General features: G+C 38.6%; 4 protein-coding genes across 4 annotated transcripts; 1 reads left to right on the forward strand and 3 right to left on the reverse strand.

Annotated features, from left to right (window-relative positions):
• Positions 1 to 4,865: 4,865 nt before the first annotated feature.
• On the reverse strand, positions 4,866 to 24,168 carry fyna (FYN proto-oncogene, Src family tyrosine kinase a). Its single transcript, XM_079262703.1, has 12 exons — positions 24,035 to 24,168; positions 16,543 to 16,799; positions 13,938 to 14,034; positions 12,538 to 12,636; positions 12,221 to 12,324; positions 11,739 to 11,888; positions 11,477 to 11,641; positions 11,019 to 11,198; positions 10,701 to 10,777; positions 9,620 to 9,773; positions 6,799 to 6,930; positions 4,866 to 6,258 (listed from the first exon to the last, which is right to left on the reverse strand). Exons 2-12 carry the CDS (start codon positions 16,787 to 16,789, stop codon positions 6,050 to 6,052), a joined length of 1,614 nt encoding a protein of 537 aa, XP_079118829.1. The 5' UTR covers positions 16,790 to 16,799; positions 24,035 to 24,168; the 3' UTR covers positions 4,866 to 6,049.
• A 2,886-nt stretch (positions 24,169 to 27,054) lies between these two features.
• Positions 27,055 to 29,786, forward strand: marcksb (myristoylated alanine-rich protein kinase C substrate b). The gene is made up of 2 exons (XM_079262461.1): positions 27,055 to 27,382; positions 28,506 to 29,786. The coding sequence occupies exons 1-2, from the start codon at positions 27,287 to 27,289 to the stop codon at positions 29,031 to 29,033; spliced, it is 624 nt and encodes a 207-aa protein (XP_079118587.1). The 5' UTR covers positions 27,055 to 27,286; the 3' UTR covers positions 29,034 to 29,786.
• A 2,808-nt stretch (positions 29,787 to 32,594) lies between these two features.
• On the reverse strand, positions 32,595 to 37,529 carry LOC306772775 (uncharacterized protein). Its single transcript, XM_079262393.1, has 3 exons — positions 37,431 to 37,529; positions 36,959 to 37,082; positions 32,595 to 35,077 (listed from the first exon to the last, which is right to left on the reverse strand). Exons 2-3 carry the CDS (start codon positions 37,065 to 37,067, stop codon positions 33,243 to 33,245), a joined length of 1,944 nt encoding a protein of 647 aa, XP_079118519.1. The 5' UTR covers positions 37,068 to 37,082; positions 37,431 to 37,529; the 3' UTR covers positions 32,595 to 33,242.
• Positions 37,530 to 65,870: 28,341 nt separating this feature from the next.
• fhl5 (four and a half LIM domains 5) lies at positions 65,871 to 68,741 on the reverse strand (the record flags this gene model as incomplete). Its single annotated transcript, XM_079261604.1, has 5 exons — positions 65,871 to 66,022; positions 66,173 to 66,359; positions 66,513 to 66,682; positions 68,228 to 68,402; positions 68,583 to 68,741. 5 exons carry the CDS (start codon positions 68,739 to 68,741, stop codon positions 65,871 to 65,873), a joined length of 843 nt encoding a protein of 280 aa, XP_079117730.1.
• Positions 68,742 to 72,089: the final 3,348 nt, after the last annotated feature.

The following is a 72,089-nucleotide window of genomic DNA, read 5'->3' on the forward strand; positions in this document are numbered from 1 at the left end:
GCAAAACCACATTACAAAGTGTACTTTTTCAACATCAGCTGTGTCCATTCCCATTCTCAAGGGCTGCAATCCTTCAGGTTGAAGATGTTGCCCTGATTACAGTTAAAATGGCTTTCCTCCATTGCTTGTTGTCGAGCGCTGCCTAGCATGTTGACCGAATAATCGGGTTCAGATGTCCTACAGCATGAAACATCCAAAACCTGCAGGGCAACAGCCCAACTTGGCAACTTGGACACCCCTGTTCTACAAAATTGCACTGTCGTCATTTGCTGTCTTGCTGCTAGCTGTTAGCTCACAGAATATTTCTCTGTAAACATCCCAGTCTGTAGTCATACTATTCACCCTTAGGGAAAATAAATCGATAGAAAGGATAATATCAAATGGAAATTCATTCATTCATTATCCTAACCGCTTGATCCAATGAAGGGTTGCAAGGAAGCTGGAGCCTATCCCAGCAGTCTTTGGGTGAAAGGCAGGGTACACCCTGGACAGCTAGCCAGTTCATCGCAGGGCCACAAAGAGACAAACAACGACTCACGCTCACACTCACTCCTAAGGGCAATTTAGAATAAGCAATTAATCTAACATGCATGTTTTTGGACGGTGGGAGGAAGCTGGACTACCCGGAAAGAACCCACGCATACATGGGAAGAACATGCAAACTCCACAGAGAAAGACCACTGACCACACAATGGAAATTCATGTGTTATTTATTTTCTGTCATTATACTATTGTGTTTTAAATGTCTCCCTGCTGCAACACACCTGAATTCAATGAACAGAAGTTTTCAACAGCTTATCAAGCTCTGCACAAACCTGCTAATGAACAATAGATATAAAAATCTCATGTGGTGATCTGACTAAACTGACAGCCCTTTGATAGGGAACCTTTAGAAAACAAAGTTTAAGAGAAATTTGAGTATGTCTGTGATATTCACTTACATCTTTCAGGTAAGTGTCACTCCAGTTACTGATGTCAGTGTTTCGAATGGGATTGTCAAATAAGTCAATCTGTAATATCAAAGTTGGGTCTATCAGTACATTGCTAGATTGTTTCTGATGATTTTGAAATAAAGATAACATTATGACTTACTGGTCGAAAGCCATATTTTGTCAGGAATTCAGCAAAGGACACCATCTCTGAGGACACGTCCGAAGAGTAAGTTATGAAGACATTTCCTGAGAAGGAGATCATTAAATCTTAAAAATAAGAATAAAATAATACATGGTCAAGAGAAGATTACAGTGGGCTATTTTTCTAGTGCTCTGGAACTCTGCAAATAACATGGGGTGTTGTCGTTTTATTTCTTCTTCCTTTTGCTTTTTAGAGCTTCAAAAAATGTCAAAGAATGTCAGCTCAAAGTATGCACACACACAAATACACTTGCAGGAATGCATATGCTGTCTCATAAAAAGTGAAATTAGCAGGAAAAGTAAAAAGTGCAGTTTTTGTTAGAAGAAATAGGTGGAAAAGCAGTTTATTCTAATAGTAGCAAGTTCTTTTATTTTGTTTCTTTAGGCCATTTTTGCACTTTCAGTTGTGAGTTACATTGTAATCTAAACCCCTTATTAATTTTAGCATAGCAAACTTTTCTTTAATATGATGTAAGAACTCAACACCATCAGCAGTAATAAAAATAAAATAAATAAGTTTTGCAGGTTCATATATGACAATAAATTCCCACCAGATACTTATGGCTTCCTATTTATTTCCTGCACTCACACAAAAAGTTGGTGGGTTTAATATCCTTTTCCAAAGCTAAATGAACTTTGCTCTGAATTCCTTAAATGAAAAATGAAAACAACTCACGGCATTCCTCAGGTACACTGATGGTTCTTCTTTTCCCCTGTGGATTTGAGACAGTCTCCTCTGCTGTTGCCGAGCTCAACCACTGCACGCTAACCTGTGAAAGACCTTCCACTGGGGGGACTGAGAACTGAGGCACATTAACTGAGACACCACTCCGAGCCGCACAATCATTCTTAAAGCTGTTGCGATGCCCTAACCTGAAGCAGCAAGATATAAAAACAACAAACAAACAAACAAAAAAACCAAAACAAAGTTATTAAACTGTCACTTTATAACTTCAAGCTGCTTAAACTGAGATTACTATAAATATATGTGATACATGTTCATATTTGATTAATTCAGAAGTTACTTGTGATTACCAGCTTTCGGGCTCATTCCAATTTTCAAGGTATGGAGCAGAGTCGCACAAGGACTTTGGAGGGAAAGGGTTGCCTGGGTTGACTCTGCACTGCCCTTCCTCTGCAAAGTAGGAATGTCTTGCATCCATTGTGTGTTGAAAATCTGTGGATATAGTGTTGACATACAAACAGGTTTGTGAAGTCAGACTGAATGTGAGTTTTCTATCAGCTTCCATGGAACACTTAGAGAAAGGAGCTGGGCACTTGTATATAAAGCCTAAGTTAAAGTCTTGATCTTGAATCAGTCAGACGCCCTCCAGTGTCTGGAGTGGAGATAATCAAAAAAGGCAGAAAAACATACAGGGTGAGAAAAACAGGGCTTTTTTTTTGGTTACTGACAAGTTGTACCAGGAGTGTAAAAATGTACAAAGTATATCATCTTTATCTGAGGATCTAGAATCTATTGAGTTTATTCATTGAGTGTCGTTGATAATAAGAAATAAATAAGAATACTTCCACCCCTTCTGTTTTTTTTAAGCTCAATTAATTTCATGACAGATGGAGGTAGCAGTGGCTCAGGTGGTAGAGCGACTTATCTTGTGACCTGGTGGTCTGCGGTTTGAGTCCTACTCCCTTATGGAGCTCCCCTAGCTCCTAGAACGATTGTTCTCTGAGGGCCGGCCTCAAGCCCGGATAAATGCAGAGGGTTGCATCAGGAAGGGCATTTTTTTATGCCAGATGCCCTTCCTGACACATGTGCCGCTTCACCAGCGCAATAATTCACTGTTGTTACCCCTTCAGAGGGACAAGCCAAAAGGACAACAATTTCCTGACAGAGAGCTGTGGATTTAGTTTTATTCAGCTACCAATAAGGAAATAAAAACCTAGGAAGTACATGTAGACCTATATATCACTTTGAGGTAGCTGTCTGAAATGCAGTACTTACTTTTCATAGTTGCAATAATATATTACACCAAATGGACAAAATTCTATGTCTATATGTCTATATTTTGGGGTGGCAGGGTTTGATTTATGTTGGGATCACAATTTAAATCTGATCCATTATAATTATTATACAAATCCAGATAAACTGTTTCTTTCAACTTCTTGCTGTCTTTGTTAACCTTCTTCTGCTGTTTTATTGCTCTCGCCACTCATTCAGTAGGACAGTTATGAGAAGAGCACACGGTTGATCATGTTTCCATTTCCATTAGTGTTTTTACAGCAGACAGTAACTTTTTTTAAAAAAAAATTCCTTATTAAGCTGCATATTAATTTTCCTCACACATATCAAATCATGACATCAACAGAAAATCCGTGACAAACATAAAGAGAAACCAGTTCACTTACTGTAGTAGTTAGGGAGTAGAAAAGGACTTTGGTTTTGCCACTCATTGTCAGCTTTCAGCGGCAAAGGAAGCTCAAGCTCCTCTTCAACATCACTCTGAGACTGAAAACTGTATTCATCCTGGCTTCAGAACATTAAAGAAAACATGACCAAAACTGAATCAATTATTGAGGATTATTCTTTGTTTGTTGTACACTAACACAGGTTTCTCATGTACCAAGTCGTGTTCCTGTTTGTAGGGTCAATCGTTCCACACTGATCTGCTCCAAAGCCCCAGTAACTGCACTCTCCTTCTGCACTACTTTTCATGATTTCTGCATGATGAGGTAAACAGCCATCAAGAAGTTGATGAGGAAGATTCATCCAAGCTGGTTGGTCTGGTTCTCTCTTCTGCATCTGCTCTACATGATGTAAAACATGAGCTGGCTGTCTCCACCGCTCTTGGCTCATAGGCTCACTTCTGCATGGGCTTCGATAGATCTTGCATGCACCCGCACAGCACATTGGGACTACTTTACCATGATGTAGATTAGCATGAAATATGGGTTTTGCTGATGGCTCAGGGCAACTAAGCAGACAAAAATTTTCTGACTTGTCTGTGGTTGAAATTGCTCTTAGTTGTGTTGCGTTTTCAGATTTCTCCATCACATTTCAGCACATCAACAGTCCTGCAAATAACAGAGTAAACCAGATACCTACTTATTTCATGCACAAACTAATACAAGCCACATGAAAATGTATGCATCTGTAAAATGTCTCTTAGACAGCACGGCCTACCTGTTCACTGCTGGATTCTCCTCTGCTGTGGTTGCAGAGGCATGTGTGCATTGCAGCCTCTTGTATGCAAATTTTTCCGTCCTTCAGCAGGATCCAATCAGAAATAACCCTAACCCTTTAAAAGGAATTTCTTTCAATAAATGCTGAATGACAAAGTATGACGTGATTACATAAATCAGACAGAAAAGCTTAAACAGTACTCTCAACGCAAAAGGCAACTTTTTTTTTTTTTTTTTTTTTTTTTTACAAGAGATTTGTTTAAACAATAAACAGAAAATCTATCATTATGTTTAATGAACATTTTTGCCTTCAAAGTTTATTCCAGTGAAGTTACTTCTGTGTACTCATCAATTCCACAGCCTCATTCGCTCATTTTACATGGATTTTACACAGGCATGATAGATAAATTATGTGAATGTTTCTGTAATTCAGGAAAATAAGGATGTGTCGGAGTGTTAACTACTTAGGAGGATTTAAAACAAGTGTAAATAGTGCACCAACACAACAATTGCAAGATAATTTATTTTAAAACCATCTGTGCACAAGTAATAGACAGACAATAAATAATGAAAAAAAAAATCCTGATGCCTAATAAATTAGGGTAAATGAAGTCATAAAAGATGAACTTACCACCCATGGAAAGCAACACAAGTACACAGAGAACTCATTAATGATGGCAGAGTGGTTTTGAAGACTTCACTGGTCATAAAAAAAGAATAGGAAGAAAAAAGAAGAAGAAAAAAAGAATAGAAAAATAACACTGGTTGAATAGATATTTTTAAAAAATGGCATTGTAAACATGTTATTTAAAAATACACATAATGGAGGGACAAATACAAGTACACATCCTTCATTCTCTTTATGTCAATGGCAGTTTGGCTGCTTAAGCAAAAAGACAGGTTCTTACACAGCCTGCTGCCACACATCAATGCAACATACACTTTAAAATATTGTTAGTATACTAAGCAGTCAGCTAAACAATGGTCGCAGCTGGAGGGGAAATCTGCCCCCTTTTTCAACTACATAGAGCTGAACTAAAAGTTACATTAGGCCGATCTAAAAATCATTAGCTTAAGCTGGAATGCAATGAATGCACATGATATTAGTGCAGATGCCATACAGTTTCGGTTTGGGTAGACAAGTCCATGATGCACTAAGTGTGTAAAAAGCATGAAGGCATTCCCTTGCAGTATAAGAATATTACTAAACATGAAAAGGCAAGAACAGGTGTTATAGTACAGCTAAGTTCCTTGAGAAGAGGAGAGAAGTAATCATATATTATCCTCGTAAAAAAGGCCAGTGATTTCCCAGAAAAATCCAGAGACACTTCGGATGTTACCAAACCAACAGTTATTATTATGTGAGGGTTTGTAACCAGCTGTGAGCATCACACATTTCTCTATGAGTCGTAAATCTGAAATTCCCCTTCACCTTGGATTTAAAAAAAAAAAAAAAAAAAAAATCACACATTCCCTAATTATCAAAGTAATATAAAAAGAAACAACAAAAAAGATAAGTAAACAAGCAATTCATATTTACATTACATACAAAATGCACAACACAATTCACGTTGTTAATCCATGACAGTCATTTTAAGATCTGTGCCCCCTTCCTCCTCCAAAGCATCCTGTGATTTTTCAACCATCTGTCCTTGTTTGATTAAAGTTTGGAAGTCGAAAGTCCGTCAATGAGCTCTGAGCAGATGAAAGAGGGAAAAGGTGGTGCACTGCGCCCTCTGGTGGAGCGCCAGTGAAATGACAAGAGATGAGAGCAGTGCTCAGAGATTATCGCCTGGTTGGTACTGAGGCTCCGTGGCAGTGAAGTAGTCCTCCAAAAAGGCTTGGAGATATTCAAAGGTGGGCCTCTCCTCTGGGTCTTTCTTCCAGCACTGCACCATCAGCTCGTGCAGTGATGAGGGGCAGTCCTGTGGACATGGCATTCGATAGCCTCGCTCCACCTGCTCCAGAACTTCACGGTTGTTCATGCCTGGGGAAAGAGAAGCAGACAAATCCACATCACTGCTTCGGTCTAACTCTATATGTAGCTGCTAATAGCTCAGTAGCTCAATCAATTTATGTCTTCACAGATTATTGCTGACATTATGACTTATTCTTGACTTGGTTTCGCTTCACGGGTTAAAACACAACAGGAAATATTTTCATGATGTTATACGACTTCTTTTTCCCACTTCATCTTATGAGACAAAATCCAATTTACATGGAAAAGCGCAAATTTCAAATTACACCATACATCGTTATATATCTATTTTAAAAACTCTTCTCGTTTAACCTTTTCCGTTGTGCTTCACTAATCTAAAGTCAAATAAAAGGAACCTTTTCACATGCTTGCACTGCAAACTGGGAATATTTCTCTGCATAATGCAAAAAGTAATGCATGTAATGGGGTAGGCGGCTCTTTTTCCTTTCAACTCAGACACAAACTCTCACATGGGGAGCATTAATAAAATATATGCAATCAACTGGCATTTTTGATTATTTCATAACACCAAGAGCTTAATAATCTTACCTGGATAGGGCACTCTGCCCTTAGTAACCAACTCTGTGAGCAGGATGCCAAATGACCACACGTCTGATTTGATGGTGAATTTTCCGTAGAGCGCAGCCTCAGGAGCAGTCCATTTTATGGGAAACTTTGCACCTGAAACCAACCAAATGGATGACATTTAATCTAGCACAGTTCCTCAAACTGCTGCAACGTGTTTGTTGTTTCACTGGTGCGATTCCTGCAGAGTAAGTAGGTCAGTCGTCACTGTACAGATTTTTTTTTCCATCCGTGGTTTCATTAGCGCAGACATCATAGCGTCCCACTGGGGAAATAACGGAACAATTCCATTATGTTTCCCCTTCTCAGTTTACACTTGGATGAGGTTAAACAAGTAAACATTTAAATTGCTACCAAATGAAGTAAATATGTTGACAGGGCGACAAATGGAGCCTGGAAGACCTCGTGTTGTAATTCATGTCTGACTCAGGGAAGTCTGACTGCCTGCTATTTGTCCTTAAAAAAAAAAGAAAAGTGATTAAAAAGTCTCACATCCTGCACTCTGTCTGTATGTATGCAGTTGTCTTAGTGCCATATTCTGACCACACGCTTCTGTTTTCCACTGGTTTCATCAAAACAAATTCATGCTCATTTACAGCACTTATTCTCCATTGGCCAGTCCAACTTTTTCCTCTGATGATGAGATTTTCAGAGGACGCTGTGGTTGGAGGAGTAAGATGGTACTACAGGAACATTTAAATCAGACAAATATGTGTACTTGCAAATAACAAACGTATAAACCATTCTTCTAAATGTCTAAATAATTAGGCATTTAAATAAGATTTTTCTTCTTTCTGGTCCTTTGCATGATTATTTTTACATTGTCTGTTTTTGTTGAATTGTATCAAGAATGAAGTAAAGTAAAATAAAGTAAAGTAAAGGCAACGTCGGACAACTCCATCCATCCATCTTCTGCTGCTTATCCGGGGTCGGGTCGCGGGGGCAGCAGCCTAAGCAGGGAAACCCAGACTTCACTCTCCCCAGCCACATTTGCCAACTCTTCGGGGGGGATCTCAAGGCGTTCCCAGGCCAGCCGAGAGATGTAATCCCTCCAGCGTGTCCTGGGTCTTCCCCAGGGTCTCCTCCCAGAGGGACGTGCCTAGAACACGTCACCAGGGAGGCGTTCAGGAGGCATCCTAACCAGATGCCCGAGCCACCTCAACTGGTTCCTCTCAATGCGAAGGAGCAGCGGCTCTACTCTGAACCCCTCCTGGATGACCGAGCTCCTCACCCTATCTCTAAGGGAGAGCCCGGCCACCCTGCGGAGGAAACCCATTTCAGCCGCCTGTATACGAGATCTCGTTCTTTCGGTCACGACCCACAGCTCATGACCATAGGTGAGGGCAGGAACGTAGATCGACTGATAAATCGAGAGCTTCGCCTTCTGGCTCAGCTCCTTCTTCACCACGACAGACCAGCGCAGCGCAGACGCCGCACCGATCCGTCTGTCGATCTCGCGCTCCATCCTTCCCTCACTCGTGAACAAGACCCCAAGATATTTAAACTCCTCTACTTGAGGCAGGACCTGACTCCCGACCCGGAGAGGGCAATCCACCCTATCCCGCCTGAGGACAGGATGGGAGATTGAGTTGGACTCAACTCAATCTGTCGGTTTCCTTATATAGGCTATTATGAATTGGCCTTCATTATGTTTTCCCCTCTGTCTGTAAAGCGTCTTGAGATGGCATTGCCGTGATTTGATGCTATATAAATAAAGTTGAATTGAAAAGTTGAATTGACCATGGTCTCAGATTTGGAGGTGCAGATTCTCATCCGTCTAACAACTCATTATTATTCAAACAGCAAAAAAATAATATTAAACATACTGTAGGCCAGAGGTAGGCAACTCTGGTTCTCAAGGTCCGCAGTCCTGCAAGTGTTTGGAGTTTCCCTGCTGCAACACACCTGACTCAAATCAACAGCTAATTCGCAGATTACTCTGAAGACTGCAGAGTTTAATGTGAAGCTCTTCACTAGTCTGCTAATTCCGTCTGATGTGTGTCAGGTGTGTTGCAGCAGGGATCTGAGGACTTGCAGGAGTGCGGCCCACCCCCACTGTGGGCTGTCTACTACAGTAGATGGTAAACACTACCTGACAGCTGTCACTGTAATACAGGGGTGCCCAAAGTCAGTCCTCGAGGGCCGCTGTCCTGCAGGTTTTCAATGTATCCTTGTTCCAACACACCTGGCTTCTATTAAATGTATCCAACAGCCAACAATGTTCTGCACAATGACTGATTAGTTTTAGTCAGATGTGTTGGAACAGGGATATCTCAAAAACCTGCAGGATTGTGGGCATTAAGGCTAGGAGCTGGGCACCCCTGCTGTATACATATGTAAAAAAGAAAAGCAGGGTCTGGAAAATGGTCCTTTAATCAAAGGGGTTACAACTAGCCCTACATTTATTCAAATATAACTAGTAATATTAACAGTATGTCTTAAAAAAACATTCTTCAAAGTCATTCTTCTTTTCCATTCTTTAGATATCATTGCATGATAGTTTGGAGAAGGATTTTCTTTTACATGATTCTGAGCCACAACTTGGTGCTGAGAGCTTCAGTTATGCAAACATATTTCGCATAAATAAAAAATGTTGCTTACAAGGACTGGCAATCTATAATATATAATTTAGCCTGCGCACATCGCACTGTTGGACCAAACTACAGATGTTTCTTGCACATTCACTTATGCAGTCTTAAAACAAGCAAATTTCTCTGCAAACTAGTGTTAAACTAGTTTTTAACTTTTTAAATTTTACTTAAGAACCTATTGGTACCAGACTTACCTTGTCTTGCTGTGTATTCATTGTCCTCAATGAGCCTAGCCAGACCGAAGTCTGCAATCTTGCACACCAGGCCGTCTCCTACTAATATGTTGGCAGAACGCAGGTCTCTGTGGATGTAGTTCATCCTCTCTATATATGCCATTCCTGCAGCCACCTGGGAAATTGAGTTATTATATTCATTAAACATCACATCACTGAACAGTTTGAAGGTCATTATATCTGTGCTAAGTAAGATTTTTTGAGTAGTTTTATCAAAGATGTTGACAGAAACCACATAAAAGTAAAATTTTTGTCTTTGGAAATATTTGGCTGTGGCATTCCTGTGAATGTTGCTTTGAGACATACCCTATCTTTCACCCTTGTTGCACAAGCAAACATAGCAAAGAATTTAAGGTGCTGAATCAACCATCAAACCAAATCTACGTTGGCTTAATACCAATGGACCTCAAAGTAACCATCCCATAAACCTCTGTACTCCCTCAGAGGTCCAGAGTCCGTGCTCCAATGGGCTGATTTTACAGTTTGAGCAGGGCCTACTTAATATTAGATACATGATTTGAATGTAACCGGGACACGGTTACATAATTTCATTCAAGAAAAAAAAAATCACACATTTACCATACTGTCAAATAAATACGCAACATCCAGTGTTACATGTGATCAGTTGTCAGCTCTAAAAGTGATGACTAAGAGTTTTGGGATAATTTACAACCTACAACACCTTATTAATTCAGTGGTAGGTCTAATTCACAAACTTTTGATTCTTTTAATCATGCATTCAAACTTAACAAAAAGATGGCCAACATAATGCACCAGCAAATAACAATGAAGCATGTGAAGTTTAACATAATCATATGGGCAGATAAAGTAAGAATTTGCCTGATGGGTATGGGTAAAATGAGTATGGCTATAAAAAATATCTAAATTAATATTAAATAATGGTATTATATGACTGTATATGATCAGATTTATTTTGACCATTAAATAATGGTTAAACTAAATAAATTGTTGCTAAAAAAAGAAAAAAAAAAAACAAACAAAAAAAAAACACTGAACATAAGGAGAATAACTTGCAGCACACCTGAGCTGCCATGTCCACAAGATTTGGCAGTTTGAGGCCACGTCCTTCACCATCTTTAAGGAAATCGAGCAAACTCCCTAAAAAAAAAGAGAGAGAGAAAAAAAACGGATAATAATAACGTTAGAACTAAATTACTGAGGATCAATTGTTCTCACCCACACTATTAAGTTGTTTTTGTGCCGGATCAGGCATTTTATTTGGATCATATAATCATGTTTTCTATACTGTAATGTTTGCTACAGTTGACATAATTACTGATCTGTAAATCATTAAACCTTATAAGCATAAGTGCAGATATGTAATATTAACACCCTCCACCTTTGCTCATGTACTCGGTGACAATGTAGATGGGTTCTTCAGACACAACTGCATACAGCTGCACCAGCTTATCGTGCCGGAGCTTCTTCATGATTTGAGCTTCTTCCAGAAAGGACTCAGGAGACATGGTGCCGGGCTTCAGTGTCTTCACTGCCACCTTTGTGGTGCCATTCCACGTGCCTAACATAACAGAAACAAATTATGTAAAATTTATGACAGCAGTTAAACTGACTTTAGGATTCAACTCATGACATATTTAGGTTTTTTCAGATTAGGAACATAAAAAGCATTTCAAGTTAATTGCTAAATTCAACTCAGATCTTGCCCCAGTTAAGAGAGTAAATTTCATACAGCAAAATAAAAAAAGAAACGCTTTTCACGGAAGAATATCACATACAGCTGTTGTCCAATACTGTCCACAGCTGTTGAATTCTTTAGGCCGGCCAAAAGATACACACCCATCCAGACTTCTCCAAACTGGCCGTTCCCGAGCCGTTTAATGAGCTGCAGCGACTCCCTCGGAATCTCCCAAACATCTTTGGTTTTAACCGATAGGTCAGTGAGACGTGGCATGCCTTTGTGGCACGGCACGATCAGTCTGCAGCACAGCCCTGCAGCCCTGGCTGGAAAAATGTATGGAAACAGAGTTTTTTTAGTGTAAAAAACCAAGAACTAGTGTTACTTGTGTTATTTTAGCACTAATAAGTGTAGCAGTCGAACCAGAGTAGTGCTGAACAAGCTGCTGGAGTGTCTCAAACTGGGCCCTGGTGGTGATGTAGTAGCCTCCATTGTCCAGCTTGCGGATCTTGTAGTGTTTGACGTGATCCCCCTTGATGTCGTCCCAGTCCTGGATGGAGAGCGAGAAGGCTCCTGGAACCATGACAACACATTTATTAACAATGCTAGTTTCATTAAATGCTTGAATGATGTGTGAGTTTGTGGATTGTTTTTAATGAGTACAGAGTGTAATGTGGACAAAATCTCATGCAATGAATATGGATCAACTTCAAAATTAATGACAACAGATTAAACTAATGTTCAACCTGCTAAATTTGCCTGATGATTGTTTTTACTTGTTTGCATAAAAAATAGCTCCTATCTGAACATTTCAGCCTGTCCTCTTTTTTTCATTCACAAACACATTTGTCTGTTTAAAAAGCATTTAACATGTGAGTGAGTTGGTGCAGCTCAGTCTTGAGTACCTTTGGTTGTTTCACTCTCACGGATGAGGAAAGTCCCGCGGGCATTGCCGTTGGAAAGCAGCTGTCTCTCTGCATCCTTTCGGCCTAATTTACCGAAGTACCAGCTGCGTGAAAAAAGATGTAGAACCAAACTATGAAGTCTAAGGCTTGTTTTGAGTGACTTCAAATAGCCTGTTGAGGTCAAGCATATATGTTGCACTGAGTAGCAGTGACGTAAGTTCTCAAATATTTATGATATGCTTTTCGGTTGATGAAGCTGCAGTGCCGAAGTAAAGCAAGGCAGTGGGAGTGTGTACTCTTTAAAAACTTTTACTCACTCCTCAGCTTGGATTGAATCCACAGGAGCTACGTAATTGCTGGGAATGTATCCAGTTCCACCTGTAGTAAGGGAACGAGCCTCCCACCAGTCTCCCTCACTAAAACAAGGATGACAGTGGGTGGAGGGAAGACGTAAGTTGGAATAAACAGAGAGAACAATCAACATTTGCAGGCAAAGCAAAGCTGTTTAAGAGGATGCAAAGATTTTCAAAATGCCTTTTCAAAAACCAAGAAGAAAGAACTATGTTAACAACATCCAAAAAAATATTCTTCTAGCAGGGGCTTGAACCTTTTGTGAATAATTACTTATAGGTTGAAAGGTTTAATCTAAAACCTTCTTTTTTGTATAATTTACTAATTAGTTTAGTAATTATTTGCCCATTCTAAGAGAATAGTTTACTTTAATTCAAAACATCCTAGCAGACAGAAGTGGTCCAGTTAGTATGTTTCATGGGTCTGAGTTTGGACAATCTGGCATCAATCAGTCATCCTGTTGCAGAAACAAATGAAATACTTTGTAGTGGCTAATTACTGTGGCGTGGGTTAGGAGTTACACTTGGTTCTGCTTCAGCATAGGAGATATAACTAACCTGGTTAAAGTTAAATGTTTAGTTTTGTTTCAGCTGAGGGGAAAGCACATATTGACAGGAAAAAGCACTAAACAGACCATTCCCTCTCAGATGTCCATCAGTTGTTGCCATGGGTAACACAAACCTGAACTCTGTGTTTACCTTTCAAATACGTTTATTTACAATGCTAACAGACTCCTTGTAGAACGCCGTTACAGAAAAAGGGAGAATTTATGTATCAGAGTCATCTTGTCACTATATTTGAATTAAATTAATTTAAATATTTTGTCTCTGTGATGTTAAATGAAATACAGATAAAGGTCCGATAAAAGGTCAATTGGCATTGTCAGCTAGCCTCAGGCTGTCCCTGATTGTGTTAAGGGAGATTCACAGGGGCAGATGCCAGTGAAAGTATACAAGACAAAGCAGGTTAATTTTCTTTTTTTAAAAGGTAGCAAAAGACAAATAAAAGGAAAACCTGGACAGTGCTACCCGATTGGCCTCTGAATTAGGTAGAAAACTATAACTAGTAAGGGAATAAATAAGAATACATAGTAAGACTATCAAAGTTAAAGTAATTAGGTTAAAACCTTCACAAGTGTTGTTTAAAAAAGAGAATTAAAAAAGCATAGTAAAATAAATTACAATTAAATGTACCACCTTTGAAAGAAGACAAATCAGCTTTTAAGTTTTTAAACACACAGTGTTCCTCTGTCTGTTACATTTTATCTGAAGTGCAACTTTCAGATGTTGATGACAGAGAAAAAACAGGGGAGAAAAACATGGCCACCACCCTCTCAATGCTGTCATGTACATGTTTTCACACTTACGTGCTGTTAAGGATCTGGAACCTCTCCCCCTTTCTGAAGCTGAGGTCATCCTCAGTCCTGGCTTCATAGTCATACAGCGCAACGAACAAAGTCACCCCTGCAGGATATAAAAAATGTGAGATGTGACATTTGGAGTTAGTGAAGGCAAATAAATGGATGAAATATACACAGTTTTTTTTTTATGTGTTCATCTGTTAAACACACAAGCTGCTTCTTTTGCATTTGAACTAAAAACAATTGCCATGTTTATTCTTTACGCCTTATATGCTTATTTAGCGTAAACTCATAGTTTAAAGTACATTTTCTATGTGATTAAATTTTCCCGTAACTGTCTTATGTTAAAACCTTTTCAGACTGACTGACTGGAGACCTAAACTTCTCAACTTTCCTAACATCTTACTTGCGGAACATAGCTTGATGAACATTAGGGAGTTCTCAGAAAAGAAAACACAGAAACCCTGTGAAAAAAAAAATAAAAAAATAGAAAAAAACCCCAAAACAAAACAAGAAAGCAGAACATTTAATACAGTTTATGATTTTCAAAAATTCCCATTTCAATATCTGATCTTATACAAAGTCGTCTTTGAGTTCTCTCAGGAAGAATATGATAAAGTACTGTGTTGTTTGGGTGGCGGTGTTCAGTTTTAAGTAACATTGTTTATTGTTATGTTTCTATCGTTCAGTTAAAAGCAAATACGCACATTATATATGTCTTTTAGAAAAATGTGTACACAGAAAATGATCACCAGATCTTTTCAGCCACAGCCGGCAACAATTTCCAGTTAAAACACTTTGATAAACCAACTGTCCCTTATTAAACACCAAGAGAATGGAGCAAACGCCAACTAAACAAACAAAATATGTATGGCAGGAGTTGGGGGATAAAATAACAACTGAATATCCAGTCAAACTTGTTTTGTTAATAGAGAAATAAATTAAAAACCATTTATCAATCAATTGAACTAAATTCCTTGTTACCGTCTTTTTAGAAATGGTGAGTGAACTATAGCTGCCAATGTGCCAAATAAAAAGGGATGTCTTTATCTAGATTTGATGAGGATGTCTTCTCTTTTAATATGCATGACACCAATTATTTAACTGGCCAAATGAATCTAAATTAGCCCAGTTACAACGCTGCAATAATTCAGAATGTAATCTCTCCATGTTTGACTTCTATCTTGTCCTCATTTTACATGCTGAAGCATAATGTTTCCTCAAACTGCCCTCCTGGAGTAGTTTCTTATACACACAGATTGGTGGTGCTGACTCTGCAGATGTAAACTTAAAAAGCCTAAAATAGTTCCCATCAAAGCAAAAGATGCTGTTTCTTTATGCTTTGCGCATCATATGTATTCTTAATGTCTCCAGCAGGGTCTCTGGGACAGTTTCTCCACATTGGAGGCAGTTTTGCACTACGTAGTGAAAAGTATGTTTGTTCTGCTTGTCAGATGTGCCGCACAGAGCCATGCCAACAGGTCGCTCTGTTTTCCATTCAGTTACAGGCTATGAATATAGATCCTCTGCAGAAATAGTAATCATCACAGAAATTTTGACAACAGAATCAGAAATAACACATCTAAACCTTGATGATGAAATGTGGCTAAAATCTGCTAAAAGAGTCACTGGACGTCACCAGATGATGCCACACACTAATTAGCATGTTCATTATATTAAATTAAAAACACATTTGCATTGTGCTTTGTGTTAGATTGCACAGCTGTTTTCTTCTCTGCTACTTTCTAAATTTAAATATACCAAATGTTAGTACAGCATATTCCCAACAAAGCCGCTGTCATTCATAAGTTGTTCATTCTTTTGTCAGTAACCATCCTGAAGCTGTTGCTGAAATGTAGCTCATTAGGAAAATGTATATACTTGCAGTCACTTCCTAACCCTTGCTGATCTTATAAAACCCTTTTCTCTGTCTGTCCTTCCACTTCCACTGCTCTGTCATGCTGGTGGCATTGTAGCTTTGCAGCACAAGCTTGAATGAGGCTGCCAGCTTTTTTTCACTCCCGCCACAGCAGACAAGTAGATCCTGGTCTTGCAGAGCTATATTGGTGCTTATCTTAGGTTTGTCTTGACAGACATTTGAATTGTGTCAAGCGATCTAAAGAGTCTCTAAATCTAGCAACAAGTTGGTAATGCTGAAAAGGCCACCCTCACCGTTTCCAGGAGTAGCTATATGTCCCTAAAACTTCCACTGATTATCTGATTAAGCACAGTACCTGTTATTAATTTATACTTTATTTACAAGATGTAAGACTGGCTGCAAACTTTTAAAAAATATAGGTATACAGCTGGAACGATGATGGAACTTCCTCAGTTAAATTTGAGGTCACGATGTGGCAAGTAGTAATGCTCAAAACAAGCATCTTCACAGATGATGAAAACTTGCTCAAATTATTTTCTCAGAATCACAGCAACCTACGGAATACATCTATCCAAATCTTCTTAGTCCAATTCAGGATCACGGGGAAGCTGGAGCCTATCGCAGCAACTAGCAGGCGAGAGGCAGGGTACACCCTGGACAAGTCCATCGCAACCTACGGCATCCTGTTGTAGCACAGTCTGACACAGATTCTCATACAGTCATGAGTCTCACCTGTCCCTCCCCGAGACCGAAGAGTCCCAGATTGTGAGGACGTGTGGACACCTCCAAACACCGTCACTCCCTGTGTAGCAGCGCTGTGGAAGTTATTGTAGTTAGGAATGGTGGTGACCCCGAAGCTGGGGTAGTGCTGTGGTGTTGGGTCAGACCCATAGCGGTAGCCTGAGTTGTGTGAAAGGCTGGTCTCGCGGTCATCAGTGAGTTTTGCTGCTTCTTTATCCTTACATTGGACACAGCCCATTCTCTACTGTCTGCATGTGGAGAGAGAAAGACAAAGAGACGGAATTAGCATGTAGGTGAAACGATTCCTACCCCGGAAGCGGCCTCTACTGGGAAAATTATGATTCAGTGTTTCATTATTGCTCAGTTTCCTCTGAGAGTTATAGAGACCCTGCAACAAAATTTTTAAATCAGGCTAAAATTAAAAATGATACTTTAAAGTTCTTTACTAATTAAAGAAAAGAACATAATGTGACAGAGGTGAAAGGGGTGCATATGACCACTGAAAACCTAACTATGGATGTTAATTACTTCAGGCTGAGAACATCTAGTTTAACTTTCCACAAACGCATTTAACAGCACTACTTAGTGTGCTGTATATGCATGACAACACTTGAAAAGAATTCACACTCATACACTGCGTATACAAGACTGAACGCCCTATTTTTGTTTACAAGAAGCCACACATACATCGATGGATTTAGAGCACTAAGGGAAAAGCGGCCAGGAAGGCAGAGTCTCTGGCACAATACTGAGCAGGACTCGTGCAATGAAGCACAGGACCACATTAAAGTAAGGCCAAACCAGTTTCTCTAAGGAGTTAAGCAATCTCCTCCATCAATTAAAAGTACCTTAGCATCTTTATGGAGCCAGTTAAACTAATGAACATCTAGACTCAGGGTGCTCCCCTTTTAAGCACTTGAATTTGGGTTTCAAGCTAGTAAAACATGGCTGAGTAGAGGCCGCTGACAGCGGCGTTGTCTTTCATCAGTGATAGCAGCCAGCTGACTTCAGAGACTGCTAATAGGAAACATACGTGTTTACAGTGTCTAGGGATGGAGAGAGGTGGTGCTAGCGGAAAATGCCAACCCTGTGGCAGACAGACGACACTATCACACCTCTGCTTTAAAGATTAAAACTATTCAGAATACCAAAATTGTAGGTCAGATCACAGGGCAGGACTCAAAAATAATGATGTGGAAAATACTTTTACCAATGTCACAGACAGACAGTGTTTCCCCACCAATGCCAAAAACCCAGAGGAAACACTGCAGACATGAAAGCAAAGTTATCCTTTATGCTCAAAATGACAGGTTTTCATTTAATGCAGCCGTTTTTTTATGTTGTAGCAACACTGCAAACCAGAGACATATCTTTAAAAGTCCATGTTTTGCTTTGAATTAATCTCCAAGAAAACTATTTCTGTGTTCCGAAATGAGCTGGAATCAGAGTCACTGCTTTGAAGGAGTTTTATGGTTAGAAGCAATGCTACAGAGTATAGGACTGGAGTCCTTCAGGCCTGTTTTACATTTACTAGCAAATGCCAACATAGGAAAAAAGTGCGAACAGATGTGTCGACTGCTGCATACTGTGAGCTTCAGCAAGTTCGGCACAACATGTAGCTGAGGACAGAATTTGCTTGCTTGTGAAATCATTCTGAAACGCTAAATGTTTACGTAAAATAGAAAACACAAGTTTCAAGCCACTAATATATTCACTTGTCGCTCAATTTTTAAAAAAATCTAACAAAACTCATATTGAAGTGTAAGACTTTTTCAACGCTCTCAATGCAAGATTTTACTTTTCAATGTTTATAATAAAGGTTATAAACTCGTTTCTTGATACTACGAACACAAAAATGAAAGTGCAGAAGCTGGTCAAGTGGAGGTGATCTATACACTGTTGTTATCATAGTTTACTCCAGAAGTATCTACATTGAAGGTCAGAGCTTCTCTTAAGGGTTATATGACGACTCTAAGTAGATGTAACTCCACTGTTATGACTGTCATCAAACATGTTTTGGGTTGCGTCTTTTATCTTATCCACTGGTTGCATTTAAGTAAAAAAAAATTGCATCAAAATTGTTGAGTAAATTCACTTGACCGCCACTGCTGTGTTGTCTTTTCCGCTCTCTCAACAGACTGAAATAATAGGAAATGATGGCTTTGGCGAATCAGATGACAGGTACAAATCGCTGTTGCGTTACCTGCAGCCCAAGAAGGCTGTACCCTGACATATTCTGGGAGTTTGAAACAGAAAACCGATGCCTACCCCCTATAGAATCACCCCTTGTATGCAGGGTTTCATTTTCTCCAGGCAGAACAGTATTTGCTCTACTCTGCTTAACTAACACAAGAAGGGAGCCACTGCAGAGAGAAACAGATCATTGTGATTCATGACTGCCAATAAAAGCCCATAAAATACCCAGAAGAAGAAACAAGGCTATAGAAGCAGCTTTACAGTATGATCCCAGACCAAAGCTGAGACCGCAGGAAGAAACTCAAGGAGAACTGCAGCTTCTCCAGTAATCCTTAAGATACCAAATAATCTGCGTTGACATTAATATTTACATTTGCAATCTTCTGGTGTTTACACAGTCCTTCTCTACAGTACAGCAGATACACTTGAACTAAAAATCCTTCGTAACACATGTTTGGGCTACAGTTTCTAAATGCACAGTCCTTCAGCAACTATTTTGTTGAAGTATCTAAGGAAGAAATGGGCAAAATTAGATATTTTTCATGTGAAAAAACATGAAAATTTGCTGTTTCTTTCAAGTTATTTGAAGTTGTAAGCTTGTAATGAGAGCTTGGATGGGCATTTATATTATTGTCTGGCCTTTTATAGACATTTTCTTTTACAACTGATTAAAAAAAGAAGATTAGCCTGTTTATTCAATGTAAGAAAGTCAGTTTTGAACATCGGCCACAAAATCACTCAGCAGACAGAGTCTAGTCTCTCACTTAGTGAATACAAAGTTGTGACATAATACTATCTTTGCTCCAAAGAAGCGTAAGCATAAAAATGTTAACTGAACCGTCTAAAAATTAAACTGGTAAAGTCTGTTTTCTGGTGCAAAGGCAGTGATTGAAATAGCACTGCCTCTACTCCTGGAGGGATTGGAGTAAATGAGGGGAGCTCTCATGTCGTCGTGCTGCCTTTGGGGATTATCAAAATCTTCTGGCTCTTCCAAGTAAAAAGGCCAGGGACTTCTGTATCTTTAACATATACACATAAGATCTAGGCCATTTGTAAATATGCATCCAGCATGTTTGGCTGTTGTTTCGTTTTCTATATCCCAATGCTCATTTGGCAAACACAAGGGAGTATAAATCATTGGCATTCAGACTATGTTTTGCGACTGCAATCAAACATGACATTAGAAAAAGTTTCAGTCCAGAAACATTCAGCCGAATCCATCAAGCTGATTGAACATTCAATGTTTTTACAGCAACATAAACGCAGGCATTCCTTATCAGACCAAGAGACAAGGACTCTACTGTTATGCTATGCACAAGACAACACAATATAACATATCAAAATGTCAAGACAAACCTCTGAAATAAGATGATTCTGGGTCACGGTACTCCTAGCCTTTCAGTGCAGCAGAGACACACACAGACACATGGCATGCTCAGTTCAGTGTCTGACCTGCGGCACAACGTTATCCCCAAAGAAAGCAGATAATGGCATTGCAGCCTCGGGACTTGTTCCTTTCATTTGGTATTGCATGACCACGTCAACTTCAGCGAGAACAATCGGTGTGCTATTTTCATACCAAAATGGACAGCTTGCCTCAAAGATGGACACGGTATAATAAGAAGGCGCGTCCTATAGGAAGGAATTATTACTGCAAAATATGTTGAAAGAGTTAACAGTAAAAAGCAAAGGTGATGAAAGAGTAGGAGGACTTGACTTTGGCATAAAAACTTTCAGGACTATAAAAATTAAACATCCTCATTGTGATCTGTTGAACATCCTTCGCCAACACTGCAAGCACATAAAACATGTGATAGCTTCTGAGCTGTAGCTACTGGGTTCAACTGGAAATTAATTTACCACAATGACAGCATTTTGATGCTGTTCAGGCACTAGCATTAATCATCTATAATAACACTCAAAACGCTGGAAGCCATAATGAGAGAATAGGTCATTTTTAGAAAAGCAGCGATCAATATAGTAAATTAATAGGACAGAAATATCAGGGTCATGCAGGGTAACTGATGGATTAAATAGGAGATGCGCAGACAGACCTGAGAAACAGACATATGTCCACTCTGATACTGAGCCATTAGGGAACATAAATGACTGAAATGGGAATGAGACTGGAATAATCAGAGGCACTTATTACTTGCTGGGATGCTTAAACTATTTGATTTCTAACTAATTACAAAACTGAAAAAAGAATTTAGTCAACATTCAAACAGCTCTTTATTTACAAAAACACATTTAATGGAAACATTTTATGTTCTCAGCTTTTGAAGAGTGTATGAATTTATTTTAAGGTATTTTTTTTCTTTTAAATGTATCTTTTCTGACTGCAATTTTTTTTTTTTTTAACTCTGGAAATTAATAAAATTTTCTCAGTAGTGATGTGACCAACAATTGTTTTTCATTTCCAATTAATTTGCCAACTGATGTTCATTAGTTTTTTAGTATTATTCGCTGCTGGACTCACCCCTCCCCCCAAAAAAAAAATAAAACAAAACAACAAAACAAAAGAAAACAAACAAACTAAAAGTTATAGAAATGCTAAATAAATTGATCAAATTAAGTCATGTAAATAAATCAAAGTCCTTGTTTGTCTCCTAGCCAATGTAACAAGTTGAAACCAGAAAACATCTGGCATTTTTATACAAATAGGATCAACGGCTCTCTTTAGTTTTAGTAGGTTTCTTTCTCTTTTTCTTTGTTTAGAGTATTTGTAGGGGGATAGATATACCTACTTAATAATAAAACCATTTAAAACCACATTTAACTTACAAATCTCTCAAGAATTAGATCATTTTGCAATTCAACTCAGTTCTAACAAAACAGTCCTGTTCAAAGTGATGTGTGGGCCTATTGCATTCATATCACCAACATGGCACAAGCAAAGGCTGAACTTCCCACACCCCTCCCACTGACGTTGCATTCGTATTGACCCTACTGAAGCCAAAAATTCAACTTTTTGTTCATTTAACAAAGACAAGCGCAAATGAACATCATTTTCAGTTGTGTGTCAGTTGAATACTTGTGAAGCACACTGCTCCATTAACTGGATTTGGTGCAACACCGACAATCTCCTCCTTATGGCTGCCATTCTCTGAATAGTTACAACATTTGCTTGTGTCAGACAACTGAGTTCATTCAGTGTATCAACAACAAGACAATGGCCACATTTCACTTTGCTACAAGATTATGAGCACAATGAAATGTAGTGTTTAAGCTTTCAAAGCATTCTTCATGCACTGAATGAACAGAGCCAGTTATAAAACCCACAGCTGAGCTTTATACAGTATGTGGGTTTAAGCCCAACTGCGTTTTAGTGTCACAATGTTCACAGTTGAGTGTGTTGAGTCATGTTGTAAAATCACTGGGCCCTTTGTAAATATCCATTCAGTCAGCAAGATTTGTGCCATTAGGATGAATGTTTTCTAAATAAGAGAAAGGGGCATATTACAAAAAACAAATGAATAAAATCCTTTTTTTCCCCTGAGGAACAGAAGTAAGATTCTGCCTGAGAGTCTGAATTTGAGGTTTAATTGTTCCTTTCCAAAGCCTGTGCCAGTGGAGGGCAATGGTCAGTGTAAAATCCACTGGAAATACTGAGCTGGTTTTGCAACGATGAAGGCTGGAAGTGGTTTGGTTGGACTGAATGATGCTTGAGGGGATGAAAAGTGTAAAACTGGGCACGAAAGAGAAATTGTACAATAAAATGCCCACCACCACTGTTTGGTTTTTTTTTTTTTAACCACTGGCAAAATTGTTATCATCAGAACACTATGGGGAGATTTTTATTTGGTTGCTCAGTTATATAACTCTAAAAGAAATTCTGATTGGCTTTAAAGATTAACAAACAAGACACTATACTAAATGGGTCTCTGTAACTCTGACGTGGCCACGTCACATGATGACCAGCCTCCTCAAGGATGTTAAACATCAATGCTACAATAAACAACCTACCATTCCTGATGGTAGATTAACCAACACATAACTCTTTTTTTTTTTAAATCGAGGAGAAATCCCATTCTTCAGTCTTTACAGTTTATCAATAAATGAAGTAAACTATTAGTAAGTGATTAAGCTATAGATTAATTTTATGACTGGCCATGAAACACACAACAAACAAACAAAACAAAAAACAATAAAATTCCAACTATCTGCGAATTGAAACTTACTTTGATCATAATGTGAAAACAAAAAGAAGATGCAACTTATTACATTTGACAAGCATCTTCAAAACAATGATTATATAAAGTTGATGAAACTGAATCATTCCCTGATAAATATTTAATAGAACAATAGAGCACAATACATAAATAATCACTATTCACAACTATATTTCTTATTTGTTTACCTACTTGGTATCTTGTAATAATGTGTTTATCATTGTGATCTAGTAACACACACTCTGCTCAGACTTTATGATAGTGTATTTCAGGTGTAACAGTTTGTGTGCCAGATTGTTTGGCACATAGATTTGGGTTTATAGACAGAGGAGTCCTGAAGGGAAACGTATATGGACCATGAACCACATTATGCAACTCCTTTCATTCAAATGTGACATATCACGCACAACAATTGTGCAGTCGTTCATGGACAGGCTGAACGCTCACAGCTTCAGGGTGCTGAGTGAACATTTGTCAGACAACATACTATTTCCTAACTTATTGCACATGGGTAACATTGAGCCCTCAGCTAGAGATACACACACACACACACACACACACACACACACACACGCACACAGCGCATCATTCGCCTGTTTGGCTACAAGATGGATGGCTGCACCCCCAGACAAAACAGATAACCCGATTAAAGTGGCTTTAATTGGATATTTAACAATGTGGCAGTGCAATCAACTAAAAGAATATAATAATTAATTTGGAGGTGAATCAATATGAGGCTGTCTGCAGGTCGTTCTGCTCGTTGTGAACACGGCCTCAATGGTCAGCTCTGTTCTGCAACGCATCCATCCCTGCTGCTGCAACACAAGAGCCCCCTCTCCGGAATCGCAGCACTGCAAAAACATCAGCCACATTCTCCGCTCTCTCTCTCTCAGTTTATTTCCTTCACACAGCCAAAGTTATCCGGTCATTAAACAGATATACGCCTGCAAAGCGACTGCATTCACGAATCACTTGAATGCAGAGGCCAAAAATGTGTTTTCTGTCTCTTCTGCTTTTACCGTGATGGATTCAACCCACAGTGCAGAATAGGGGACAAGGCGAGTGCACCGCTTAGAAACCAACAGAGGGAGAGAGAGAAAAAAAATCACGCTTACCACAGAAATCAGATTAATCCATCGGAGTTTCCAAGCGGACTTTTGTGGATGAATTCGCTGTTTTTGTTTTGTTCTTTCCTCCCCACTGTCTTGTTTTCTTAGTAAAGGGGGAGAATAGCGGCTGGAGACTCGTCCCTACCGATTCCGGAGCGCCTGTCGCCGCCGTGTGTACAGATGATGACGACGGCGAGCAGCGTCAAGTTTGACGTGACAACGAGCTACTTCCTGTATACAACTTCAGAATAAAACTATGGCTTTTCGGTGAGCACAATTTATGTGTGAACAATAGGGAAACGTGTCCCTCACATTTCTCATTTCCCTTTACACATTTTAACCTTTAGCTGTCGAACTGAAGCAATCATAGTAGAATTACGCTAAACACTACCAATACACAGGTAAACATGAAGCTCCTCTGTGGTTTTGATGACCAGACACTGTATCCGGTTTGTATCCGCAGAGTTTTGACGCAGGTTTTATTGCGTACGACTGATGCAGATCCACACCGACCAGTCGCTTTGATTGACACCACTTTCCTCCAATGTAACACTACAATGCATTGCGGGGGCGCCTCTCTGTCTTTGAGGGTGCTGAAAAACAGGGCAATGTTGACTATTTGTTTTTGTTCAAGTCTGAGAGCTGTCATTATGGTCCTATGCTTTGTGTTTGAATGTAAGAAACAGTTTTTCCACACAGTTATATTAACCAGGCTGACTATTTAAGACCCTCTTTCTTAACACCGAACCATTTTTCTTTAAGCTCTTTGGGAAGATGTTTTTGTCTAAGGGCTTTAATAAAGAAATGAATTTAACTGCCGTCAGTGTCTCCTTTTTGGGATTAAACTCAGTGGAGTAACTGCAAATGTAAACATGGGATTTCCATCAAGCTTTTGGTTCAAATTAAAGCATGAATTGTAAAAGGAAATATGTTTGAAAACTGACACCACCAATGCTCTGCAAAAGAAACTACAAACTTTCTGTTTAAACTACCTCAGACATACCAAATTAGGCCACAGCTAATATCGTATTTCAATTTAAATGCCCATGTATGGTTTAGGAAGTACAGTTTTCCATTCTTTAACTGGAGGATGGATAATCCCAAACAAAGTCAACTATGGACAAAATACTAAATCTGACATTGCCCCCAAAATGTTTTACACATATTAGACGTTTTAATTTAAATTCAAGCTAAATTTGATTTAACTCTAAATAAATTTATCTCTAATTTAATTCAAATTAGAGCATTTAACTTAAAATCGTCATTTTCAGTTCAATCTTTTCCCCCTCCAAAATTCACTGTTACGTCCTAAATTTTCCTTTGTGAAAATTGTTGAATAATTATTTTAAAAAGAGAAAAGACCCAAGTCCTTAATGTTTGACCTTTTTTGTTTTTGACAACTTGAGCTTTTAATCCATATATTAATGTTTCCAGTAGTAAAAGCTAATAATCATGCACTTTGGGATGCAGATTCTAGCTGATGTCCTCTGATCATCTCAGGTATAATGTGTGACTGTCTAAACAAGACTTCAACAAACGGTCCTTCCTGGTTCTGAATTTTGTGTATTTCTCATTGCAATTTAGCATAAAATTGGTTTGTGTTTTGGAATGTACAATAATTAAAAGTTTTTAGTTAAAAATTGCATGTTAGAAAATGTCTTATCTCACGTCAGTGAAAGAAAACATGAATTGTTTTGTTTTGATTGGAAAACACATGCTCCACTGCCTTTGTCCCCAGGTTTACATATTCATTGCAACTCGCCATAATAATTACAGCTTTGCATGTAATCAGAATATCATAACAATGAATGTGGCCTAGTTAGCATGCTGAGTTTAAGGGGGGCGGGGTGGTGGTGGGGACTGAAAGAAGTCACCCTAATCCTCAGTGTGTTGTATGTGTTCCTGTGTAGTCTAAAGCTCACTCTCACCCTGCTTTTCCTTAACCAGAGGTCACAATCACTAAAGCCCTCAGCAGCAAACGTGCAGCTTTTTCCTTGCAGCCATTTTAGACTGGTAGCCATGGAGATGTGGGTCATAATGTGATGAAATAGAGAGGGTACTTGTGGCTGGTGGTAGATAAAAAGCACTGCAGGCTGGCGGAGCAGACAGCAGAAGCAGCAGAGAGAGCCATAAACTCTCATTATATCTGGGTCACTGGGATGCTCCAGCTGCAACAAGCAGACAAGGCACTATTATGCAAGAAGAGAGACGATGGAAGTTATGGGTGCTGGGGCTTATAGTTACAACGGAGGTCTGTTTACTCAGTGGCACATATGTCAGGATGATGCCTTGATAATATAACATGAGACTAGCTGAACTCTGCTTTACTTAGCCACCTAAAAGCATCCTATTGTTTTCACACAGACATATATCAACTGAAAAGTTGTCATGAACAACATAAATTTGAATAATTAAACAAATTTATATTTAATTAAAATACAAACTATGGGTGTTACTGTTAAAGGCTACATCTTTTAGCATTGTGTTGTTTATAGTTACAGAAACACAAACTTATTTATAATTGCATGTAAAATAATTTTTGGGTGCTTTTTCTAAAGTTACATATATTTTTCATTAGGTGCATTGGTTTTGAAGTGCCAAACACATCAGCACTATAAAATATCAAACAAACAACAGCACACTAAGGCTACTAAAAATGTCTCAATAAAATATTACTAAAATCTCGAATCCAGTGTTTCAGATTGTTATTTAATATAAATCCGAGAGGTTTTTTTTAAAGCTCTATGAAGTTAAAAAAAAAAAAAAAAAAAAAAAAAAATAAACACGACACACAAATCATGTCTCGGTATACGAACATGGGGGACACAAAGTTGTAAGCCATATTGTTGTGTCTCTCCTTTTGTCCGCGTCCCCCGCTCCGTGACCTCCCTACTTTAAGAATCCGGACTTCTGATTGGTGGAGACGGTGTGGCTTTGTCGTCATAACCACAGTGCCCATTCATCGGCGGACTTGGGCGTTGTACTCCGCATCTCATTTGCGGCGGGGCCAATTTCTCCATCTACAAACTCCGCTCGAGGAAAAAAAGGAGAAAAAAACCTGGAAGAATTCGCATTTCTTTTGCACATTCGCAACACTTAAAGTGCTCGTTAGTCTCTTTGCGGTCATTTTGATTTCGAGTTAATTTTTTGGGCTTCAGTCGCACAAGGAAGCGTCTGCTTTCCTTGAATTTTTGGGAGGAAGCTTGCGGTCTTTGTTCATTCATTTGATCGGTTGGGTTCCTTTGTTGGAACAAAAGCATGGGAGCACAAATCTCCAAAACCCCCGGAAAAGAGGAAGCCGCTGTGGAGAAGCCTGCAGAAGGTGCAGCTGTTGCATCAAAGACAAACGGGCAGGTAAATTGCAGTTTTAATTATTTAGGTCTTAATTGAACAAACGAAATTTCGTCTGTTTAGCTATGCATTGCGTCAATGGCGTGCTCCATGTTTCCCGTAGCGCATCCACACGCTCACCGGCACTTTCAGGGAAAGTGGGCACATGTATCCATATTTCTTCAGCTTGTGGATTGATATACCATGGTTTAATCGCAACACGTAGTTTCAGATTTTCCTGAAAAGCTTAAGATTTTGTTTCTACTTTGCAAACACTTTTGTGTATTGGAATAGGTGGCACAAAATTTTCTACAGATGCTTTTTTTTTTTTTTTTTTTTTTTTTTTTTTTTTTTTTAAATTTGATTTAATAATTCTTTCACAACCAACATGTCGTTAGCCCCATAGCATAACTGTTTAATTTATTTTGCATTCTATATGCAATTATGCACAGTCAATCGTCAATGTTTGGAGAGTAGTTGGACAGACATATCAAATAAACCCAAATATCACTTAGGAAAGTATTTTATTAAGCTAACGATGGTCTTAAGTGTCCAAATATTGCTTTTCGCTTTCCCTCATGTGGTTGAAATGTGTGCAGCAGGGGTTTGTGGTCGCCCTCACGGTGGCATGGCCATTTTAAAAACGGTACCACGCCTTTGTTGCCAGTTTACAGAAATGAGCCACGTTTTTTCCGTTTTGCACAGATACGGTCCATAAAAATCACTAGACTGTAAAACGCCCTTACAAAACAAAGAACGATCTTAATTAGAATATTGCACACGGGTAGTCAGAAGATTAACAAAAAAATAGAGAATAAAATAAAATAAATTTCTGTGATTCTATCGACTCGCCACCAACCGCCCCCTGGTGGATCCCGGCTGCTCTGCAGTCTAGCGACTAGCCTACTGCTGAAAGCCAGGGATCTGTCGTCATTCTCCTAGTAACAGATATTGCTGCAGTTTTTGGGCTATTTTTCCATTGGTTACTAGTTTTCTGTGAATTTTATTAAGTATTACGGTGCTTCATATCTTGCAAGGGTGGTCTTATACTAGGCTTCACTTGTTTGAACAGAGTCAAGAGTATTTAATTCTTGCATTGCACAATGTTTCTCATGTTTATCGTCACATTTTTACTGTTTTCTTTTAGGAGAATGGGCATGCTAAGAGCAATGGAGATGCTTCTCCTGCAACGGAGGAAGCCAACAAAGCTGATGTGCAGGCCAATGGAAGCACTCCTACTGAGGAGGTGCCAAAAGAAGAGGGTGAAAAAGTAGAGGGTGCTGAGGCCGCTACAAATGGAGAATCTTCCACCAAGGCAGAGGAGGGTACTCCGACCACCAGTGAGGATGGCAAGCAAAAGAAAAAGCGTTTTTCTTTCAAGAAACCATCCTTTAAGCTTAGCGGCTTCTCTTTCAAGAAGACCAAAAAGGAATCTGAAGAGGCAGCAGAGGAAGGAGGTACTGCACAGCCAACCGAAGAAGAGAAGCCTGCATCAGAGGAGGCAGCTACTGAAGAGGTCAAGCCAGCTGAGGGTGGCGAGGAGGGAGCCAAGGAGGTTGCAACTGAGGAGGTGAAGGCAGAAGAAGCTGCTGCAGGAGAGGAGAAACCGGCTGAAGCTTCACCTACTGAGCCAGAAACAGCAGCCAGCCCAGAGGCCACAACTGCTGCTGAGTAATCCTGTCCAGTGAGACGCCAGAATGAAGGATGACGTAGCCCATCTGAAGGAATAAGAGGACTTGTCTAAAACCAGGGATTTTTTTTCTTTTCATTTTGTTTACTACTCTGCAACCATCTCATCCATAATGACTGCAATGACCCTGGCGGTGATGGACAGGAGGTGCAGTAGAGTGTGTGTGTGCTGCTTCCTCACTGCATATTGGTGCTTGCATGTGTGACATGGGTGGGGGTGTGAGTGCAAATTTGAGTGGGTTCTTTTTTTTTTTCTTTTCTAAATGATACCATGACATGTTGGTGAATTTAACATATTTAATCAAAGTATTTGGTGCTGGGCAACTGGATGTAGCAGCTAAAGCTGTGTCTGCAAGATCTGACACATTGTGATATTTAAAGGGAAATTCCTTAACCAAGTCTTAAATGTTGTCTTTGCAGTGCACAGTTGTTTACAACTTTTAAGCTCAATGCTCCTGTGAACACAAACCATTCCTGAATTAGATTTAGTTGACTGTCAAAGGGGAACAAAAGGGGAAAAAAAAAAAAAAAAAGGTGCTCATCGCGTTCCATTAGATTCCACCATCTCATTTCTGTAGTAATGCACGTTGTATAGACTTTGATATTACTGGTTTTATGACTGAGATGTACCTAATGACTGAAGTTTTTAACTGATTACCCATTGTAAATGAAGTTTTTTTTTTTTTTCTTTTTTCACCATTTGTAAGATTAAATAAAATTGGGAGATGTTTTAAGCAGATTCTGCATAAAGCTGTGATGATTATAAAACCACTTCAAGTCTACACATAGCACAAGTCAGTTTAGACGTCGTCTTTAAACAGCATTTTCTCTGTAAACAGTGAGGTTCAATATTCAGTATGGAATGTAACATTGCCTGCAAACTGGCAACAAGGTGTTAAGTTTACTTCTGAATTCTGCTGACGAATAAAGCAATGAAATGTGCATCGGTACCATGTGCTACTTTTATTTATTAAATCAAGCAAAATGTGCCACCTGCCTTTGAATTGCTTTTAAATTTAGAAAAATTTCAATCATGTTCAGTAATGGAGAACAACATGAATAGTGGTGCAATTTTTCTCTTATTTTGCTTCACAGCGCCCTCGTGTGGACAGGATCAGTTGTGCTCAGGAGCAGTCAGTTTCCAATGTCCTAAAAATATTCACTGGTGATACAATTGCTCTCATTCTCTGCTTCATCCATCAAATCCACAATATTGAACTAAAGATTTCACTGCCTACTGAACATCTCTTTGGGAAATGAGGAAACTGCTAAATAACGCTGAGATTCAGAATGACTTGTTTACCTCACTAGTACATTTTTTTTTCTAAAAAAGGGTGTTTAAGAGATTTTTTTTTAGATGTCTAGAGGTTTGTTATGTACAGCAAACAACTCTGATATCTATGCTCACCATCAACAAATTTGGATTCTTTCTACAAAACCTCAAAACCACATAAAACACCAGATTAAAAAGAAAAAAAAAAGAACTCCAGGGGGATTGCTGCAAACTTCTCCAGGGTGTTTTTAGTGGTCCACAGTTGTATTCATGTCCACTGCAAACCATTTATTTCCTTTGCAGCCAGTTTAACCCTGTGTACTTTAGTTTTGGTCACCGCAAAAAGGGTGTGCTTTGCACATATTTCTATTTCTGTTTTGGTCTGGTTGTCCAGCTGAGTCAGGTTGTTGAGGCATTTGCTGCTCAGTTTGTCCCCCAGTGTGCCTCGTGTTCTGAAACACGCCATTTTCCTACACATTCCTACCCTCAAAACTGCATGATGCTTCTTTGTTTTGCTTCAGTCTTTTCAAGTCAACAAATACATCAGTGATATAACAGGTGAGTTTATAAGCTCCTATAAGTCATGTGTATGCAGGCCATGTTGAAGTGGTCTCATGGAGTCTAACAGAAGCAGCTCTCTCCATCTGCGCTCCTGTCTGTCCCACCTCAGGCACAAACCACAGTCCGTCTTTGAGTTGTAGTGCCCTCAGATGGCAATCCCCAGTGGGTTTTTTCTTAACCAGTTTCCTCTTTTTTCTGCTCCTTGGGCCTCTCACCTAACCACCGTCTCGCCCTCTCTCCCAAGGAAGATCAAACATATGTTACCCTGCCAAATGACCATCCCTGTCCCTCATCCCACACCCAAAACTATTTTCAGCACACCCACACTGATTTCCACAGTAGAGCAACCTTTGTAAACTTTGGCTACAGTGCAGACAGCCATTTGCCATCAGGGATAAAGATGAATATTTTATAAATCTCCTCACTCTTAGTTTGGATAAAGGATCTGTGGTCATTAAATATATTAACCTAAATACTTTACTGAATTATGAAAAGGTGTTGCACCAACATTTCCACTTCAAAGTCCCAAATCTCCATAAATTTCTTGTGTCACTTGGTTACAGTAAATCACAGCTAAGGTTCATGGAAATAAAGTAGAAAAGAATATCATTGCAATTTTAAAAGTTTCTATGTATTTACATATTTTACATTAAATGTTTCATTAAACATTCTTAAACATTTTTTTTTAATTACAATTAAGAAGGTAACAGTGAGTAATACTTGCTTTAAATTAAGGCAAGGCAAGTTTATTTGCACAGCACAATTCAACAACAGGGTGATTCAAAGTGCTTTACAGAAACAAAACATTAGAAAGTAAGAAGCATAAAATAACATTAAAACAAGAAAGAAAGGAAAAGGAAATAAGATTAGATAAAAAAAAAAATTATCAAAAAAGCTTAAAGAAACATGCACAGATTTGAACCTAAAATAAACCTAAAATAACTTAAAAAATAAAAATAAAATAACTAAAATAACCACAGTAATGCAACTGAGAACAGGTGGATCTTTAACCTGGATTTAAATAAACTGAGTGTTTCAGCTGATCTGATGCTTTCTGGGTGTTTGTTCCAGACATGTGGAGCATAGAAGCTGCATGCAGCTTCTTCATGTTTTGTTTTGATTCTGGAAAATATTCAAAAATGGATCAAGGCGATTTGAAAGGTCTGATAGGTTCATACTGGGACAAGAGGTGTGATGCATTTTGGTCCTAAACCATTAAGAGCTTTATAGGCCAGCAACAAAACTGAATGTCATGTTATAACTGTGCAAACAACGGTTGCATGGGTTTAAGTCAGACAGAATGAGTGTGCATGCAATACCCAAACTGTGGTGCTGCACTAATCCAAATGAAAACTATTTGTACTGCCAAGAGTTTTTATGTTTCAAACGACTCAAACATCTTAGTAAAGAATATGAGAACATAGATAACCACATGAGACATAAGCTAAAATCACTTTATTTAGTGTGGAGCTTTTAAAACACCCTATAATTTAATTTTTAATGTTCTGAATAATGTAATTGATTACGTTTGGTTTTTTTAAACTTAAAATTTTGCTCATACTGTCTTTTCTCTATTTGACCATTTTATAGGTTAGCATTGTATTTTTCCACATATGTATATAGTATTTCTTAACATATGTTCAGTGTCACATTGTTCCATTAAAAGAATGAATCTGAGACAAAAATCAGTCAGACATCTTTTTATTTGGTCATTTTGCTTTACATGACACAATGCATGTCCAGGGTTATAACAATGTTGCTGTTAAACAGTTTGTATTTCTCAGTATTCAGGTGACTTATTTCATTACAACAGTCAATTTGACCATTATCATTTCACAAAATATTCAAGTCACATTTAGTTAGAACATGTTGCACAGAAAGGAATTATTGTACTTCTAACAAGTTTATTGGTCAATCCATCCTCCCAAAAAATAACCTCCGCCCAAACAAACAAACAAAAAAAGAAAAAAACAAAAAACAAAAAAGGTTGTACAAAAATAAACAAAAACAGACTAAATTAAGAGTCACCAGTTTAAGTCAGTATAAAAGGAACAATGTGGAAAATAAAAAGTCAGGATACAACACAGTTATAACACCTCAATTTCACATGCTGTCTCCATTGCATAAGCTCACTGGAACATTGTGGATTGTTCCCCCCCCATCCCTGATCACCTGTTTTTATAAATTAGTTTTCCTTCTTCAAAGCACCTATTTCTTGGAATTTCAAGTCGAGATGCCACTATTCCTCAAAGATGGTTGTACTGCCTGCCTGTTGGACTGAGGAAAATAAACAGGGAGTTGACTTTGAGAAATAGATTGCAAAATGAGTTGGTGGCTTTCGGGAACTACTGAATCAACGTATCACGTTGAAGCAATGAGGAACCCAGAGAAAGAGCAGTGCACATTCTCTGCAGCAAAGACACCACTCAGCTCCTCATCGGGGATCTGAATGTAGACTATGTCCTGCACATCAAGCAAGAGGACAGCACTGCCAGACATCTGGTCCACGAAGCCCTTGTTGTACTCATCATAAGTGAACATAACGGGCTGACCATTTTTGTACAGAGCCACCAGAGCGTGAGCTCCATTAACGTGGATGCTGTAGGAGAAGTAGTAAACTCCAGGAACTTGGCAGGTGAAAATGCCTGTCTCAGCGTCATAGTGATTCTCAGCATTGTACACTATTTGGTCAAACTTGATGGGGCTGCCAGCAGGAGGGTAGGGTGTGGCCAGGGCGGCAGTAAAAGCAGACATGGGGGACTTGACCATAACCTCACTCAGACCCATGCCCTTCTCAAAAACAACCTCACCAGGAGGTCCAGGGGGACCAGGAGGGCCAGAGGGGCCAGGTTCGCCATCAACTCCAGGCTCACCAGGCAAACCAGGGGGACCTTGAGGTCCGGGGACACCCTTAGCAGCCAAACCAGCAGGGCCAGGAGCACCAGGGAGACCTGGGTGTCCTTTCAAGCCAGGAGTACCTGAGGGACCTTGTGGCCCAGCAGATCCTCTGGGGCCTGGTGCGCCATCAGATCCAGAAGCACCTGGTTCACCTGGACGGCCAGGATGACCTTTGGGTCCAGCAGGGCCTGGAATACCTGGGGCACCTGGAGTACCTGGGGCACCTACATTACCTTTATCACCAGCAGGTCCAGTAGCACCTCTGGGTCCAGGAGGACCAGCTGCACCTGGATACCCTTGTTTACCTGGAAAACCCTGTGCTCCCTGATCTCCCTTGTGTCCTTTAAGTCCCTGAGAGCCAGTAGGACCCACATCACCTTTAGGGCCAACAGCACCAGGCTCACCTGGGAAACCCCTCTCACCCTGAGGTCCAGTAGGACCAATGGGGCCTGTTGCACCTGTTGCACCAGTATATCCTGTTGGACCCTGTTCACCCTTTGTACCTGGGGCACCTGGACTACCTGTTGCTCCCCTCTCTCCCTTCTGGCCGTTTGCACCTGGTTTTCCATAACCTGGAACTCCAGGGGCACCAGGGGCTCCAGCAGGTCCTTGGTGGCCTTTAGGCCCAGCAGCACCAGGCAGACCTGGGGCACCATTCTCACCTGGTTTACCTGGAAGACCAACACCTGGGGCACCAGTGTGTCCTTTGGGTCCTTGTGGTCCCATGGGACCAGGTTCACCATCTCTACCTGGGATACCTGACTTTCCTGGCTCACCTGTAGAACCAGGCTTTCCTGGCCTTCCAACTCCTGCTGCACCTGGTGCTCCAGGTGCACCCATAGGTCCCTGACGTCCTGTCTCACCCTGAGGTCCTGGAATTCCGACCCCTCTGTCACCCTTTGCGCCTGACAACCCAGGCACACCTGGATGTCCTTTCAGACCAGGCTCTCCCCTAGGTCCCATTGGTCCAGGAAGACCTGAAGCTCCAGGCTTGCCAGTTGCAGATAGACCAGCAGGTCCAGGGCTTCCGGGAGCTCCAGGCATTCCCCTAGGTCCTTGAGGGCCAGTGGCTCCAGTATCTCCCCTCTCACCCTGTGCTCCAGGGATGCCGGGTTTGCCAGGTCCACCTGGTGATCCAGGTTTTCCAGCAACTGAGCGACCAAGAGGTCCAGGAGGTCCAGGAGGTCCTTGAGGTCCAGGCAGGCCTTCACCATTCTCACCTGGAGGCCCAGGTGGGCCAGCAGGGCCCTCAGGACCAGGCTCACCTGGAGCACCAGGCTCACCTGCCACTGACACAACTGTAAAAAGTAAAAAAAGAAACAGTCTTAAGTACAACAAAGACACCAACAAATAAAAACAGCAAAAATGTAGACAGTCACAAACTCTGCATTACATCTGGAAGTATTTTGTCATTTTAAAAGTCATATAATAAAGTATATTCATGTTGTATTACAACTTGGATACAATATGATCATTATGGTGAAGTATACTGTATATTCAAAACATCATGTTTAGTTTCTTTGTACACAGGAATTGTGGAGTTATTTTATCCAAATTAGCTTAAAAGTGCAATGATGTGGATGTACTGGTCAGTTTTAGCAATATCGTACCTCACAACATTGCTGCTCAGCAATGATATGTCAAATGAATTATAAGCTTTAACATTTAAATATTCCTGTTTTTCTTCTATTATAAAGTAAAACATGGCTGTGATACCATCACTCAATTGACCCCATTTTATCATTTGCTGGAGAAAAAGGATAAACTCTTATTCTTATTGGTTAGATGTTGCTGCTTGGTGATGCTTTAATCTTACACAATAACTTTAACTTTTCAGGAAGTTCTTGAGAATTAACGCAGAGAACTGTCTTTTCATATCTATGTGCCTTGTCTACTTAGGCCTGTATTTAGTTGTAATAAAAAAAAACAAAGACACAACGATTGTGCACAACCTGTTTTTACAGCTATATTCAATGCAAAGTACAGTTTAAAAAATTTAAGGAGAGTTTTACAACTCGAGTGTGAAATAGTACAGCTACTTAAGAATAATAGTTTTTTTATTTGTTTAGCTTTTTATTTGCTCTCTTAATGTGGTCACATGTCACAAGGGTACAACAGCCTTAGTTCTTGGTAAATTCTACTTTAGTTTGGATAAAGCCAAACATATGTTTCTACTTCTGTGTCAAGCGTGCACACCCAGGCAAACCACACTGCTGGGTGACTGGACTCTAATTGTCAGTGTCAATCCAAAAATAATCCACTAAGAGGCACGCTCCCAAATAAATATAGCAATGTGTTGATTCAAACAGGCATAACATTTTGTATTTTGCACTGGATTTTAAGGAAAGAGTCAAAACCACATCCTTTCTCCATTCTAAAGTGTGTTGTAACACTGTGAACATACTGGAAATTTAGATCTTGTTTTTTGAGGGAATGTTTAGGTTTTGTGAGCAAATAAAAAATAAGATTATACAACATTAGGGCTAAAATTACTAAAGTATATTTTACTAAAGCGCAAAATGCAAAGAAAACCGGATCCATCTGATAACATAACCCACAGTAAACAACTGAAGGCAAAATATGCCTGTTGAAAAAGTGTTCATCCTAATACACACACACACACACACACACACACACGCACACACACATATATATATATATATATATGTATATATATATATATATATATGTATATATATATATATATATATATATATATATATATATATATATATATATATATATATATATATATATATATATGTATGAGCAAAATGAAAAATAGGAAAGGAGTAATGTTTTGGATAAGCTTAAAAACATCACCAATTTCTCCACTGCATAGGTCTGTAATTCAGTATCAAGTATATATGAAAAATGTGGTTGGTTGAGGCGCACGAAACACCACAGCCAATCAGAAGACAAGACTATTCCAGAGCATGGTGGAGTTCACTTTTCATGCTGTGATCTGCATTTGTCTGGTTCCATGTGTTGCTTCTGTTATCTGCTACAAAGTTCCCTATTTTCCAACTTGAGAATAAAAGGTATAATGTCACTGTCACAAAAAACAGCAATGACAACATGACTTTATACTGTAACTTATACATGTGAAGTTATTTCTTTGTTTACTGAAAAAAATGAAAAGTGCTTGCAAGTTCCAGAGTGAAGCTGCATTTTCTCACCGTGACTCTTTACTTGGAGGGGCATCACCTTCTTCACCACATAGCCCTTCCCATGGGCTGCTGCAGAGGCCACGATGAGGAGGAGGATGCTTGCTACTCGTATGTCCATCTTGCGGGGTCAAACCTGCAGGAGTGATCACAGCAAATTGTTAGCATCTCAAAGATAACATTTTCAGAGCACTTGAATGTTTCATGTAAAATAATCCTCAACAAAATGTTCAGGCTGCTTTCCAAAATTCAGAATCCAGAAAGCAAAAATGGACCAGTTAGTCACACAGTTTAAATACAGATTTTTTTTTTCAGTCAGAGCATTATGGATCTTCTCAATGACATTTTTAATGCACAAGCCAAACAAATTTTTCTTTACTTCCCGGTCTGCCACAGGGACGATCAAGGCCTAGACAAAGCCTAGATCTTGGCAATATTTCTCCCCAGATAAAACCATTGACAGAGGAAGAGAAATCAGACATACCAGCATCCAAAGAGAGGGAAACCAAATCTCTTCCGCACCAGTGAGCTCCTGGTGCTGTTGTATATCCTTAGGGTAGGAGCACAACTGAGGATATGCTGCCCTCCAGTACAATGATGTGGGTATTTATACTATATATACCCCTCGCATCATTAAAAAAAGAAAGCCCCTACCACACAAGTACCTCCCTCCTCAGAGCTAGGGTGTAATTAGCAGACAGATCTGCCCAAAGCAGGCATGTCACATCACGGTGCCTCCTTGTCTTGCATATGATTGTCACTTTTTCAGTCTTCTTTCAAAAAAGCAAACCCAATAAAAATATCCAAAGTACACAATAGTAAGCTTTGTAGGGGATTCACTGATGACACATTTTCTTTTTCAGCATCGTCACCTGCATGTTTCTACATTCTCGACAACATTTAGTAACAACATTCAGTTGTTTATATTTGGTCAAAAACCCAAACCAAACAAACAAACAAAAAGAATCCTGCTTGAATACAAGAGTGTCTGAAAATATTCAAATCTAATCGATGTAGTGGTACCTGTGCTCCTTGACAAAGCTTGCATTGAGAGTGCACTGAAGACATGTCTCCAAATTTAAATCTTGTCCAGCCATTTGGAGGAAACTAGCTTTTACCTTCCTGGCTGTCTGGGCCCCTCCATGCTTGTAATAATAAAATAAACAAGGGCAGCAAGGGCGTAAGGGAGAAAGATCCCATAGATAAAAAGTACTGGGGTGATTAACTATCAAATGCATAATAAATAATTGTGTTCATGAGTTACGTAGAGCTAGACATTTAGAGAGATATATAAATATTGTTTAAAATATTTAGAAAAGTGTGAATTTCCTGAGTTTTATTTGGTCAAACTGTGATTCTGGCTTACTGGTGACAAAGTGGGTTTAATTTTGCTCTGTTTCAGAGTAAACAGTTTTCCTTAGCTTGTGTATTTTTGTAAGTGCTTCACCCTCAAAACAGCTAATAAAGCTATATAAAGAGTTACTGGGAAAGACATTTAGACGTGTTTCTTTGCAGCCTTGTGAGTGCAACCCAGTGTCACATTTCTTACGTGCAGTACTCACATTTAAACACCAGAGGGCAGGTTATTACTGATGTTCAGCACGACAAGCTGTTGAACTCTTGTGATCTTATGTTATTTTTGGCCCCCATGGTGCAAATACATCATCAGAGGTTTCTGGTCTATTCCTAGAATTAAAGCTGTTGGCTGTCATGATGTTGTACTTCCTCAATCAGCTCTCTCCACTAGTGTTATCCTCCACCTTGCTTTGCCTGCCCTGAGATCTTCTAACTGTAATTTGTCAATTTCTCTCCAGCCACATAGGAAATGCGTACACCCAAATAATCACATGTTCTCAAACACACAAGTTGCCATAAACGATGTGTAGGGTAGTTCATGCCCCATCCCAAAATCTTCTTGACCACATATCCATTTATGGTACATGGTGTTCCTGTGTTCTTTAATGTACATGCATCATGTTGGCAACATGTGTATATTTGCAAAAATGATAATCTGCATGATTGAAAGCTCTGCCAGGTTTCTATATGAGGCGTCTGTACCACACGTGACAGTGACAGGCATCTTTCACCACAAGTTTAATTAAAGATTTTACAACATGGCTCATTTGAATCCCCCCCTTTTCTTTGGAAATTAGACCAAATTATCTACAATTTTCCAAAGTACTACCTTTCTTGGCTTAAAGCACTTAATCATATTTCAAAAACCTTGTTTAAGTTCACTCTTCCTGTCAAATAAAACGCAAGGCAATCTGTGATCTTACTTGTCAAATGTTTAAAATTCTCTTCATAACCAAAATTGGAGACAGTATGCAACAAATGTGCAGACATAGAAATATGCACCTGTACACATGATAGTTGCAACTTAAGCAGGAGGACTATCACATTTAGATCCGTGTTAACAGAAAAGGGCCATATTTCACATTTTGATTACAGGTGCTTTGCTTTACTTTATCAGTTCTGGAAAATTATGTACTCAGCACGTTTTCAGTCAATGCTCAACTGCTGAAACTGTGCAACAGCTTTGATAAACTTTACTTATTATTTTAAAGCCTTAAATGCTTTTATTCAAAGAGGAGGCCCAACCTTAGCAGCTTTAGTCAGATTTAGATTAAGACAGGGTGGAGTTAGCACTTTATTTGGTTTTTAAGTTGAGATAATTTCAGCTTATCTATGTTTTTAAACATGAATAAACCACTGCAAAAGAGGCTCTCCATTTTTAGATACATGTTCTGAGAACAATGATTCATGTCCTCATGCAGAAAAAAAATAAAAGAAAAAACAACAACCTGCATCTGCATGCCAGCCTGCAAGACAGAAAGGTTCATGTTGAGTCTCTGAAGCAGAGTATACTTTGGCCTGAGGAAGACTTAAATTAACTGTGTAATTTGGATGTTGTTTATAACCTTGCAGCATATTTTGTATTTTCTAAACACGCCACTGCGCTTATTTGAGAAGGACTGTGTCCATACGCCTAAAGCTCTGAATTGAAGGCTGTGAAAGTGCATGGCAGAAAACTCTCTGCTTTGCTCATTAAAGCACCACCGCAGCTTGATGTGGTTGGCAAGCTTCATTGTAATAACCATTAGAAATTAGGTTAGCAGCCTTAAAATTGAAGATGGTGACGTTACTTTACTCTTATTTTTTTTCTCACGAGTGCCTTACTGTAAAATACACACATGCTTTCAGTTTTGTGTCACTTCATACACTTGACATAAAATGTTTATTACTGAATTTAGTAAAATGAGTATTTGGTTAATTACAAACACACCCAAAGTCAGTGAGTGCAAGTAAAGGCTGGAAAGCCTCTTGCTTTTAGATTTCACAGTTTTACTTTATACGAGGGATATGTGACAATCCCTGTTGGTGGTGGTTTCTCAGTTGGGGGAGATAAATACTGTAATATTTAAAACCCAGTTCAAAAAATTGGGGCACTGTGCAAAATGCAGGCAAAATAGAATGCAATGATTTGCAAATCTCATAATTCCCAATGCAACTTAAACATGTCAGATGTTAATGACTAAGAAGTTTTACCATTTCATGGAAAATATTAGTTTATTTTTGGTGTGTTGGTAACAAAACATCTCTATATTAGTAGGAACAGGGACAACAAAAGAAAAGAAAAGATATAAACACAAATAAAAACGATAGTTTGACAACCTTTTGCAGCAGTGACAGGATGGGATTAAAATGAACATTTCAGAATAGCATTACTTCTCAGTAGCAGATATGGGCAGAGGTTGACCTGCTACAAACTGCATCTAAAATTGTAATGAAATATCTGTAAAATGCTTCAAAAACGGCAAAGAATTCAAATATGCCACTGTCTGTGGGATATAATATGAAAAGAAACAGAGAATCAGGATGATTCTCTGTAAACATGGGGATAAAGCTAAAAGTCAAACTGGATGCTTGCAACGTTCAGGCCCTTAGGCAGAAAATCACTTCATGGGCTCAGAGAAATTTCCAGAATTGATTGTCTGTGTAACCTACAAGCTCTGTCATGTAAAAAAGAAGTCATCTGGGGATTCAATCCAGAATTTTTGCCAGCTTCTCTGGGCCAAAGTTAATCTAAAATTGTTTTGAAGCAAAGCGTTCTGTGGTCAGATGAATCAAAATTTGAAATTATTTTTGGAAATCATGGACACCATGTCCTATGGGCTACAAAGGAAAGGGTACCAGCTTGTTATTAACACATAGTTTCAAATGGAGTGGGCAGCTTCCACATTTGTGCAGACATCATCAATGCTGAAGAGTAGAAAAAAGTTTTAAAGCAACATCTGCCCTCATCCAGACAACATGTCTGATGGGAAAAGCCTTGCTTATTTCATCAAGAGGATACTAAACCTCATACTGGATCCATCATGACTTCACAGGAGAAGAGTCCAGGTGCTGTTGGCCTGACTGCAGACCAGATTTGTATTTCATAGCTTCAGCTGACAATTTTTTGTGTATGTTCAGATTAATGAAAACATATTATGATGCAAATACATATAAACCTTTTAAATAACATTGAATGTTTAACTTTCACAGATCTCTTATTACCATAAACAATTCCACAGATAAGACAAGCGTCTTTAATCACAGATGCCCTCTTTGGAGTGGAACTGAGTCCTTAACATGCGCCACAGAAATACACTGACAAGAATAATAATAACAAGCATGGGAAGCCATGACATGGCAAACTTTCTTCAGCTTTCCCTTTTCCAGCTGGCACTTCAAGGTCCAGCCTGATGTTCAGGTCTTCATCTAAATTCCCCAGAAAGCACTTTTGGACAGTGTTACTGGCAATGCTGATGATGTTTGTGTTTGTACTCTACAATGATAACAGTGTTTGGGAGGAAGGTTTTCACATTTTGTCTGTTTTTGTTCGCTCTGCTGCCCAGGATTTGATGTTTCTGTTTTTGTTTTGCCATGCTAACCGAGGCTCAGCCCACACCCAAGAGAAGAACATAATTGGTGGTTGATGTAAAGAGACCCAACCGAGCACGTGACTTAAGTAAAGGCTAAAGATACACCATCACTGCTTGGATACAAATGTAATGTTTCAATAAACTCCATGGACCACTAAGAACTACTTTAAACTTTATGAATGGCAGACTTGACGGGGGCCCTTGTGAGTGATTTTTTTTGGGGAAATTACAGGGTCCTGAAAGCAAATTTGGATTCAAATGGAACAGGAAGAGTTACAGTGATGGTGGGACGGCAGGAGCTCCCAGGATGCATGTATCCAATATTAAAGTGTTCGCCAGCTGATATGCTGACCAAACATTTTTATTTTACTTGAGTGTTTTATTGTCTTTATTGTGTGTGCACACATTAAACTGATAAGATCGAAATTGCGGCAAAATGTGTTGTAACAAACCTCTTATGATGCTATCACCAGTCTGTCCTTGAAAGCTGCTGCTAAGCACATTTCTGAAAGTTAGCACTTGCTTATTCCTAGTCGACCAAAACAAATACTACTTTGTCTTATTTGACTACAGTCTCTTACACTGCTGTTAGATTATTTATGGTAAACTCTGACTCAGCTGTTGGTTGGAGGCAACTTGCTGTCTTGCTTTAAAGAAAATCAGATTTTCAGAGCTGCAGCAGCCAGAAACCAACACAATTAAGAGTACTCAGCCGGACAGGGGATACAGTGCTGCAGAACAGCACATGTGCACACTCGGTTCCACAAAGGTAAAAAAGACAGGTCACCCCCCCTATTCAAATGTGCTGTCCTCCAGCTTAAATGGCAGTCAAGAATTTTCCTTATATTCATACTTTTCTTTTGTTATTTGGCTGATTTTACTTTTTTTTTTTTACATTTTTCCACATTGCACCCCCCCACACACACACATACACACACACACACACATAGACCCCATCAAACAGTAGACAGACTGTTTGATCTATCTGCTCAATGTGGGAAAATTCAAAGATTTCAAAGCTAAATAAAACCACTTTAATGGTATTTTTGACGCTTAAGCATAGGTGGTAGAATCCTGTATTTAAGGATAATGACAAATCCTCTACATCAAGCCTTAGAAAATGTTAGGCTTCCCTGTCTGCATCAGGCAGCATCAGCCTATTCGCAGTCAAAATGTACAAAAAAAACCAAACCGAAACAAAAAAAGACTAACCAAACAAACAACACCAGAAAAACTTTCAGTATGAAAGACATAGGAAATAGAGGTGGATTTATACTCAACTTGACTATTTATAATTATAGCTGACTTGAGCTCATACTGTGTTGGAATGTGTGTGAAGACACACTTTCTGTGTGTGAAATACAGAAGTGACACAGTGTTGACACAACAGAATGTCACCTCATTTGCTTGAGAGCATAGTTAGCACTGCACCATAATGACTTGTGGAGAGACCGGACGAGTGTTGTTTCTGAACACTGTGTTTGGTCTGTCTCAAAATAAGTGTTGGACTTAAACTTTAGGCTAAGACCCACATAATTCACATATCTTTGCGTGTAACTTTGTATATAAAGACATGACCACAGGAAGCTAGATGGAGTTTAATGTGCAGAGTGTCCTAAACAATGCTGGGGCCAAGGCTCAATCCGGTGCGGTTTAAGGGTTTATTTTAATGGCTGATGGACACTGTGTGGGTTGCTTCTCTGACTAGCCTGGAACAGAAGCTCCAACTGTGACTAAATGCAAATCATTCCCCATTACATAATGAACATAAACACTATCATCCTGTCTACTTTTTACTGCACAGTAATAATAAATAAATTTAAAAAGAGTTATTTTTCCATCATTTCTAAATATGGATTTCTTGTTTGATTAGTTTGTTGTTTTTTTTTTCATGGAGGGAAATGACAATTTTGCAGAAAGTAAAAAATATATAATATAATGATGGCTGTAGTAAGTAATTAAGGTTTGTGTTACATGTTAGCTTCCCTCTTTTGTTAGAAAAATTTCCCTCTTTTTCCAATGTAGGACCAGTATTGTGTATTTAATTTAATCATCATGTAAACATCAATGCAACCAATAATAAGGAAAACATACAAATCACAAAACAAAAGTATTATAAAAAATGGCAAATATGCCGTTGGTTTGTCAATTAAATTCAGATGTGACCAAGAAGTCTGAAGTCTTGCCATAAAATCAACATCCAAGCTTCCAGCTTGCTATTTTGAAACTATTCAGACGAGTGGTTCACTGCAGATGTTACTGCTAATCCACAGACACGGGAACGTCCAAGAATAAATCAAAAGACGAACACACAAACTGGAGTTTCAGTCCATATGGTTTGTTTGTTGGTAGCTGGCTTTCCATTGTGTTTGTTTAAGGAGTTTACAGGGCCAAACTTCATATTTGCTGAATATTTTAAGGAGACTTGCCAGATGTGCATGCTGAGTGCTACAACATTTGTGTTATGCGAGTTTCACTTGGCCCTTGATTGTGGACATCAGAAGCTGTTTGTAAGTCCACAGTATTTCTTGTCTTCGGTGTATCTTTTGATCACCTTCCAAAAGGCAAACCATGTAGTATTAAACCTGTCTAACCACGGGTTGGAGACTGTCCCTGACATTTAGACAAAACAAATCAGAAATGCAAAAAAAGCACACAGGCTAAAACAGTCTGTGTTGTGCTTGGTGGGCATTTCCGTGGAAACATTTGAGACATAGTAACTGAACTGTGACTGTTTGTAATCCTGAATGATGCTGTGAAATTACAAGCAATTATTTGTAGCACATTCTTGAAGTAGCTATTTGGCCTGAATTTATATTAAATGAGCTGTTAAAACCCGGGTTTTGAGCAGGTTGCTTTGAAGTTCAGGATGTGTTAACATGTGGAATTCTCTCATTTATCACATTTTATGCACTTGTTTGCATTTTTTCTTTTTTTTTTTTTTGGTGAAAAGACAAAAGATCAGGTGTTTTACAGGCTCTGCGTCTGAAACAAATTAAATGTATGGAAATATAACCTCAGTGATGAAAACCAGAATGCGTATTATTTCTTTTTTCTATAACTTAACTTCAAAAATAGACCAGAATGGCCTTAAATGTTCGGTTCACTTCAGTCTCAAAGCTGATCAACATATGACCCAATATTGTCTGCTCCCAGGTGGTCCGCAGGGCTGATGCTGCAAACCAGGACAAAGAGTTTGTTATTTTGATGAGCCAACAGTTTTGCTGTGGAGAACCTTTTTTTTACTGGGAGGGCTCGTCCCAGCCAAGAGGTCTTAAACACAGAAAGAGTGTGAGTCATTGTGCTCTGTAATTTCGGCACACTGCAGCTGTCTTACGTGACCGCGACTGTAGACCTGTTAACTGGCCTGATCCACATGTAAAACTTTCCCTTCCTCCTAACGTAATAATTATAATGTCACTTCCCAGAGCTCTCTCCCTCAATTGCAGCATGTACAGGTTTAACTGCAATGACAGCTTGCTGGAATATCTTTCTAGGACAGGCCCAATGACTATTTTGGGTCTCTGACCTTCTTTACTGACAAAGAGCCTCTGTTAATCTCTTCTATAATTCCTGTAGCAAATCTCCTTTTTTCTCTCTTAGATACTGCAGCTACTATAAATACAGTTTTCCAAGGTTAAAGGCTGTGCTTATAAGGCACATCTAAAAACTTTAAATATATGTCTTCTTCTATAGCACTAAGCTGGAACTGGACAGTTTTGGATAGCACAAGGTGGACTGCTAATGTGGTTGGATGAGACACGTAAGACTTTAAAGACTTTCCAGTTGGTATTTTCCTCATCTATTTGCAGGTCTATATTTCAAACAAAATCTCCAAATGTGGAAGCTTGAGGTCCTGCGGTGAAGGAAGAGAGAATTACAGTCTTAATATTGCAGAAGTTTTCTGCTGCTGTGTTGACATTGGTCTAGTCACTTTCTGGTCAAATTGCAACAGCATGTGGTTGGATAAAACTGTGCTTCTGCTGCTTGAATCTCATATTCATATTCCAGACAGACAGGTGGACTATGTCTGGAAACTCTTGTTGGGGCATTTAAATTGCAATTTTCTCAAGCAGCTGTCTAATAAAAGGGCAGAACATTTGATCAAAAACATTTTTCCAAAGACGGCAACTTTTTTGCCAACTGTGCTGCTGTGAGGATCTAATTTAATTAATCTAATTTAATGCATCAAGCCAGCCTTTTACAATCTGTGACTACCTTGTTTGCAGCAAGGAAGTTTTAGGTCATCTGTTTTTTTTCTTTAATCATTTATTTGTTCATTTGAAGAAGCATTTATCAAGTTAATTCATAAACAATTTCGAGCAGTTTTATATGACCGAAACAATTTTACCACTGGGCACTTTGGCCCAGGTTAGCATTTTATTTTGTATTTCATCCATAAAGTTCCTCTCTTTGTCTGGATTTGAATAGGTTGCTCCACAAAAAAAACATTGTGGCTTCGGTGAATGCTTAAAACTTGAGTAGCTCTCACAACTCCACACAACTTGTATAATCAATCAAAGGAAGTTGATTAGATGTGAACAATTCATTGTTTCTTTGTTTTATTTTGAATAAAATCAGATTTAAAAGAAAAACAAAAGTAAAATAAAAACGTAAATTAGCTGCGAGGGATTTGCGAGCTGTCTGGGGTGTACTCCGCTTTTCGGCCGAAGACTGCTGGGATAGGCTCCAGCTCTCCCTGCGACCCTTCATCGGACTAAGCAGTTAGGAGAATGAATGAATGAATAAATGAAAATTAGTTCAAGTGAACCATATCAAGAATGATCAAGTCTGGAAAGGTGTAAGATTATGTAATAACTGACTTATTACTTGATCTCTGGAAATATTGTGGACATGACAAGGACTATTGTACTACTATTGGATTATTGTAAGACAGGAGTTAACTTAAAACAACCATTTTCTGCAGCTGCAGCCAATGTAAATAAAATTAACCAGAAAGAACCAAACCAAAAAAAAATTAGCTAGAAGACACTGATATATTCAGTACAACTGAGCAGAACAGCAGTTTAGTAAGATTCAGACTTGGTGTTTGTCTCTGCTATCTTCTAAACTGGAGGATGCAAAAAGAAGACCCAAAGCTGAGGTAATGGTTTGGTCTGTCTGTGATCAGGTATCGCATTGCATTTGATTTCTTCCAACAGAGCTTTTGCTTTGTTGCTAAACTACTGTAAATTGCATACATGTACTGTATTTCATGGATGAAGAAAAGATTTCAAATCCACCTGAGATGACTTTAAAATTTGGATGCTTATTCTAAAGTCCTACAATTTCACTTTTTACATGCAGTGTGAAACCCCAGCGTTAAGTTTGATCCACTCTATACCTCACAGATAAGTGGTTTGCTTCATTGAAATTAAGCTAATTATATTCCACGCCTATACACATGCTGCCTCTGAAAGCTATACTTTTACCCACGATTATCTCCATCAGGTTTCATGACTGTGAAACACCCTCTTCAAATTAGAGGTCGGAAATGTGCCAAAACCTGACATTAAAAGCTAGGAAGGTTTTTTTTTTCCTCTTCTTTTTTAGTGTTAAATGGCCACTCTCACAAGTCTGTCAGTCTGAACAAAATTTACATCATATGCCAACACGGGTTACAAGAGAGTCAGTTCTGGGATGTTTTGGGCTTTTTGATTCAAGATGAAATATACCTATGTGCCCTAAATGTCAGAGATTGCCTGGGGGATAAAGAAAGGAGACTAGCAAAAGAAAAGAAGTTGAAAAGAAGTTCACAAACACATTTTCAAAGCACACCTGGGTTGAGAGGTGTTTTTTTTTTTTTTTTAAATGAAAAATCATTTTCAAATCACAGTCTTTGACAGTTCAATCAGTTTTAAACAATAGCCTTTCTGTGTGGAGTTTGCATGTTCTCCCTGTGCATGCCCAACCATAAGACACGCATGTTAGGTTCATTGGGTAATTGATCATGTCACTTGCTTTGGATAAAAGTGTCTGCCAAATGATTGCAGAATAGAATAGTAGAATAGAAAATTCATAATTTCAGTGTTCAATTCAATCTGCTTGGTTCAGTTTCCAAACACAACAAATTTGACTTTGTGCAACCCAACTAGTGTTGCACTTATTCTAAGAATAAGCATAAGAACTGTCAGAAAACCTCAGTCTTTCTGCTTCAGCATGGAATTTCAAGCCAAACAATATTAAATTTATATGCATGTATATTTTAGTCTATTGTTAACCAAAGTTTCATTACGCGGAGAGATATTTGTTGTTTTTTGCCTCTGGATTTGAACAGTGTGTTCAAATCTACTTCCCCAGGTTTTATGGGCTTCAGATCATGCCTTCTCTGGTTTACTCACACATATAATAGTGGCTGTTGCCATGGTTTTGTTTCTTCGTTAAGCAACATGTTTAGTATACACAAGGTTATGTTATAGAGCTCAGAGTGGTTTCTGGTGTTTAGACAATGGAAAGCTAAAGAGCTTTATTTAGGATGCTGTGATCCAGTGTGCTTTCACCACAATGATGACTGCCCTTTGATTTACTACTATATCTGGACCCACAGAGTTTAAACACACGCTTAAAGTTTTGTGAACACATCAGTAAGCAAATAATCCATCATAGATAAAGCTAGTATCTCTGTGACAGGTCAGACTAATGAGCGGTGGAAGAAGCATTCAGGTCTATATACTTAAGTACCAAATTACCACTGTGATATAAAAAACACACCAGTATCCATATCAAATGTTTTACATTCTTAACTAACTTGAACAAAGGTTTCATCAGCAAATTTGACTCAAAGTATGAAAATGAAAAGTAACAATTTGCTTGAAATTATCTGAATTGACAGACTTTTTAATTATTGTTCCAAATCTTTACAAAAAATGGAAGATGTGTAAAATCTAAATAAAAGTATTATTATTTTCACACATTATAACCCCCACATATTTATCTATAAACAATAATAACAGTGTATGAAGTGTTGAAACTCAGATGTTTTAGTAGTTTATATGTAGTGGTTTTGAATGTTATGTGTTCTGTCCTTTTGTGTTCAGTATTCATTGCTGCTGGGATAGGCTCCCAGCAGCAATGAATACTGAATATTCTACATTGAGCAGATGCTTTTATCCAAAGCGACTTACGTAGGAGCCGCTTTGTGATATTACTCATGTGATATTACTGAAAAATTCAAATGTTTTATTTTTCTAATTTAGAGCAAATTTTTAGTAAATTCTTGGTGCAGAAGTAAAATAACTCATAGGTCCTGTTTCCTGTAGTTATAAAAGCAGAAAAAAACCCTATCTTTCTCTTTATAAATGAGCAAGTCAGAAATGTCCTGTAATGTGCTGTTACGCATCACAACCTTGCAGGTGGATGAGGTCATCAGGAAAGTAACACGAGGCAGTTAAATATTATCTTTTAAACAGAGATTGAGGGTGGACATTGAATGTACACCTCAACATGTTTCCATACTGACAGTAGAAAAGCAGAGATGAAAAATTATTCGACCATTTAAAAGAAAAAATGTTTGATAGCAGAGGAAGGGTGTTTCAGTCGCCGCTTTTGGTGGGCGTTGGGAAATTTTTAACTCATCGGCCTATCTGTTGTGGTGAAGGGTGTGTTCATCTGTGGGGAGGATTGGCGCTAAATGTCTAATTATGCATCATCTTACTTTTGACTTTCCCAGGGTACAGTAACAGTAACTTAAAGTGGCACATGCTCTGTAATCAGTGATGTCAAACACCACATGAGGCAGTCTTACAGATAGAGCTCCCCAGTGGTGTAGTGCACCCATAGACTCTCCTTAAGGAGCTTTAATTATATTTAATTCACAAAAAAAAGAGGCCTTGTTTGTGGGAATGCATTAATCTCCTGCACCTTGCTTCAGGAATTTCTTTATTGGAAACATGAAATCAGTTGATGGAGAAGAAAGTTTATCCCATGACCAACCTTTTCAGGAATGACACAGACAGACCTTGAAATACATCTGAGTCTCTAAAATACACAACAACTAATTGGGACTTGGTGCTTTGTGAAAATGTACTTTGTGAAAAAGCTAAAATAAAAAAAAGAAAGTTGTGTAAAAATTGCCTATTGTTTAGTCTAGTATAGCATTAAAAAAACTAGATGGATGGAAATTGAATGGGGTAGGAAGGTGGATGTAACACTATTTGTTTCATGCGGCTGTTCTTGTGTCCTCTGAAATGTGTATATTTCACTTTGTATTTGCAAGGTGGAAAGAAGAGCAACTTCATACTAATTACAAAGTTGCTTTGTGTTAGCAGGGTGTTTAAAGCACTAATATGTGCCAATGTTAATGTTGTACAATGTTCTGAGTTGGTGTGAAAACAGTAGATAAACTCTGAGTTCAGATTAATAAAAAGGACTGGCACCATGTAAAATGATTGGATATGACAATGGCAATAGCATGTTAATATTATTTCTAAGGGGACTGTTGTCACAACATTAAATTCTTCCACTTTGAATGTTCTTTGACAGCTTTCTTTTACTCACATTTTGTTATTTACAATTTTTGTTCAATTAAACAGTGATTGAACTCGTAGTAAACGTACTGAAAACTGCATTGTGACTCTTTAGAATGATATCTACAGCAAATACAGCACATAAATATACAGATAGTTTTCACAAGCATTAAGCCTGCCTGGCATGGAAAATAAAATATAAACACCACTTGAACACAAGGCCAAATCACCTCCATCCATGCATCCAAGCTGTACATGATCAGATTTTTTTTTGCCTAGAAATTCTATTAATTTCATATTCTTAGCTTAACAGTAAAGCTGAACTGGACACAGCTTTAATTTGATATGATCCCTTTTCAGCTTTCGAACACTCAAATATGCAACAGTAGCAGTACAGACCAAGCTGCTCTGAATTAAATTAGCTTCTATATTATCTGCACTACTTACCACTGTCTTTATCACATGTTTGTTTTTCTTTTGTCATTGTCAGGTCAGATAGAAAACACCTCTCTTAATTTTAATAAACCTTCTCTCAGCTGCTTGTTTACATAAGATGCACCATTACTTGCAGCAAGCCTGAGAGGTGGGCGTGGGGCCCCTTTAGGTAATTCTGCACTGGTCAGCCACTATCATTGCAAACTCTCCTCATTGTCAGTGACAAGTCTTGATTGAAAGGTGGTTGGCTCTCTGGTGCCCCCTACTGACATGGGGCCACAAGTATTTGGTTTATCTGTTGGCCAGCAGCACCTCTGGTCAGGTCTTTTTTAAGGAGACAGACAAAAAAACCCATTCCCCCCTGATCCCAAAGACACTCCTTTACTCCCTTAATAATTTAAATACACTCCCCAAGTACTTAAGCCATATTTGTATAATTTACTTGTTGGGTAAATTAATCTCCTTAAGAGTATATAAGTGATATTTATAAACTAAACATAATTATTCTTACAGCGGCAGTCATGAGCAAACTTGAAAAATTTAATTTAGCCTCAAAATATCCAGGAAAGAAAACACTTTTAAACACTGAAAACATGGTTCAACTCTCTTTACCCTACAGTAGGATGTATATAACCCATGCCTCAGTGCAGCAGGGCAGGGTGGGTGTCTGTGGTCACTGTCTCTGCTCTCAATGTCTCCAGTGGGATACCGTACACATTTCTCCCAGTGGCGCTCTGCCAAACCCAGAGGTAGCAATCCATGAAAATAAGAGCGTTGCCTTAGGAGTTAAAAAAAGGTCTGTTTTGATCATCCTCTTTGGCTATTTATTCCCATACTAGATCAGTTATATCTACAGAATTAGTTTTGCCCGGGAGAGTGGGAATTAAAGTTCAATCATTTAGGTTTTCCGCTACCTTACTATTATTGCTGCCAAAAGGGCTGCAAATTAAGATTCTTCTTGTCTCCCTGCAACCACTAAGACTGAAAAATGCGTCATAAGGGACATGATATGGTAATTTGTGGCTTTGACTATAAATATGATGCACGATGCAAAGAGAAGCATTGTGTATTCATTTTCCCTATGTGCTTTGTTTAGCGAGGTACCTGTATTTTTTTTTCTTTTTATAAAGTTGTTTTTTAAATGAGGAACTGACTTTTTTTTTTTTTTTAAACTCAGAGGTCTTAAATATAACAGTGACTCTTCATGGTCCTTTAAGTGATATAGAGCTGCAAGAGGAACAGCACACCTGCTAAAAAGAAAAAAAAAATTATGACCTGTTCTAAAGTGAAAAGCTGATTATATTATTTTAGGTATGTATTAAACTGTTAAATCATTTTAAGTTTACTTTTACATGTTTTCAAGATTCATTTTCAGTCCAAAGCAAAACAGTTTCAACAACTACACAATTAGATCCTACAATTCAGACACCAGACATTTTTTCCTCAAATTTAGAAAAGCACAAGAAGAAAATGTTCTTGTTTTCCCTCCTGGTGTTCACTCTGTGGCAACATGTGTATTTATAATGGAGACCAATGTCTGGATACCTACCATACTTTCCTCCATAACTGTTGATGTTTGTGCCAGACCATTTTGCTTATATGCAGTATGACAGTCTTATTCTATTTACAAGCTCACTTACAGATACTTAGTTACATGCATCACATAGCAAATATTTTATTTATTCAAATTTAAGAATAAATATAGTCCATTCAAAGAGGTCTAAATTTATACAGAAGGAGGCTTATTTGTTTCTGATTGTGTTTTTCTACTTGATTTTACCTTTTGGTCACTCAAAAGTTAAAACCTTACGCCGTTTGCTTAAAACACCGTTACAGTTACCTGAGGATATCTGTGAGAAAGGGGGAGTAGATGTAATCTTGGCCTCTGACCCACCCATTGGTCACTGGTCATTGAGCACGGCCCAAAAGATCAGCCAATCACTGTGCAGGGGGTCCATAAACTCTGCTCTGTCACATCAAAACATAAAAATAGGAGGGGATGCTTGTATTTTCCTCTGTACTGAAACCATACAGTAATGTTAAGAGCCCTGGTTATCACGGTTGCACTGGAAAAGTAGATGTAGATGCAATTTTCCTGCAACCAGAAAATGAATAAATTTCTTTCTTTGATTTTATGAGTAAGTTTACTTGTGAGTCAATACGTTAAATCAGTTAAATATCACTGAAAGGGTAAAACTTTACAACTTAAATCGTGTGCAAATCAATATTCTTATTACTGCTCCACATTGGGATACATTATAAGGAAGAAGCTTTCAGCTGTAGGCAAAAATCTGCAAAACTTGCCACAGATGTTATGAAGAAATAACTGAATAACTGAAGAAATCCTGCCAAGACAAACACAAAGTCTTTATCTTTGACAAAATGTGCACTTTTAATTGACTATTTATCTGCAAATAAATTTGTTTCTCAGCCATAGCACAACCTTATAGACACTCCAGTCAATTTGAAAGGTTACTGCTTCTGCTCCATTAACTATCTTTGCAAAATACACTGTCTATAAAAGTCAAAATTGGAAAGTAATGGATTTATGTTTGCTTCCAACATTAGTGGTCTTTTGGATATACTGAAGTTTTTTTTTTCAATTCTTTTTTGGAATTGAAACAACTATCTATACTTCCTGATGACATGAGGATTTTGTTGGTATAACTGTCTTTAATTTTATACTCCATTTATAGCAAAGATATAATCATCTGGTTTCCTGTTAAAGTCATTTTGTGAAATAAATGAGCCAAAACTATACTTCTTGGCTCATTTTCCCCTCCATGTTTCAGTCCTTTAATTGATTTTTATTTCTGAGGTACATGAATGTATATTAATGCATGGGCAGAGTTTAAATGGTCTCTCACGTGCAGCTTCCACTTGTTGATTTTCTATTTCGAACTCTAAGCAGACAAATATACACACTGGAAACCACAGCGGCAGAGATGTATACAGTGGTGAAGGATGGTCAAATTCCCTCCGGTCATCACTTTGACCACAGATGGTTTCTGAGTAAAACACCACTGTCTGATCAGTGAATATATTCCTCAAAGTGTCCTCCACAATTCATTTTATGACTATGTCTACAGAATCCTGAGGACATGGCTCAGATCAAGTCGCCCTGGAAAAAGTACACTGCTTGCTCTTTTGCATTCAGGGACCAGTTATTTGCTCAATGTATTTTCTTTTACCTAATTAGAGAACATGTCTGCTCCCATGACCATGGATTGAATCCTTGTAGGGAGTTTGCACTGATGACTCAGTGACTCCAGGGTAAGCAGACACCTATGCAGTCAGAAATAAATGTGATCCCGGAGTGCAGGCTGAAGATTTGTAGATTATCGTCTTTACAATGTAGTGGCAATGTGGGCATTGAGCTTGAGCTCACCTTCCAGATTACAAGCAAACTGTAGCTCTGCAAGAGCAAATAAACAAACAGACGTCACAATACATAAAAAGGAGGAAAGAATAGGCAATGATCATTGTAATAAAAGAAAAATATAAAATATGTTATTAACTTTATCCAAATGATCTTGTGTCATCTGCCTGGGCCAAAATCATTTGCAACCTCACAATGTGCCTCTGATGGAAGGTATCCCAAGGGAACCAATTAAAAATTAAGAAACTAAACGAACAGATCACAATTTTGGAGCTGTACTGCTTTCCACAAAATCTGGATCCTTCTGATGGTTTTTTGAGAAAATCCAAAGGTCTGGAGCAGGATGAAGAACAGGATCTGGCTGGCCTCTCACTCCTGGCCTTGGGCAGCCCTGCAGCAGTTGGCCTCTAGATAGATAGATAGATAGATAGATAGATAGATAGATAGATAGATAGATAGATAGATAGATAGATAGATAGATAGATAGATAGATAGATAGGAGCATATGTTTATTCTATAAAATGAAGTTAAACCATAACTGTGCCCTCTGCAGGTGGAATTAAGACGATTAAATATGAAAAAAAGAATGATTGGACTGGACTTCTGTGCTGAGTCTGCAAAAGCACACACAGTCTCTGTCTTTCAGCTGACACTGATCTCTCACTTAATGCCTTTACATGTTAGAGCAGGAGGGTAAACATAAGCAAGTCTAGAAAAATGTAAGAAGCTCAAATCCCAGGTAAGTCGATGATGCAAACATGCAGCCATGTGTATTCTTTTTTTTTAAATAAATACCTTACTTGAATCAGTCTGCTAAATGACTGTAGAATAGTTGGCATGTTGTGGGTTTTATAGAAGTATTCCTAATGAAAAAAGTAGCAGCCTTTGAGAAAACGTACAATCTGTGACAACAATCTGAAAAGTGAATTGCTCAAAACCATGTCTGTTTTTTTAAACACACTATGCTATATGACTTGTAACCAATGATCTTTCATTTAGACATTTTGTGTTGCTCCAACATGGGAACAGTTTTTTTCAGTGTCTTCCAGTTCTACAATCAGCCTCAGGAGGGCGCTGTCCACCTCCTTACTGCCTTGCTCGTTTCCCCTGACTGCAGAGAAAATCTCCTCGGAAGGCAATGCAATGTGTTTTTGTGCTCCTGCCAGATCACCTGGAGATTTTCTGCTGTTGTTTACTAGATCAAGATGAGATCGAAATTCCCACTGAACCACACTAGCATGTCAGGGTAGAGAGGGATAATTTCTCTGGGTTCCAGCTTACTTTTACTGGTAAGGAGGGGGATGAGTATTGATTAGAGCTGAACTTTAATGTAGAATCAGTCAGTAAAGATGAATTTAATTCAGATCTGTTTGTGTCAGATCTGTCTGAGTATGGAGTGCCATGTAGAGATTCACATCCCTCTTGGCTTGGTAAAACCCTACTGGTAAAAAATGGAGAATTCTTGAAAAGCCAATAATAGTTTTTGAAGCTCCTGCTAACATGCTAAGCAAAGAAATGATTGTTCTGTCCAACACAAGCACTAACATACACCATGTAGTGACCTTGAAGCTCTAGCTTCGTAATAACCTGTATAACCTACTGATGAACTCTTTGACCATGTTTATAGTTTATAGCTCCAGTGTGTAAATTGTAATTCGCTGAGATGATGTGTAGACTCTCAATACACTCACTGAAAACCATGACATAGTGTCCACACGCTATCTTTTAACTAATTGTTACCATATAACTAGATAAGCACTGCCATGTCTAGCCTCATTGTAACATGAGTTCAAAATGGATTTGGCCATGGGCAGCAGCTACCAGAGGTTTATATAACGCATTTAAACTGCCCTAAAATAAAAACTATTGTGGTGAGGAAGGCTTCCCACACCAATCTGCACTGACCAGGTGTAAGCCATTGAGGCTAATCAAGGGGCCTTATAGATGTGCAGGTGTGCATGCTCTTCAGTCTGTCTCCTGGTTCTATCCTGCTGCAGCTTAGCAGCAAGCGTGGTCGGTTCTACGCATTGACAAGTTGTAAGTAAAATCTGTTCATGACTGTTTGACAGTTTTGTCTCTGGGTTACTCACCGTGATTCCCTGTAGCGTGGGAGTTTGCCAGCTGTGAGCTGAGCCACCCAATCCTCCAGCATCAGTTAGCCATAAATTTGTTGGTGGGTAGGTTACACTTGCCTTCCAGGTAGGATATCTATATATCCACAGGGTTTTGCTCAATACACCAAGTAAATAACCTTCTCTTTAGGCGTACTGGGGAGGTGTGCACCACGTGCCATTCTTCCAGGTCCCTTGGAGACAACTGCTGTCTCGTCTGACTTCACCCTGGGGAGAGACTTGTCCTAGCGGCTGTGGTTCCTGACGTCTAACCATTTCTGCCCTCCCATATCTGGGTGTTTTTTGGGCACGGTGTGGACTTATCAGTACGGAGGCAACCTGCCTTCAACATTTTGTAAGGTTTAAGTTTTCATACATTTGATTTGCTGCTTTGCATTATTGAGTGGGCAGGTTGCTGTCTTCTGCAGGCCCACCCCTGTGCTCATCTCCAGGCTGTGGACTCACAGGGTTTTATAGGTTTTTATTTAAATTTTTAACTATTTGTTAAACTTTGTTTTTATTGTGAAACCCACAATCGCTGTCTGGGGCTTTTATCGAACTTGTGGCCGATTGCTAGGGACTTAGCCCGAGCTGGCGTTGTCAGACTCGTCCTCCTTTCTACACCCGCCACACTGTAATAGCTAGAAAAGTCTTTATTCTTAGGTGCAAGTTAAGACTCTCACCTTATTTACGAGTTGCTGTTAACATGTTATGCTTCATTGCACAATGAAACAATCAAACGCATGGTGCTCCCAAAAAGATGTGTGAGAAAGGAGCATTTGGTGAGGTAGCAGTGGTGATAAGCAGAGATTGTAAGATAATATCTTAGTCTGTAGTGTGCTAGTGTAGTTTTATGGAAGCACAGAGGTGTCGACCAACTATAAAAAGAAATTGGGACTTGGGAAATTGTAACAAATTATATAATATTTTGTAGTGAAAACATAAATATAATAATATAAACAGTCTTCATCTTTATATGAAACTGCAAGCAGTAGATCAGAGAAACTTCTTATTACCAAATAGGTTTGAGTTGTGCTTCATCTGAGGGATTGTGATGGTGAAGCTTGGAGGACACTGATAAATCTGACAGGATGATGTCATCTTGTCAGAAACTTAATTCTCCCAGTCCCAGTGGTGTCTATGGCCATGTGAGGTGGCCTGGCTAAATGATCTACAAAAGCTTGGAGTAGGCTAAATCAGCAGTTCAGGAACATTCTTTAGGATAAACATTTTATTTTCCATTGTCTGTCCATGGTACAATTGGGAATATATCAACCTGGAAACCTATAACAAATATCACTACTTCCTGTTTTTTCTTGAGCTCCCAAAACCTGACAATTGGAAACACATCTGTTTTGATTTATACTATACCATTACCCCAAGACACTTTTCCCAAGAACCTTACACAAACATCAATAAACAAATCAAATTTGTAAACTTCCTACATGAAAAGGATACCGATTCTAATACCTTACTTGATAAGTCACAAATAAAACTACAAAAAAATGAGAATCCTCCACTTGGTTTTACCCAGTTATCTAATCAGTGAAGTCCCTCACACATGAAATGAGAAAGGGCTGGGTTGGCCACTCCCAAACATTTATCCTACAAGCTGAATGCAAACAATGAACAATGTTGAATATTAATAGTGTGAATACTGCAACACCATACCAACACAAACAACCCGGCATAGTCAGTGTGGCAAGGTTACATGGCAGAAAAGGAAAAATGAAGTTAAAAGAACAAATATGTTCACATAAATAACAAAACAGTACAGTCTCGCTCCCCTTGCTACAAGACCATATAATTTTATTCTTAGATTTCAGAAGACAGCAAGGCCATGGACAAAACCACTGGTACATGTTGACTTAAAGCAACACACACACATTCAAACCATCTCACTATGAGCAGGCAAACAAAAGGAACTGAAATGTTTCTGATTGTGAAGAATAATTTCCACAAAATGTATTTTACATGTACATGAATACACTACTTCGTGATTCATGTTCTTACGATTAAAGTAAAGTTGCAATGTAATACATTTCATGTCTTTACAATAAAACTGTCACATATTGTGATGAAGTCCCATTTTTTTATTTGGTGGAGCTCTATTCTTTAATATATTTTAGATAATTTTGGTAACATTTTACAATACGGGCCACAAAATTTGCTTCGTTACTCAGAAACTACTGAGGAACGAATAAGGGACCGATGACTCAATGATTAACAAAGACACGTGTTCCCGTCACATCAGATCGATTAGCTACTGATTAGTGGAAGGTAATGTAATGAGCAGTTAATCATAAAAAGGCAAAAACCTTATCAGACTAATGATTCATTAATGATTACCTAAGCTTTGTATTCCCGTCACAAAAGGGTTGTTTTATTATTGCTGAATGACATTAGTCATGACTTTTTCTTTAATTTTAAAAGTAAGAGACAACTAATTCAATAATCAATAAACGTTTAATGAGTTCATATTTGATTAGTCTCTTACCTTTTTAATGGTAACAGGTTCAGATGTACCTAGTAAATAACAGAACCAAATCTGTAACAACTCCTTTTAAAATATTTTTTCCTCCTGATCAGCAAACACTCAAGTAGAAAGAGGATTTAAAATGAGTAGTTAATCATTACTTTACCATCAACTAATCAGTACCTAAGAGGTATATGAGCAACACTAAAGAGGTATATGAGCAACACTAATAAGATATCTCATCAAGTTAAGAAATTACACACATTTTCTATACCCAAAATGGTGCTTCCTTCTGACAGTAAATGCCATAATAATGTTATACTCTTTATTAGTTCAACATCATTTATCAAACAATCAGTTCTAAGAATGTTTCTTTGTATTTGTTGCAATTGAATAAAGACAGCAACTGACCTTGCATTTTGAATACTTAAAATAAAAAAAGAAAATATATCAAAGCAAAGATTTGTAAAAATAAAGCAACTGATCACACATCAACATTTCTTTCTTACATATATTTATAGCACATGCAGATATCGTGTAGCAAACGTCCAAGTGTGCCATCCTTGTGCTCATTTGCCAGCCAGTGTGTCCATTCAATGTAGGACAGATGTTTCTTCAGCATCTCTTCTGTTTGGTTTCCCTGCATTCTCTCACCTGTGACTTGTATGTTGACCAGGCCTGCTCAATGTTTTGGGTATGTGCTCCTGTGTCTAGGATAACAAAGGAATGACTGGTTTACAGAAAAATTTATAAATCTGTGGTTGGTCAGATTGTTCATGTACACCCCACATTGGTCAGTTATGATGGTGGACCCCTGTCGAACGTGTTGCCTAATAACTGGGATAGGGCACTGTCACGATCTCTTTTCAAACTAATCTTAGCATGGGTCTTCGCCTGCTGTCCCTTTATACCCAGCACCCCAAAGACCCCATTCTCCTCCACCAGGTCCCTCCAAATCTTCCTCTTCCATACTGAAAAACATAAATGCAAAGTTATATTACACACACACACACACACACACACACACACACACACACACACACACACACATACATATACATATATATTGTGATGGCCCCACCACTACTTTAACTTTATCCCAAGCCTTTGCAAGTGCTGTCGTCACACCTGGGTCCAGTGTGCTCTGCCACTCTTTAAAATCTCCACCTAGCCTGAGCTTGGTGTGTCTCCAAGGCTTGAGCTGGGAGATCACCCTAAGTCTGTGCAAGCGTGGCACTTCATGGTTTGGTTTGGTTTGTTTGTTCCTATTTTAGTTTGTTTCGGTAATATATCTATTTTACTAATGTTTCTTCAATAAAGGTCATTTTTGTGTTGAAATCATGAAATCACACCACTGCCTGTTTGAACAGTTTTGTTCTGGAAAAAAACAATACAATCATTACCATCAGCGCTACCACATACCTGAACAGTATATCTCAAACCTATTAGCATGTTGAGCTTTTATACAAAACCATACCTCCCAGTCATATGCAATACCAGCTGCATTTTATGCCCTATGAGCAATATTGCTTTACTGTATACAATTGCTCTGTGTGTTTGCTGTGTGTGTGTGTGTGTGTGTGTGTGTGTGCATGTGTGAATTCATGTTTTAGATATGAGAGGTGAATTGCTTTTCATTTGTTTCAAATGAGCCATTCTTACTACTATTTTTTATTCTTTCCTGAAATTGGTTTTAAAGCACACTTAAATTTTGTTGTTGCTATATCTGTATATACTGAAAATAATGACTTCAAAATTATTTTTAAATCTTTACCCCCAGGTTATAGTTACATTAAATATCTGACACTGTCTTCTGTCCTCAGCAATAATCTAACTGGAATTTGCAAAAAACTCACGATGTGTATGTTACGACCCGTTATCAGGGGTAAGAAAAGGCACAACAAAGTATTGCGGACAAAACTAATCCAGCAGTTAAACCAAAACAAAACAGTGGTGCCGGTGGCAACATCCCAGGTTTTTTTGGGCTGTAGGAACTGCTGAAGATAAAAAAAACAAACAAACAAAAAAAAAACCCCCATAACTTTTGGAAAACAAAAAACACCAGAAGCTTACAAAGTAGCAGTTCCAAAAAACTAAATAAATAATCGACAGTAAACCCAACATAGGTTATTCCAATAACTCAATAACCAGTTGAATAGAAAAAAAGTACAAAAGAAAAAAACAGAGATCTTAACCAGGCAGTCAGAATCTACACAAAGCAGGAATGTCCTGCTGGGAACGCCTCCCACAGAGTCAAATACATTTCACAAACGTAGGATACTTCCAAGCACAGGTTACATAAATTGTCACAAACTAAACAACATTTTCTACCACCTAACCTAAAGCAAAACTCCATCACCAAAATGCCAAGGTGAGGGGGACAACCGCCAGCAACAGACAGCTGCCTCCCCCTGATGGCAGATGTCTGCAGGAGCTTTTCATTTCCTGGATGAGGATGGCTTGCTCCTGGAATGGCCAACCGTCAACCAATCGGAGGAGGGGAGGTGAAGGCGAGTCCGTGACAACTACTCCTGAACCAGGGAGCAGAACTGGCATTTGCATCCATTACGAGCTTTAGGTGTAGTCCAGCTCACAGGTGCTCGTGACAGTGTAATGTTCAATAAATCTGTTTTAATGTTAAAAAAATGTTAACTCGAAACACGGTCATGCAATGCAGACGTGATTTCTAACACATCATCTACTATAATCTATGAAATAATTGAAAATTTGCAGCAGTGAATGTTACCCAACTAAGAAATATTCATTCATTCATTTATTCTCCAAACTGCTTAGTCCGATTAAGGGTCACGGGGGAGCTGAAGCCCATCCCAGCAGCCTTTGAGAAGCGAGATACACCCTGGACAGGTTGCCAGTCCATTGCAAGAAATACAGCAATGACATAAAAAGATAAATTAGAGAAAGTGAGGAAACCTTACTTTACTTATCAAGATGTTAAAGTGTCCTGCAAAGGTTTTGTCCTATGGTTTGTCAGTCAATCAGACAAGAGCTTTAAACTTCATCCAGCAGCAATAAGGCCTCTTCCACCCAAATCATAGACAAGAAGCTAAAGGCTAAAGACTGTTTCCAAGCAGCATTATGTTCCCGTGACTACAGCTGCACATATTATTCAAAGTTTAAGGTCCATGGCACTGAAACCAACCTCTGTGGACGTTATCACATGAGAAAACTGATAACGAAAATAAGAGACTGAGAATACAAACGGTAACCACAGAGCCCACAACATTTGATGGTTGTTTAATGGTATTTACATTTTTTAATTTGTATTTATTTGTTTACCTGACCTGGGGCTGCAAAGACATTAAAAGTGAACTCCACAGTGAAGGTACATCTGTGTCAGATTGCATCATCTTTCTCTGTTTGAGTCCAAGTGGACTTCATGGAAAATAACCAAGATGGACACAACTGTAAAAAAAAAGAGACTGGAATTTACAACAATGCATACTGAGAAGCTACAATGCTTCTGGGAGGATCAGACAAAACTCTAAAACAAAATGGAGGTTGGGCAACTAGCTTGATAAAACCTACCCCCTGCCATGCTATGTTTGCATATGTTTTAACATTAATTTATCTAGATTAGCCATGTGGGAACAGAAATCCAAGATTACACTTTGGTCTATGTTAACAGAGTCAGTTAAACCAGTAAACCAGCTTTTTTAAATATCTTCCAGGCCCGTTTCATTATTATTATTTTTTTAATTATTCTGTTGAACAATATAGTTCAAAAGCCTGATTTTCACTGGTTAATTTTCAGTAAATTTTATTATTGTTAGTTTTGTCAGTGTAAAGTTATTTTAGTGACTTAGGACTGTTTTTTCCAGTGAGATCCCAACTATTTTGTCTATTATCTATTAACTATTTTTGCTAACAATCGGTGCGCAGGCAATTGTTCACAAGCTAACTGCTGAAGACATTAACAGAAAAAGAGACAAATGCTCACAAACAATCATAGTTTGAGTTTTGGTGCTGATGTATTGATATGTGTGTCACATTTTTCCTGACATGGGAAACAGATTGTAGAAACTAGCGGGTGCTGTATGGATCTGACCTGCTGCAGGGTGTTCCAGAGAAAGGACCAAACCAGATGTCTTCCCTTTTAAGATTTATTGAAGGTGCTCAGATTCAAGGTTTCGGATATATGTGCGGTTCTAGGAAAATACAGAAAAAAAGAAGGAAGACCTAAATATAAAGGTATACAACAAATAAGGCACATACCTATAATAGAGTAAATGAGCAACGCCTTCCATGTACTGAAATAAACTAAAAATACAGACAAAAATACAGCACGACATACACACCAAAAACACACCTGGACGGATCAGGGATAAGTGTTTGGAAGCTAACTGCATCACATATCTACCACTAGGCACGCCAATTGATGGCGTAATTAGCTGGTAAAGATACACAAGAAGAAACATTTTTTACTCCATTAGAACAAACTGAACATGCCACTTATGTTTTATGTACACGCCCATGACACCAAAACACCCTGAGAGTCCAGTAACCACTGCAGCCTGGAGAATGGGGTGGGCCTGGATATTGGGTGGGGTTGGATGTCCAACGGGCATGGTTAGATGTCAAATGGGTGGGATTGGATGTCAAGTGGGTGAAGTTAGGGTTAGAATTAGGGTTAGGGTGAATCCAATCAAAATGTTGAGAGAGAATATCCAGCCCCGCCTCATTCTCCAGGCTGCAGCCAAGACCCTCTCTGATAGTCCGAGACAGGGAACAAACAACTGAACATGTAATCTAACTTACTGCAGTTTCTCCGCTCACACTCACTCTCCGCTCACACAAACACAGGCGCAACCGGGTCGCACGGGGCTGAACCTGAATTCCGACTGGCTTCTGTATAAGAGTTATCAGTCTCTAGGCAGAATTAGCTGAGTGGCAGGGTCTTTTCTACACAGATCCTTTGTTACTCTGTGGCTTGCAGTCTGTTTGCACTGCTGATCTAAAACGCTCACGACATTTGGTGCTGCAGGGCAAGGGTGTAAGGGAAACAATTACAAACACCCCCCAAGGCTACTGGAAGGCTGAATTTTGGCATGTCATTGTGTTCATTTCAAACATGCCTAGGGGATTAGGATGATTAAATTATTTTCTGGCAGAGTACTACACCCCAAGTTCTTTGGAAATGAAACAGACACGTAGAATCTAAATGCAATGTTTTGTGGGATATTTTGGCTGGTTTTATCCAAATTTTAGTTGGTTGAATTAGACAACTGAACTTCTGGTCTTGGTCCTAAAACACATTTTACGTATTATATTAAAGGCATTTTGAGCTGTAGCTGCTTGGTGGGAAGCTGCCACTTTGGAGTGTTGGAAAGTTCACTTGTGTGTCACATGGTCATATGTATGCAACTGTATGAAGAAGTGTGTCAAGTCTGCATTTTGTATGCCAGAAAGCTGATAGCAGAGGCATTTTGTTTGTTCAGAGCTGGTTTTTCCAGTTTCAATAACGTTACTTCATTAACACCTCTCCCAGAGCACTGTCTTCCTTTGTAATCTAGAAGTAATCCATGTGTCCTTAAGATGCAGGTGGACCATTAATTCTTTACCAGATCAGTGCAACACTTCACGCACTCTATCTTCAGGTTTTTTGTCCAAAGAGTAAACTAGTTTTTCCTCTTTCATGAAATGTGGCCAAATGTTATGATTGGAAAAGATCCTTGCAGTAAATGGTGGCATCAGCAACATGCATGGCACTTCCGGCAGCTGCCACAGGCCGCCATAGCCTGCTGGAGCAGTTGCGGCAGGCTACCATGAGATGGTTAAAATGTCATAACCAAAGATATTTACAGTGACACAATATTGATCGCTTGGAGCTGTATATGTTTTGACAGTGCTGGAGCAGATCTTTACAATCTTCAGTTGATTGAATGTAGAGATAAAATAATGTTAGAGTTAGAATAATGTTAAAACCAGATGACAACAGTAATAAAAACATTAATGTAATTTTATTCATAACCTTGGCTTGTATTTGCATCATAAATGTATGTATAGGGATTTATAAGCTATCAAGCATATTTTAGCCTATATATAGGTTAATAATACTCCCCTTAGCTCATCATTATTCTAACAATGCTGTTTTATCTCAACAAATCTTTTTTACTCCACTTTATGCAAGAAACATTGCATTCCCGCAGCCCTTAACAACCTGTACAAGTAGTTCCCACTGCCTGCCACAACCTACCTGCACAGTCAAGACATAGCTGCTTTTGTTTGTGAAAACTATTGTTGTTAGAACCATTTAAAGAATACTTTAATACTTTGGTTTTCCAGTGATTGGCATTATTAAAGTGTAATTACTAATTACTTAACCTTTAATTAGGCTAATTTAAAAAATGTGCTGCTGTTTTCTGACTTTGATTTCAGATTATTAAATGATTATATTTTATATGCTTCACTAATTACAATATGGGTTTAAAATGCTATTTATGCTCACACTTTTGTAAAGATTATATTATTTTATCCTGTTATTTACACTATATTTTTGCTGTTGTGTTCATAGCTCTAATTTAAATGGTCTTTTTGTATTTGTATCTTGTTTCAATTTATTTGCCATGTGTTGTATGTAATGTCTTGTCTCCATTTTTTTTTTTTTTTTAATTAACTGTAGCCCATTTACCCACACAGGAACTATATGATGGAAATGAGCTCTTAGCTAACTCTATCCCTGTACCTGTCAAATAAACAATAAAGTAAAGTAAACAGAAACATAGCATGGGTATATTTACAGCAGCAATTCTCTAGTGCGGGAATATTGAACTAAATATGAATAATAACTTTAAATGTATCATCATATCATTGCTGTACAATAAAAAATACAAAACTAAGTACAATAAGGTCTAAAAATATCTTTATTTGAGCAATTTTTCCCGTGAAAAGCAAAAGATCAAGTCATATGTTTTGTACATTTATACAAAAAAATGACTGTTGCCAACACGTGTTTTCAGCATTATTAATTAACAGTAGAACAAATCAAAACATTAATTGAAAGCAACACATATTCAAAAAAAAAAAAATCCTACACCAAATTACTGTAACCTTTTTTACAGGATATGAGCTATTACTGCAATTTGAGGGAAGTTGTTAACTCATTTATAAGGTCAGTTTTCCCTTCCACAGTCGGTGCACAAAATGTTGTCACGGTGGGTAAGGAAACCACGCCCCACCAGTGACACCGAGCACTGCACACAGGTGAAACACTCGCTGTGCCACTGCCGTTCCTCAAAGGAGATATATTTGGCACCTGCCAGACCTGCACACAACAAACAAGTATCCAAATTTTTGCACATAATGTATAATTGCTACACTGCCATCCATGGAGCTAACATTTTCCTAACAGATACAAAATAAGAAAAATAAAGAGAGATGGCATAAGAGTGAAAGGAAACATGCAGTGACTTACTAGTAATGGACTTTGCACAGCCCACACACTTCTTTGCATACAGGTTGCTGAAACACTCCAGGCAATAGGGGTAATTTTCTCTGGATGTGAAACGTTGCCCAGTTAGCTGCTTCCTGCAGCTGATGCAGAGGAAGCATTCACGATGCCAAGGCTTGTCCTGGTATGTCACTCCTCCGGTTGTGATGGCCTAGTCGTTACAGATGACCAGGCAAATTTAATGTAAGACAAAGGTATCCCATCTGTCATAAAATGTATTGCTAGGAGTCATAGTGTGAGTGACTTATTGCATGGTGCTAGAGTCAGTGGAATTTAATGCTCTGGTCAGTACATTTAAGCCTACCTTTTTACAGGCACAGCACTGATATGCAAATTGTTTCTCAAAGCAGGACACACAAAAGTAGCCAGTGTCTTTGTGGATAAAGGACTTGGTTCCTATTGGCTGCTGGCAACGATGGCACAGGAAACAGGTCTCATGCCAGCTGTTCCCCTTGTATTCCATTTTGCGGGAGCCTGGCACACAGGACAAGAGCAGCTTAGTCAGCATATGGTACCCTGATGACAGAAAAAAGTGCTCCCAAAATAACCCCTCTTTGTAGCAATAGGATCATGCAATCTAGATATATTTGGACATATGTCTCAGAAAAGAAAATATGCTAAAATATATATGCTAAATATGGCATGTGTTTTGGTGAAAGTTGTGCTCTCCAACAGCATTTGTCTTGTGCATGCAAAAGATATAGTGGCCAACAGATGCAAAGGTATTTTATGTACACAAACAGGCTGCATATGTAAACAGAAATGCTAGCAGGAACAGTTGCAACAAATAGAAAAGTGCTACAAATACAAAAACAAGCTGCCAAAACAGAAATGTGATGCAACTAAACTAAAACAACTGCAAGAATAAAATGTTCAATAAAATGTTAAATAAAACTTTTTGTTATGGTTTTCCTTCAGTTCCGACAAGTATGTCCTGTTTTAGAACAAAAAAATAGCAGCTAATTACATTCATTCAGCCATAGACCTAAATAAATACGTACTAGTATGTTCTGCATTGAGCTACAAGACCCTGACATCTGGAAATACTATCAAACTCTATCACAAGAGAGTATTTCCACGTAGCTGCATTTGCATAGCTGGGATGCACGCCAGGTTTGAAGATGTGCACGTTGAATCTATGTGGACCTACAAAGAACTCACTATGGCTACAGCATAACCAACCTGACAAAGATGCCATGTGAATATAACCGTAAAAACACCATAACAACACATTCCAAATGAGTAAGCAATGTTACAAACATTCATGCATGCTTTTGAGGATATAAGAATGCATCCAAGTTATAACAGGTTGTATTTCTTTGGTATGATACCACAAGATATCACAAGAATGTGCTCCAGATATACAAGTTTTACACAAAGTTAATTTTACCCTGATTCCAATTTTGGGAGGATTTGTAGCTTGTGAACAATGGGTCATTCACAGACTCCAGTGAGGAAACGATCAATTTATATGTGTTCAATTTCAGTTTTAGCTGGAATTAATATATTGAAAAGCTGTTGTGAAACTATTTGAAAAACTCTTCAATAGATCATGTTGTCTCTTAGATATCATTGCCCTCTATCATTTGTAACAATTAGAGAACTTTATATGAGAGAAAACTGTGCCTTTGGGTGAGGAGGCCTTCAAGAGACAAGAACTGGAAAAAATGTTTCAGACGTTACAAGAGATGAAGCAATGATATATACAAGAAAGACAATAAAGTTCTTTTTTGTTTACCTTTCAAACATTGAAACATATTTTCATTGACTCCACAAATGAATTATGAATCAGTATATGATGTTTTTTTGTGATGTTTAAAAGCAGAAAGTTAATTCCGCACCTTGGAAACAGTTGTCAAAGAAACAACTGCAAATAGGTTTTAATAGTCCTTTTTACTGGGACTGTTTCTCAGCCGCTATTTCCAAGACTGATTATTATTATTATTATTATTAATAAATATAGCAACATATTGTGATATACATTTTAGGTCTTGTACAGTTAGATTAATTCCTGTATACCTGGCATGATGGTTTTCTTGCAGGTGCAGCACTTGGACGAGTAATCCTGTGCATAGCACTCAGTGCAGAGCAGTAAATCCTCTTTGGCAGCAAAGGCCTTCTCTACAAGTGAGCGGCCACACTTTGCACACTGGAAACACTGTTCGTGCCAATGACGATCCTTATAGGAAAGGTCCTGCAAATATTTATTTAATTTAAAAACAGCTCTCAAAGTAAAATAGTTAACACTGATTTAGACTTTGATTTAGATCTATAACAGGCTTAAACCAGCAGGAATTGTTTACAGTTAATGTTATTTAAAGCAATGGCACACATTCCTGATGGAGAAGGCATCACAATAACTGTGGTCCCTTACCTTGGAATTACACCCAATAGGTAAAGAGCAGCCCTCACAGCAGTTGGCAAACAGGTTCTCATAACATTTTGTACAGTACTGTGTGTCCTCTTTCATTATGTACTTCTTCCCCAACAGTGAATCTTTGCAGTAATGGCAGTCAAGACGTTCACTGGACATCGCTTTATGTTTGTCTGTAGGTCAAGAACAGGAAGAGAAATAATAATAAAGAGTGATAAGAACAACAGTGAAAATATACCCCTGTGCAAAATTCTGAGTAGTTTTATACACTCTAAATTTAAGCAAAAGACAGAACTGAATTAAAGTAAGTTTTACCTCAGCTGATATGGAGCAAGAATGAGAGCAGAGTCACAAACACAGTGTGAGTGGTCCAGACACAGGGATGAGGCAGGGATGAAAAGGGGCCAGGCAGGATTATGGGGTAACAGCTAAAGGGCTCTTCTATAAATATGTGTCTTCTTATTAGTGGTAATCTCTGGAGAGACTGGATATACTCCACTGCTTCATTCTGCACCTTTTATGGCAACTCATGGGGCACACATCACTAAGCCTTTAAAGTGGTTTAATCTTTGTTGTTTTATCCTTAAAAATGCAAAGAAACAAAAAATATTACAATTCAAGGAAAAGTAAGTTGTTGAAGGAAATGGTAGCAACCATTCTGACGATGACATTGTTCAAATGGTAAATCTGTATCAAATAAATGCAACAGTTTGGACACTTGGTCCTCAGCAGAGACAGCCATTTGTCCTGACATGTGTGGATCCACTTGTGGCCTTTGTCAGCACCTACAACAGACACACAATTACAGATGGCTTGTAGGAGGTAAGTGCCAAAAGGTATGTGGTTGCCAGATACTGAACTATATTGCCCAGACCTCTCAGCAGCCATCAACAGTGCCTTGGCAACACTTGTGAAAGAAGACACTGTTGGAAATTGTGTTTGATCCACCCACAGTATAGAAAAGAGAAGAAGGAGAACTGTAGTTTCAATCTTGGACACCTTTCTGATCATGATACACCGCACCCTTATAGCTTAATGTGAATTTAGATCATGTGAACAATGTTTATCTCAGTTGCCGTTACCAATAAAGGGAACTCAATAAACATAAATCAATAAACATACTGTTTCTCTTTGTAAATGCTCAACTTCATCTTCATCTTTGACCTACTGTTTGGTTGACTAATTAGGTTTGGTCCATGTGCCCTTATCAACTTCCCCAAAGGACTGGGGTGGGGGACGTCTCCATAAAAATAGTCTGGGAAGACCACCAGGCAAGCCCACAGGCCTAATCCCTTACATGCACAAACAGGAAGGTCAATGAGAGGGATGAGGCTGTAGGAATACGAATCTGTGTTGATGAACGCTCTTCCCTTCAGCACTACTCCACTTTCCCATCGACTCCCTATGAAGAGATTCATGAAGAATTACCCCATGTGATGTATGTAATTGTGAAGAATCTAATTAGATTAAATTCCCATTCAGAGTTAAATTATTCTCCATATAATCATTTCTGGATCCACCAATGACGCTGGTATTGTATTTATGTTCCAAACAACCCCAAACCTCCAGGGTAAAATGTAAGGCTACCTTATTCTGATCCATGAGATGTGCAAATCTTTTAGCACAATAATTACATCTGATTTTAAAATGTTCAGATTTCTCCCCAATTCTAAGTAGGCAGATCTACTGGATTACACTGGGTAGCATTCTGTTGTGGATTAAACTACCAGCGTATAGAATCCTTTCACCCTCCTGGTGTCCAGATGAGTGACTGATAATCACAAAGCCATGCAGACCTTAAATAAACCCAGAATCAACAAGATGACAACTATAGTCACTGCCCCGTCTAATCTTTATTGTTATAAAGTTACACGTCTGTCATCCAGGCAGAGGAGGTGACCTATATTCTATATAAAACACAAACTCATCTTTTAGATTGTGTTGGCAAAGGAATGTCATGAACTTAAAACTGCACAACAGCAAAGCAGATTATCATTTTCTGTTTGGTGCTTGTTAATCTTCTACCACAGTGTCTTCCCTTTTATGACACAGCTATGGTTTGATTGTGATGGATGATGACAGGTGCTGATATTTGACGCCAGAATTATTAACTTCTTGCTCTGGAGCGCTTGGTTTCAAGTGAACACAATAACCACACTATGGGTTGCAGGAGGCAAAGAGTTTTAATGATCTCAGTCAACAATTGTACAAAACTTTAAACACCTCATAAACACAAATCTCTCACAGTTAAAAATTGCTGGCATTTGTTCGAATGAGAATTTGCGGTCTTGCAAACCTAAAATGACAGATTTTATTGATGGCTTTTTAAAGATGTGTTATGGTTTACCCAGGTACTCAAACTGTAGCGGGAAGGCATTTAATAGCACAAATGTCCAACCCACTTCTGAGGGCAAAGTTCAAAGATGGGGTTCTGTCTTGACTTCCACAAACATAATGGATCCTCCTCCCATCTGAACTTTGCCATTAATCCCCAACTAACAACGATGGATTATTTTCACCACGCACACACTTACCATGCTCTTGGACTTGTAGTGTTGAAAGGAGGAGCTTGACAAAGATGTGTTGCCTCTGCATGGTGATGGAGACGACTGTAAATACCAGAGTGCCACCGGGGATATGGTGTAACTAACAACAGCCGCAGGATTGAGGCGTAACCCCCACAACACCCTCGGTTCCCTCTCATCAATCACTTATCAAGGCTTTTGGATAACTATTTATAGCCATGCCTGCATTTCATGGAACTGTTGTAGAGTTGTAGATGGGCTCTTGATTTAGGGGAATTGATGAGAAGTTGTTTTTTTAGTTTTATTTTTCCTTTTAATGTTAAATTTTAACATTTTTATTTGATGAAGAGTGATATACATGATACAAAATACTTATAAACAATAACAACAACAAGAACTGAAGGATGACGTGCACACACGATGCCCGGTTCACATTTCTGCCTGCCCCCTCATGTATGCATTCCTAGAGTCGGCCTTGGACTAGGGTAAAATAATATCACTGAAACACTGTTTGAGATGACGTTATGTCTTTCAGGCCCACTTTTACCCATGCACAGTTTAAATTCACAAAAATGAGCCAACTTAATGTAAGAAACAATTCTTAAAAAACGGAAAATTCAGACATATCTGAATTTTCTTATACTATTGTTATAATAGTTTGCCAGTGTAGTAAAATAATTATAGTTGGTAAAATTTCCTGAAATAAGAAAAAAAATAAATAATGAAAAAATAAAGAGTCAGGATTTGATGTTTCGTGTTTTCTTTAGTTCCAGGTTTCCTGTTTTTTAGTTTGTAGTTTTCCTGGTTTAGTTCCTTGATGTCCAGTTTCCTGTATTGCTGTCCTATTAATTAGCTCACCGGGATGCATAAGTTAAGTCATTCCACCTGTGTCTCTTTCTGTTTATGTGTATATATACAGCTTGGTTTCTGTTTCTAGTTGCTGGATCATTGTGTTAGACTATGTTTCCCTTGTTAGTTTTGC

Source organism: Telmatherina bonti (assembly GCF_933228915.1).
Source record: "Telmatherina bonti genome assembly, chromosome: 22".
Taxonomy (NCBI): Eukaryota; Metazoa; Chordata; class Actinopteri; order Atheriniformes; family Telmatherinidae; genus Telmatherina; species Telmatherina bonti.

Coding starts and splice junctions, on each gene's coding strand:
- fyna (XM_079262703.1), bottom strand. CDS start 16,789: ATGGGCTGTGTCCAATGTAAGGATAAAGAAGCAGCAAAACTCACTGAT. Junction 12,325..12,537: donor GATTCAATCCAAGCTGAGGA/GTGAGTAAAAGT, acceptor TTTTTCACGCAG/CTGGTACTTCGGTAAATTAG. Junction 11,889..12,220: donor TGAGAGTGAAACAACCAAAG/GTACTCAAGACT, acceptor TCATGGTTCCAG/GAGCCTTCTCGCTCTCCATC.
- LOC306772775 (XM_079262393.1), bottom strand. CDS start 37,067: ATGGACATACGAGTAGCAAGCATCCTCCTCCTCATCGTGGCCTCTGCA. Junction 35,078..36,958: donor CCTCCAAGTAAAGAGTCACG/GTGAGAAAATGC, acceptor TACTTTTTACAG/TTGTGTCAGTGGCAGGTGAG.
- marcksb (XM_079262461.1), top strand. CDS start 27,287: ATGGGAGCACAAATCTCCAAAACCCCCGGAAAAGAGGAAGCCGCTGTG. Junction 27,383..28,505: donor CATCAAAGACAAACGGGCAG/GTAAATTGCAGT, acceptor GTTTTCTTTTAG/GAGAATGGGCATGCTAAGAG.